This window comes from Eleutherodactylus coqui, chromosome 13 (genome assembly GCF_035609145.1).
Source record: "Eleutherodactylus coqui strain aEleCoq1 chromosome 13, aEleCoq1.hap1, whole genome shotgun sequence".
Lineage (NCBI taxonomy): Eukaryota > Metazoa > Chordata > Amphibia > Anura > Eleutherodactylidae > Eleutherodactylus > Eleutherodactylus coqui.
In genome coordinates, this window is record NC_089849.1 from 69,935,384 (window position 1) to 69,997,875 (window position 62,492).

Here is a 62,492-nt window from a genome sequence, read left to right on the forward strand (position 1 = left end):
TGTCAAAAAAGCGGTCGTGCGAAAGCGCCCTGAGGGCTCCTGCACGCTTGTGCTTTTCTCGTGTGTTTTTGTAACGCGAAAGTCAATAGGACTTTCTAATGTTAAAAATGTGTCGCATGAAAATCACAATGTGTTTCTAACATTAAACAGTGTTATTGACTTTCCCAATATAAAAAGTAGCAAAATCGGGGGGAAAAACGTGCGAGAAAAACGCAAGTCTGCGGAAGCCATTAGGCATCAAAAAACCAGGTGCCAGAACAGCAGAAAAAATGGAAAACAACTGGAATTCTTTTTAAATAAAAAAAAAGCCATTAAAAAAACTTTGTGAAGCAAACCGAAAAGTCCGTTCAGGCTGTTGTATATTCGGGCTGGGTAGTGCCCATGTATTCCACGGACGCACGCAGCCCCATAATAGCCTATAAGGCTAATCACAACACCACTTTTTCACACTCATGTAAGGCCTATGTGGAGAAAAAAATCGTTATGTGTATTATTCGTGTCCGCTTTCAAGGATAAGTATAGCGCTATATGCAAGGTGTGTGAATATCGGACAGCTGCAGGGTTGCCAACCTGAATTTTTCGTGAAAAATTACGCGGTTTTATATTTTCCGTGCCGTTGCTTGACACGTATACCCGCAGCCGGCAGACAATGTAATTGGGTATAGGCTGCTGGTATATACGCGACAATATGTCACAGATATACACAGAAAAATAGAAGATGCTGTGTTCTATTTTGCGCTCGCTAATTATGCAATTCCCAAGGCTAATGTGAGCGGAAATGCGTAAGCCAATGTGATTAATTGCCTGCGAGCTGCCGCATATCACACAGCCTCACAGAGCCCGCGTGATATGCAGTTCCTACATGGTTGAGTGAGCCCGGCCTAAGGCTTGTATGCACATGGGTTAATTTCCGATGCGAGTTCTGTCTGGTTCCGACATACACAGCACTCGCACGGAAAAACAACCCATTCGCCTGACCGCGGTAATTCATAGGAGCCTTTTTTATTTCTTTTAATTGGACTCATAATAATCTGAGTTAGAAAAATATTTGCCGCATGTTCTATTTTTGGGCAAGAATCGCCCATTATTGTCTACGGAAGTGTTAAACAAAACGCATTGCAAAAGTATACGTTTTTTTTACTGTAAACTCTTTTATAGTTTTGCAGATGAACCCTCTTTTTCCTTTAAAGCTACTTACACCGGCGAGCGCAATACTGGGACGAAAAACTCGCGCTCGCCAACATGCTGTGAAGTAGCGATCCCCGGCCCGCGGCTTTCAGGCGCATTAGAAGATCAACAAATGTTTTCCATTGTTTTCAATTGGAAGCCTCGCAGCGCACGCCGTGCCATGTGTTTTACCGTCCCATTGAAAACAATGGGCGATGCGTTCCAATGAACGCAAAACGATACGACATGTCACGGTTTTTGGGGCTCACATCCGCACAAACTGGCGCATGACATTTGGCCATGTGAAAGCGGAATAAGGCATTTGATTACCAAAAAAAATTATACACTAAGCACATGGATGCGTACAACCTCATGTTCCCGTACGGTTTCCATTGATTGTGATGGTTTGTTTTTTTGGTTTTTTTTAAAGTATATTTTCATACTTTTTTTTTTGTGGTGCAACTTTTCCATTTTTTTGCTTATCACGGTGTGGGGGAAAAAATCGCGGGATGATCTATCTTTGGGCGTACCCTCGGAACCCATGGGCCATTCTTTTCAATGGGGCCGGAAAAAAACACATCACACCACATGCGATGGACGCGCAAAAACGAAACACTTTGCCGATCCTCTGGTGTCGCTGAAAATGCTGGGAGGCGTTTTTTGACATCGCGGGCGCACAATATCGGGTCGAGTTTCACAGCCCCATTTCATGCTCGGCCGTGTGAAACCAGCCTAAGGGCTCATTCACGCGGCTGCGACTTTGGCACGAATTACGACGGCGTGACACGCGGTGAATGGAGTCAATGGAAGTAAATGGACTTTTATTGATCCGCTCACATTAGCGTGTAAACACAGCGTGTCAATACGTGCGAAAAAAAGATGGCAGCGTGCTCTATTCTTCGACGTACCACGCAGCGTGAGCCCTATACTTTTGTATGGGTGGCGTATGCAAACACTAAACATACGTAATACATTGCGTATGGATCGCACTGCGCATGACCGCGTGTGTGAGATACGCAGTGCGCTCGCTGCCGTACGCAGTCTCTCCCGGCTCACACACACCGGTAGCGTATTACAGATATGGTCGTATGACTGAGCAATTCGTGAGGATTGAAGTCCATGAGGAGAAAAGTGACAGTAAGCTGCACTCCTGCAGAGGGCGCTCACACACTATACTGAGCATCTGCCTGGTCGCCTGTAACAGTGTGGTATTACCGCGCCATCTAGTGGTCACCAGAAGAACCACACACACACAGTCATCTTATAGCGCGCGTGCAAAAACGCAGCCGCTGAAGTCCTACACGAGACCGGCGGCCTGCTTTACTATGTTGTAATGTGAGGTATAAGCCTCTGGTTAATAAACCGTGACTAATTAGACAAGTACCTCACGCCACCCACTTCCTCTCTCCTGTAGCGTCACTTCCGCACAGCTCGGTGACAGTAACCCTGTGAGCGGGGCGCGGGACGGTCGTCGGTGAGAGGATGAGCGGCGGGCAGTGCGCAGGCGCAGATCGCTTCCGGCACCTGCAGTCTCTGGTGACTGAGTTTCAGGACACTGACAGTACAGGTGACTGCTAGGCGCAGTGTGTACAGAGGGGGCGCTGTGCCCAGGTCATGTACCTGCACAGAAGGGTCAGGGAATAACGCAGTGAGCAGTATAGGGTCTGTTCACACACAGTAAGCCCACTGTATCAGTACAACCACATATGTGCTCCATAGGCTAACATGTAAACAAGGAGACTTTTGCAATGACCAACTGTATTGGAAAGTGCAGCAGCTTGTGCTGTGCTATATGGGCGCAGTCACGCGGGCGAGTTTCCTTGCGCCAGTTCCGTCTGATTGCGATACGCAGGTGTTAATAGCGCATTGATTTAAATGTGTTTATTTACATCAGTGGATTTCCGCTTGCTAGATCGCACGTCCTCGAAAGGAGTCGCCAGACTTTTCTAAGGGCTCTTCAAAAAAAATTCTGCCGTGTTTTGCCTGAGTTCAGTGCGCTTTTTACCTTTTCAAGCACTTTCCATAACTTGTAAGCTTTAAACGCTTGTTAAAACCGCAGGCACACCAACCTCTTGAGGACGCGGACCTCTTTTTTTTTTTTTTCCACTTTTGTTTTATCCTCCTCCCTTTTTAAAAAATCTGAACTTTTATTTATCCACAGACGTCGCTGTATGAGGGCTTGTTTTTTTTGCGGGACGAGTTGTATTTTTCAATGGTGCTATTTAACCCTTTCCAACCCACTGTCTGACGTCTAAAGACATTCTGATTGAAGGTTACACAGCTCCAATGTCAGAAAATGTCCAGCAGGGTATTCTTACTGCAGATTACTGGCTGCTCTATGGTTGGTGGGCCTCTCCAGCATGTCCCATACCGCAGTACTGGCTCTAGCAAGCAGATGGCGCCATTGTATAATGGCAGAAAGAGAAAGCCCCCTAGGAAACCCTGAATCCAAAATTGGATTGCAAAGGGTTAATGTACTGAATTGTAATATAATGTACTGAAAAACGTAAAAAAAATTCTTAGTGGAGTGAAATGGGAAAAAAATGAAATTCCGCCATCTTTGAGTGGCTCTTGTTGCTACTGTGAACACACTGCTACAAAAATGACACAATACAAAATGTGTATTGTTTTTTTATTTTTCCATCTATATACTTGTGCGAGGGCTCCGTTTTCCGCAGGACGTCCTGTAGTTTCAATTTTTGATCGCTTATTAGAGATGAGCGAGCATACTTGGTAAGGCGATATACTCGAGAGAGCATCGCCTTTTTCGAGTACCTGCTGGCTCGTCCCTGAAAATTCGCGGGGGTCGGGGGCAGCACAGCGCTGCGGGGAGGAGAGTGAGACAGATCCCTCACTCTTTCCCTCCCGATCCCCTCTGCAACCCCCCCCCGGCCCCTCGTTCATCTCTATTACTTATTATTACATTTTTTTTCTTGCGTACCTTTTTTTAATGGTGACCAAAAAACAATTCTGGGGTTCTTTTGTTTATTTTTTTTGATGTTCCCCGTACGGGGTAAATAATGCATAACTTTTCTAGATCGGACTTCTACAGACACAGCGATGCCTAATATGTTGTTTTGTTTTATTATTTTGATACTTTTATTATAAATATGGCAAAAGGATTTAAAAAAAACTTTTATTACCTTTTTTTTTTTAAATAAATAGCAAAACTTTTTGAAACTTTTACTTCTTGTTTTAGCGCAATATCTCAGACTGATATTCTGCTCCGCCATCTGAATGTACTCTTTTTGCATCCGTTGGATCTGTAAGGCTGTGTTCATACAGAGGAGTGTTTTGTGAGGTCACATGACCGCGTTTCTTGCATTGCACAAAACTCGCACTGAAATAGACCCAGTCTTCAATAGGTTTATGCGCAATTTTTTTTTCTCTCGCAGCAATGCGATATAGAAAAATCGGAACATGCTCTATTTTTCTGCGTGTCCACAGAAATCTCAGCCGTTCTTTCCAATGGGTGAGAGAAAAAAACGTATCGTACTTGCATTTACATGTGAGTGCAATGGTATTTTTTAATTTTTTTTAATATTATTGAAAATACAGGGGATTTTCATGCGTGTGAAAATCGCTTGTTCAACGATGCGATTTTTCTCGCAAATCGCAACGTACTTGCGGTGACATCACAATTTTACAAGCATATCGGGCCGGGTTTCTTGAAACTAGATCGCACTGGACCGTGTGATTGCACGCTAAGGGCTTATTCACACGGGCGAGAATCTCACGCAGGTTTTGTGTATTGCGAGACGCGCAAAACATGCATGAATACAAACCCCATTCTTTTGAATGGGCGAATTCACGCAAGATTTTCTTTTCTTTCCGTGCAGCGCTGCTGTGAGGATTAAAAGCGCAGCATGTTCTATCCTTCATTCTTCCCTCGGAACGCCGCGCCTATTGTTTTCAATGGGACCATAAAAGACATTGCGCCGTGTGATGTGCATGCGAGCGCCGTGTGATGTTTACCATTGAAAGCAATAGGAAACATTTGCGATCCTCTGACGAGCGCAAAACTTGAGCCTGAGGATTGCAATTTCACGGAAGCGATGCGAGATGTTTTTTTTTTTTTTTTAGAAAATTGCCTCATATCGGTGTGAAAACCGTACGTTGGCAAGCGCGATATCGGGCCACGTTTCTTGGCATCATGCTTGTCTGTGTGAATGTAACCTAACTCGCCCGATATCGCGCTCACCAACGTGCGCTGTCCCCACGGATGCGAGACGTCTTTGTGTTAAAACCGCCTTGTATCACTTTAGGAAAGCAGCGATCGCAGAGTGTTTCCCATCGCAGTCGCTTACACCTCGCACGCCGTTCCGTGTTCTGCCGGCCCCATTGAAAACAATGGGCGATGCAAGGCATTCTAAGGAAGTGCCCCAAAATAGGACGTAACGTGATCTTTCCCCGAGCCACAATGCAGGAAAAACCTCACTCATGCTTATGAGCCCATTTAAAAGAATGGGGTTCATATTCGTGCGAGATTTGCGCGTCCCACAATGCACAAATCGCGCGTGATTTTCTCGGCCGCGTGTAAACTCCCTAAGTTGGTGAAAAACTGACCCCGTTAACCTACCTTTTCATGCGTATACCATGCAATTTTTTCCGTAAAAATACGTGATACATCTGTATTGCATGCGTGGTTTTCACACACGAGAAAAAAAATTGTACGTGGTTCCAATAGTAAAATACTTTAAAACCAGATCACGCCGGCACGCAACATCCATGACACGTGGGTGCAATCCGTTTTTTTTATGCCCCCATAAAAAATAATGACTAATTTCCTGAATAAGAATAGCCCAAAATTAGGACCTGCAGCCATTTGTCAATTTTGAATTATTGATCTGAGTGGAAAATCACTTTTGTGAATGAACATGTTCAAATGAATGAGTTTTTTCTTCTTCTCGGAATTGGACGGCACTCGCAGGGTGTATTCGCGCAGGCAATGTTCCAGTGTGAGTACCATCCGATTCCGAGATGGACAGAACTTGCACAGAATGCATTAACTCACACCACTGATTTTTCACTCTGACTTATTGTCCGACTTTGAAAAATCACTGCATGCCCTGTTTTGGCGCAATTCTTGTTCAAGAATGGCCCAATATTTTCTATGGGCACGTTTCCAAAATGGATCGCACTCACGTTTTTTTTTTTTAATTCCCAGAAAGCCCCTTCATTCTGGGGTGTCGCTGCCGTCCAGGACTCAACTAGGTTGGCCGGTAACCTGCGATGAGTGGATCGCATGTATTGGGGCGAGGGTAGTGTCTTTGCCATCTGCTCTGATTGGTACATACCAGGTCTACTCTTACTGATACTGAACTTTTTTTTTTTTTTAGATGCCAAGGAACAGGTATTGGCAAACTTGGCCAACTTCTCCTACGACCCCAAGAACTTGACATACCTCCGACAACTGCAGGTTCCGGATCTGTTCTTGGATATGTTGAGTGAAGACAATGAAACTCTGGTGGAGTTCGGAATAGGTGTGTATGCAAGTAGAGCATCATTATTCATAAAGTGGAAGCTCAAGAAAAATAAACTGAGGTCAATAAAATGTATATGGATAGAACGAATCGGAAATAAACCAGGACTGATTGAAATTCAGTTCTAGGACTTCTGTAGAGCTTACCCTCCTCACTTCACTCATAGTAATCTGAAAGTGCATGAGGCTGAGCTGCAATGCCAGACACAGCCCATGAGTGATGCTGTTTCTGGAGTTGGGTGTGGGGGAGGGGGGCGGAGTCTCGCCTCTTTCTCTAAACCCCATTAATTTAAAGGTATTTTCCAGAATATTTAAAAATCTAGCAGAAAACATGGGATGTTAAAAATAAAGTATTATCTGGAGAAATCCCTGTCACGTTGTGCTGCCACTGGTTCCTGTCCTCCGGGGATGATGAGATGACAGTGATTGGCTAGCGTGGTCACATGCAGGTACTTTAATTATATTATTTCATCCCCTGCTTTCTACTAGATTTTTAAATATCCCAAGCAATATCTTTAAATAATGTGGCTAAGGTCTCATCAGACGGCCATAGTGCAGCCACATTTTAGTGTTTGCATTATGGCTGCAAGTCGGTGCCGATCCACAACAAATAGTTTCCATTTCTCAATAATTGCTCTAAAAGAACTGTATAAAGGGTCTGACATTGATTTGCAGGAACGCTGCCATCCAATAGGTGGCGCTGCAGAGGTATTGTTCAATCTCCCTTATTTGCATATTACCCAGAGGAGCATGGATGGCCTTTATAAGTCTCCTCAAGGAGTGATGATACCCCTCCTGACCCACAACAAATAGCGCATGCAGTTAATTTCTAAATCCACAGCATGACCTTTTCTTTGTCGATTTTTTTTCTGCTGTAAGGCTACGTTCACACGACGGAATTTTCCACATGAATTCCGCCTTTAAAAAAACTGCAGCAAAATCTGCAGCTTTGTGCCACGTTTTTTCAATGTGAAATCACATGTGGAAATTGCCCTATCCATAGAGAAAATCCGTATGCGGAATTCAAAAAGAAGTGACATGTCACTTCTCTTTAGTCTCTGCGTCAGAATTCCATGTGCGGATCCGCAGCACAAACCGCTGCCGAAAGCCTCAGATTTTGATGTGCTTTATTAAGGCAGAATTACCCCTTTCCAATCCAATTTGCATCCTGGTTTTCCTAGGGGGCTTACTCTTTTTCTGCCGTTATACAACAGCGCTATCTGCTGGCTAAAGCCAGTACTGCATGAGGTGACACATTGCATAGGCTCCAACAGCAGAGAGGCTGGCAATATACAGTAAGAGAACCCCAACGGATGTCTTCCGACATCGGAGCTGTACAGCCTTAAATCATAATGTCTTAAGACGTCAGACAGTGGATTGGAAAGGGTTAATGCAAAAAAAAAAAAAAATTGCATGGTGGGCAAAATTCTGTAGCAATTCTGCGAAGTGTGAACTCTGCCTTCATATAAAACCCATAGTAAATATGCAGTGGCCTAATTCGCGCCTAAACCGTGCGTATTTGTCTGCAAATTTACTTGCAGAAATGCTGAATATTCATACTCATTTGCGATGTTTTCACTGGAGGCCTCGCAATGCTAAGAAAAAGCTGCGCTATAGCGCATTGTTTTCAATAGGGCCGATGGCAGCACCGCCAGCCCCATTGAAAACAAAGGGAGTACATCACGCTCCCCTGACACAGCTGTGACAGGGGATCCTTTCACCCCCACAACTGTGGCAGAGGTCCATGATGTTATCCCATTGCTTTCAATGGGGCTGGCGCTGCGGCCCATTGAAAGCAATAGGTTGCAGGCAACCACTGCAGCAATGATTTCTGGGAAGGGCTTGAAATATAAGCCCTTCCTTGAAAATCAGCCCTAGCTGTAGAAAAAAAAAAAATTACTTGCCTAGAAGAGCTGAATGCACTGACGGTTGGGCACTGGCTCTGCTTGGTCACAGCACTCAGCCAATCAGAGGCAGCGCTTTCTGGAGGCAGGGATTTTTCAGTCCCCGGCCTCCAGAAGACCCAGAAGGCTCTAAGTGAGTAATTTTTTTTATAGCTGGGGCTGCATGTGAAAAGCTTGTTGCCTAGCAAAATGCTAATTAATCACTGCATATGCTTATTAGCCCTTACACAGGGAAAGTTTGCTGCCTGATCGCAGCATTTTCATATAGGCCAAGGAATGGACATTTGAATGAGTATTTGTTAGGTTGATGATTAGCCCGTGTAAAGGGAACAATGGAGAAAATATATATTATATATAATTTTTTTTTTTAGTATTTGAGCGCTATGGCTGCCGTATTTGTATGGGTACTGTTACCGCAATAACATGTTGAACCCTAAAAATCCAAGATTGGGGTGATTCTACATTGACTGTTAAGAAATGCGGCAGGATGTTCTGATCACAAGGAACTCATGGTATAATTCACTTTTTCTTTTCTAAGGAGGTCTTTGTAATTTATGCCTGGATAAGGCCACCAAGAGTCACATATTGGCTTCAGGGGGTTTGAGTCCTGTGATCGCCTGTCTAGGAAGTCGGCGGGAAGAGACTGTCCTCTCGGCTATAACAACGCTCATGTACCTGAGTACATCCACGTCTCGGGAGCAGATCAGCGCTCCGCCCGTTATACAGTGCATGCTCAGATTCTCACTATCTGTGAACCGCAGACTTAGCAATCTGGCCAATGTGTTTCTAGAGGATTACTGCACTGAGAAACAAGTACAAGAAGCCCGGACTGTAACCCAGCACAGCGCCCTCGGAATACCTCTCCCCAAAGACCCAGCCTAGCAATGCTTTCCCCTGTGGACACTTACAATGTTCTGCGTACCTGCTGTACAGCAGTCACTGAATAATTACTTCTGCTATAGAGAAAAGCTATGTACGGACAGCAGTTGTGACACTTCAGTATGAATGGTTTATTTATCCCCACTCACTGGAAATAAAAGCTAACTTTGGTACAAAAGTTATTTGTGATGTCAAGTTATTGGACAAAATAGCCAGTTGCCCTGCCATTTATGACCGGGTTCACACGGGGCGGCAAAGGCGATGCAGAATTAACAGCCGCAGCATGTCAGTTTTTATTTTTTTTTTTTACCCATGGCGGCCTGATTCCTCTGAGGAGAGAAAGCTGTAACGGAATGCCAGGTCGAACCACCCCAAAACCCGCAGCGAAATGCCACAGGTTTTGAAGCTGCGGGATTTCCATGCTGTGGGAACCCAGCCTAAAGTTTACCCCCAGCCATGAGACCGGTGATAAAACCAGACAGCAGAATATGCTGCAGGGTGGAAAGTTTGCCAAGGTAACAAGCCGTTGTCGTGACAGGCTACCCTCATACGTTTTAGACATGTAAAGGCCTGTGTACTTCAAATGGAACATCAGATCAAGCAACTATATAGTCATGCTACATTACAGAAGTTACTTAGACCCAATTTACATATTCTGTAGGCTGGCGCTAATACATTCCTGGTATCGAGTCTGGCTTAGATACTGTGAGAAATACATTTGGCAAAACTATTTTTCTGTATGTGAAAAAACCACATTTGAATAAACTCAGTTACATCAGAACATGAGTGCCATGTGATTTTTTTTTTTATACGCAACTCCCATAGAAAGTTTTTTTTTAGCAAAGTCACCCTGAAATAGGGAATGTATGCAGTGATTTCTTGGGCTATCAGTCTGAGAGCACATGATTTAAATCCATATGTCAGATATCCCATGTGATAGCTGTGTGGATGCACCCATAGCAGCTGACCTTGCCATAAAAAAAAAATATATAGATTCTCATTTAATAGCAGTGTACTGTATCTTTCAACACTATGAAGCCAGACCGGACATGTGCTAAATTTGGTAGCACAAGCCTGCGACAGAAGAGTTCTTGATGTCAAAGTAAGCAGCATTCTTCATACTTTTAAAGAGGGGATGATGCAGTCATCACAGGCCTGGAGTCTTGCATATCACGGTGACCAAAGTCCACAGGTGTTTGAGTAGTAGTTTGCGGAAGGTGTGTTATGTATTATAACTGATATATACTGTAGTAGGCTCTCCTTGATTTGGAGAGGATATGGTATTTTCCTTGACTTCCCTGTACTATATGTATCACTGTTAGGGTAAACATTCCTGATACATGTGACATAATGGGGGAATATGATTTTTAGCACTAGCAAGTCAAGAACTTTTATTCTTAAAAGGGCATGGCCACATGAGTAGTTTACACAAGAAACAAAGTATTGATCTAGTTTATAGCTAGTACAACTTTGTGTCAGTGAGCAGATAGCCAAAAATGTGCCTCTTCTGCTTAGGGACATTGTGTGCCAATGGGATATTAAAACCAGGCTGTCTGACTCTGTACCAGCCACTTTTGCTGTACTGGAGATGACCATGGCAAGTCAGACATGCAGTACAGAAAAATATTTTCCTGTGCTTGCGCTAGGATACGGGTACCTGCAACCCATCCGCAAGGTTAACTGCAAATGGGCTGTGGATTGGATGCCCCCATTAACAGGGCATGCTGTGAGTTGTCACTTCTGCTTGCAGAAATCAGTTAGTTTCCGCAAGCAGCACTACTTTTCCATAGCATGCTATGAATATTTTCTGCAGATTGACAGTGTGGATGTCAACGCTATTCCACAATACAAACCTGTCTGTGCAGGTGGCACCACTGTTTGAACCGCCAGTATTAACTATCCCATTGACTAATACGCAAAAAAAAAAGGCTTCCAGAAGGCCACACAGCAAGTACAGTACAATTTGTGCAAATGGCATTCACACACTGCAGCTGCTCTATAGAACAGGCTTTTTGTTGCAGGTTCACCCTTCGTAAACACACGATGTGAGGAGTCTTTCTGGGAAGCCACCTCCCATCACTTCTGTGAATGTGTGTCCCTCCAGCATAGCTTTCAGGTGTGTTAGATTAGCAAGCATTTCCCATTGTTTTCAGCAGGAAACCTTGCATAGCATGTGAATGTTTTCAGTGGGACAGTAAAGCACATCAGTGCTGCATTTGAGGAATGTGAAAAAAAGCCATGATTTTTCTCCCCACTTGATGCAGTAACACACCACTCATGTACATACATGGCTTTATTCAAAAGACTGGCGTCCATATTCCCATGTCTCACCATGCAAAGCCCTTCAAGATTCTCACCTGTGTGAAACTGGCCTTAGGAGGCACTTAATTTTGTCTAATTGTAGTGTAATCCAGGTGGGGCTCCTTCACACAGGTGTGATTTTCATCTGTATTTTGTGATCCAAAACAAAAAAAAAAAAAAGTTTTTATGGATGGTTTTGGCTCACAAAATACTGAAGACATGTGAAGGTGTCTTAATAGTGATATGAAGCCAAGAATAAGTCACTGCTGGAAAGTAAATAACCTTTACCTAGTGTACATACAAACCAGAAGTGCCCTAGAGCAGTGTTTCCCCAACTCCAGTCCTCAGGGACCGCCAACAGGTCATGTTTTCAGGATTTCCTCAGTGTTGCACAGGTGATGGAATTATTGTCAGGGCCTCACATTGCCACAGGGGTTCTTACTATAGGATATCCTAAAAACCATGACCTGTTGGTCGTCCCTAAGGACTGGCGTTGGGGACCCCTGCCCTAGAGCACTTAATGCACAAGCAGTCCCAAACTCTTAAAAGTGTTGACCCAAGCAGGTAATCAGGAGTATAAAGGCCCATTTACACCAGCTGATAAATCACAGCAAAAAAAAAGCTAACTGGCGATAGTTTTAGCAATAATCTGTGCGTATAAATGTGTGCCCATCTTGTGCTTTTTGGGCACTGTTAGGTTGGCTTGAATTTAACGATCAGCTAAGAATAATTCACTCTTATCAGAAGTTCTCCACAAGGAATGCCGATAGCATTGTTTCCCTGTGGAGAAAAGGATCTGAGCACAGATAGCCCTCCAGCTATTAACTACATTCAACAAAGGCTTCATTTGCACACCTAATGGTACTTAAGTAGCTACTTAATACTTTTTGCAAAATAATTGTTCAAAGCTGTCACTCAAACTGTTTGTGCAATTGGCTGGTGTAAATGGGCCTTAAGGATAGCCACATGGGGCTGTGGATTTCCCACCTTGGAGTAGTGGGTAGAAAAGCTGCTCTTTTACACTTGCAGCCAAGCTGATGCGTTATACCAACTCATCTACACACAAGCCATACAAGTTAATTCTTGAGCAGATTAAGTCTAGATTTCACCTTTTGCAATGCACAGGGTAAATTCTGCAGCAAAACCCACATTATGTAGATTTCACCATGTAATAGCAAGTAAGAGCCACCTGTGGCCATACCCCAATGCTGAATTTAGTATTTGAGTACCATAAATAAAGCCATTGACATTTTATTTGAATGCTACAGCTGAAGTCTATAGTAAATCATTGGGGTCTAGCAGTGTTGTCAAAAATCAGCCTATTCTGGCTTTACACCATAGCCGCATGTTAGACATTTAACACTTGTGGTCGAAATGCTGTGAATGTCAATCTTCATATCATCTGAGATTTCGTTAAAATTAAACTAAAGAGTGGAGTCCTGAAACTTTTTTACCCATTTCTCAACTCTGGGAAGCTTATAATTATGACTAACCACAGGCTCCAGAGTAGATTATACTCTACTGCTTGATCCCATTAGGCTTAACAGAAGGATTAGACAACATTTTAGCTTATGCTGCATTGTCTCCGGCTAAGGGAGGGTAGGAGCCTCATGTAGCTGAGGCACTGCCCTCTGGAACCTGCTGAAACATGAAGGCTAAGGTAAAAAGTTCCAAATGCCAGAAAATCCAACAAGAGCCGACGCTGGCTGCTTAAAGATGAGAAAACATTTAAATATTTTTTATTATGTGAACATTAACAAAAAACAAACATCGCTACTAGAAAAAACACATTCATGCCTCTTCCAGTAGTTCCAGGGAAATGGAAAATGCACAGAACCATTTGTACAAAAGTCAGGACAAAAGTGCTTTAAACTGAAGGAAAGATGTACAGTCATAGATGGAAAAAAGGCAGAGTGGTTTAGCAGTCTAACCCAGGATCAGACTGGACTTCCCTCCAGGAGGGTTTCTTCTGCTGGGTACAGCTACGGGTGGAGCGGGCTGTGCAGGTTCTCCAGAAGCCTCTGTTGCAGGCTCCGTCTCTACAAAGAAGCCAGACAGTGCTTTAACACAATGGTCTGCTAATCTAATGACCAGAACAAGAATCATAGTGATGTGTATTCTACTCACCAGGTACTTCTGCTTCATCCTAGAAGAGAACACAGCAAGATTAGAAGCATGAAAGAAAGTTGCCACTAAAGAGCCCATCCCAGGTTCTGCAAGTATTAGGCCCATTACCCCAAAAACATTACCTTCCTACAGTAAACTAAAGCTTTTATAGAAAGTAATCTGCCATTGCAAGACATTCCCTATCCATACCACATCTTCTCCCGGCTGAGTTTTCTAGTTACCCCAGTCACTTCACCACAAGCCAGCTCCTCTTGTTGTGGAGAGTCTGTTCTTTGCATTCTTCATCCAGCAGGACAGTATAGGTTATGTCAGTAATGATGCAACATTCACTGCCTAGGAAGGAATGCTGATCTATTGCCAAGATTGCAGCAAGACAGTTCATGCACAAGAGTTCAAATACTATTGCAGACAGCATGCATGTGCAGTCTCAGCAGTAGCTTGGCATTCCCTGCTAGGCTATGAATTGCAGGAAGGAGAATGCCAGCAATGGATGCTTTGCCATCAGAAAATGATCAGCTGGCTAGAGGTGAGGCGACCCAGGGGTCTACAGGAGACAGCAGATTGGCAAGGAGAAGATGTAGTAAAGTTGCCTAGGGAGGAATAGGCAAGTATAGAATGTTTTCTAATGACAGCCACTTTACGCTATGGCAGTGGCAGCTATCAAAGCATATAGTACACCAAGCATCAGGTCATTACTAACCAATTGAGATTGTGGCATACCAACACTTAACTACCAAGAGGGGTCTCAAAGCTGCCAGTGCTTACACTGTTCCTTTGACCGATTGTCGTGTCAGTGCAATAGTGTGCACTGGCACCATTTCTGTGGGTCATCTAACATATGCCCTATTGTAAATGGGACTGAATTGTGAAAAAAAGCTGTAGGCAGACGCTATGTTGGTGGATACAAAGCCAATTAAATCTAGAGACCAGTTTAGAAAGGTTTATAGTACTGCCTAACTGGAAAGACTTATGTACCATTTGCAATACATTTGTGCAATATAGCCTGTTGATTGAGGTCAGGTAGAAAAACTAGGACCCTGGCACGACCCATTTCTAATTATATATTAACTTTAGTCAAAGAACAAAATGATCTAAGACCAGCAAGTGCAATCCAGTCATGCTCCTGGCCATCAGATTTTCTGCCTAGGACAAAGATGCTGACTATAATGCCTCATGTTCACCCAGCTGTCTGATGAAGTCTACAAACCTTGTTGCATCGGCTGATCTTCCAAGACCTATTATATACCATGGACTTTAGTCATCCACATTCACACGACCTGTTGTGGACTTTTCTAGCTCCTTTCATCCCTTATGCCAACTTGACTGTTGGTTGACTAGCATACCAGGCTGGCAGCAGCCTACATGCCAGTGCATAGTCCACATCAGATTTCCTCTTTTTGGGATGCTCTGCCTGCATTCTCTCAGACCCAGTTGATGAGGAGTGTGTGGCAGCCCCAATGCTACATATACAGGCAGTGAAATATGGCATCTCATGTCAGACTACAACCTTTGTCTACAGCCCTCATCCTCTACTGCAGCACAAATGTAGAAACCCATATGACTGAACAGAGCCAAATGTGGCATCAGTTAGGCCACGAAACAGCTGTGTAGTACATCCATGGGCTATGTAGTCAAATGGTCCAGTCCATGTGAATGGAGTTTTAAATACAAGTTATAGGTTACCCCCTTTTACTTATTTAGGGCATACACATTCCACAGCACTTGATAATGCATCCTGTCCCCATTAAGGTTCAATACAAGTTCACCTATTAGTATATTTTTGGAGTGTAATCAAGTCTGATTACAAGTCATAGATTTTAATATAGTCCTGGAATGAAGCCAGTATCATACAGATCAGTGACAAATGAGGGAAGAATGCACCTTCCACCTCAGCAGGATGATGAGATCAGCGATAGTCATTAAATACTTCCTCTTACAGGCTCATTAGGTCGGTTTCACTATGTGGCAGTATCAGATCTTGACCCATTTTACAGGGCAGCTTTTTTTAGCAGTATGAACTACTCCCAGTGTTACACATCTGGATAGTGTCAGTCTTAAGACATGCCAACCTTGCAACTTATTTTTTGTTTAAATCAAGGCTCTCAGGCAGATTTCACACCAAAGTTTGCCACTTTAGAAAGTACCCATTTACCAAAAATAACCAGAATCTATGTACATTTTACTACAAGAAATAATTACTGACTAAGCAAAAAACTGTTGTGTTCAGACATGCTGCCCCATATTGCATCAGGTATAAGACTAGGGCATGAAGAGACCAGGGCTGTGGGGTTAGAATGGGTAGAAGTGGACCGACTCCTGCTTCTAAAAATGTGGTCTAATTCAATGCAGGTTTCCTTCATGGGAAGTTAGAGAATTTTTGATGTCCTATTCATCTAAGCACCCAACAAAGACACTGATCTAGGATGCAACTTAGAATTATCAATTTTATCGCAATAGCAATTACCATTTTAATATAGTAACTTTAGCACTTAACATGAGTCTAAGGACGGTTTTAGTTCTTTTGAATGGGGTGATACACATGAGCGGTGTTCTCCTGTATGGCGCAGCAATGCAGGAAGCAAGTCGCAGCATGTTCCATCATGCTGCATGCTCTCGCATCGCAGCCGTATTGTTTCCAGTGGGGCCGAGGGCAGCAGTGCTGGCTCCTTTGAAAGCAATACGAGGACTCTGCAATCCTCTGGTGCGGCTGTGACAGTCAGCGCTCTTGCAGTCCTTTAGACAACTGTTGTCCCATGTAAAAGGGGCATTAGACTGTCTAGTTAGGCAGTGTTAGTACATAAACCCCAGTGTTAAGCATTAGTGGAAACTGATGATGAAATTCAGTCAATGCCATGTCATACTTTCCTATAACCCACTGAAACTTGCCTAGAGGGAGAGAAGACTTAAGGGATTGTGTCCAGAGTTGTGGAGTCAGTACACAAAACCTCCGACCCATCAGGTTTTTCCTCCAGACTCTGATTCCTTAAGGCCGCCTGCAGACGGCTGGGTCGGATCCCGCTGCGAGAATTCTTGGTGGGATGCGGACCTGTGCCCCTGCACAGCCCTGCAGCTCACCTGCTCCCGATGTCTCTGCACTATGTGCCGTCTGCTGCCCAGCTGGTGCATATGCAGAGCGGAGCCTGCCTGTCACTAGTGACGTTTGTGCGGGCCTCTGTGATCCTATGGCAGTGGGTGGAAGTCACGCCTGTGTGCAAGGGGCCCAATACATGAATTTGTAAGTCATAAACTTACTGCATTAGAAGGGTAACAGGCTTATCACCATTAAGATTAATTAAGCAAGCTAAATCTTACATATTAAGGTCTGATAGATAGGGACTTAGGCCCAATGCCCACGGACGGATTATCGTTCCAGAATTTGTGGCCAGATGCCCACTGCGAATTCCACAGCAATGTCTGTCCATAGACACGCCATGTTAAAGACTCTTCCCTGCCCACAAGTGGAAAACGGATTTTTTGCTTGTGGGGAAGAAATCACAGCATGTTCTATTTTGTGAAAAACAAAATAAGGCTTCTATTGCACTCAGTCTGTCCTGCGGCAAATCGCCACAGATCCGTGTCATCACTGGCAGCATCATGCCCTGCATGCCGACTGAGACACTCACCATGGATCTGGATAGGCGATTGGGATTTTAGCTGGCACCAGGTCTGATTCTGCTGTGAGATTTTGCATTTGGAATCTAACCTGGCCATGGGCATGAGGCCCTAGGTGATTCTTTTTTTTTATATGACATTTTAAAGCTTTTCTAAAAATTTCCACGAGGAAGTATGCAAACTATACACTTTTTTGATTTAAGAAAAAAGTTGGTACATTCCTACCAATGTCACAGCCCTGTTTCATGATAGCCCACACCTGGAACACAGCCCTGGCACATCCCAAAGTGTTGTGCAGCAGAGAATGCACATGTACTCCTCTGATCCATTCACTTCAATAGGATCACTGGAGATATGACTAACTCCAGCAGTCCCATTGAAGTGAATGGAGGTGCATCTTCTGTTGCCCCACACTTCAGCATGTGCCAGGATTACATTCCAGGTATGGGCTGTTGATTACCCCTTTAAAGGGGTACATCCATCTCATTCAATCATAGCTGATAACACCCATCCATACGCTATGGCTGCAGGAACTGCTGCACTGGCTCACAAGATTTCCATAAAGCCAATTCACTTCTATGGGAGTTGTGAAAACTGCATACAAGTCCGCCACCATTGCATACAGATGGGCATTCTCATCTCAATCAATGACAGATAGTTAGGACTAGTATATTATATAACTCATGGATTGCAGACTAAAGGCTCTACTAACCGTGTGTTCCACTATGTCGCTGTATTCAGCCTCTGTACATGTTCTGTGGGGATCATCTCCACAAGCTGCGCTCTCTGAAGGTCCTAGAAGGCAGAAGTCATGCTAAGCCATAGAGGTGGCAAACATTGCAAGGAATGCATAGCAGAATCTTAAATCAAACAAAACTGACAACTAGGCAAGCTGCCATAGAGTAATAGTCCAGCCTCACCCCCCCTTTAACCCCTTGAGTGGCACGCCCGGAAATTTTTCGGGACGAGCTCCACTGCTCATAGTGACATAGCCCGGAAATCTTCTGGGCTATGTATCACTATGGGAGCTGCAGAGCACAATGCCACAAGCTGTGACAGTGTGCTCTGCCTGCACAAACCCACAGAGAACAAAGCAAGGGCTTTGAAAAACCAGCAGAAGATATTGCAGATATGTCGGCAATCTCCTGCACTGGTTTGTTTACAGGTTGCCATAGAGACCATCGGCTTGTCAGAAGCAAGCTGATGGTCTCTGTGGCAGGGAGAGCTGGTTGTTAGCTGTCAGAGGACAGCTAGGTACCAGCTCTTACAGCAGAGATCAGAGAAAACCTCTGATCTCTGCTGTGTTAACCCTTTACATGCTGCAGTCTATGTGACTGCAGCATGTAAAGGGCTGTCACTGCAGCATGTAAAGGGCTGTCACTATCGGACCCCCGGAATGTGATCAGGGGTCCTGATGGGTCCCTGTGGAAGTCCCCTAAAGGGAGAAAAGAAAAAAAAAAAGAAAAAATTATAAAAAAAATAAACACAACACTTGTCACCCTTTACTTTGTAAAAAATCAAAAATATAATCACACATGTGGTATCCAAGCGTCGTAATGACCCAGAGAAGGAAGTTAATACATTATTTAACCCCTTAATGACATGGCCCCTTTTTTTCTTTTTTCCCCCCCATTTCTTATTTTCCTCCCCCGTTTAAAAAAATCACAACTTGTCCTGCAAAAAACAAGCCCTTATATGGCCATGTCAATGGAAAAATGAAAAAGTTATGGCTCTTGAGACGCAACTGCAAAATTAGTTGAAATTCAATGATTAGACCATTTTAAAAAACCTGCCCTGGTGGGCACGACAGGGTGGTAGGAAACCCACCACTCAAGGGGTTAAAGGGAGCTTCTGGGGAACTATTGATTAACTATTCTCATGATAGGGTGAGGTTTTGAGTGACAGACCCCAGCCAGTCAGCTGATTGCACCGCTGCCAGTGGGTGAACTGTTACACATCGGTTGAAGCTGCGAGTATGTGATCAAACCAGTTTTAACCCAAGATGCAGATATGCTCATCTTGGAAACCCCTTTAACTCCAATAGTGACCCATGAGCACCCTACATCACAGGGCACAGATGGGATGCCAGAGGGAGTCATCTTTTGTCTAAGCACTTAGATACGGCAGTAAATTGTGGCTGCAGCATCTATAGGCTCAATGGCCAGGATCCTCTCCAATCCAGCTGTTTCTGTGGGATGTCAGCTGTATATCATAGGCTGCTGCTATGCCCATTATCAGGAGTGCAGTGCTAAAATGGATGTAGTCATGTCCATTTGAAGCCTTATGCAAGAACATTATAGTTACAACTTTGTACTCTTACTGTGTTTCCCCAAAAATAAGACCTGCCATATTAATTTTTTGCCCCAAAGGAGGCACTAGGTCTTATAAAAGCAGCAGAGTACCACGATTTCAATTACAGCACCCTGCTGCAACCTCACTTTGGCTTTCAGAGGCAGCGTTCCTGCCTCCCACAGCAGCATTAGTGATGTGTGCTAAATGCAAAATAGAACAGACAGCACTCAAAAATAGTGTTCAAACATGTCTGTGGGGCTCCCATTGAAGTCAATGGGGAGCGTTCTACTATGATTAAGGCGGTCAGAATGCCATGGTAAAAAGAAAAAAGCGGCCAGGTCCCTCCCGCAGCTTGTAGATTTCAACAGAAGATAGCTTTCTGGTAATGGGATTTGTAAAGCTTGCCTCCAGGAAGCGATGGCTCTGCTTGGTTCTTGAGTGTCACGGCTCAGCCAATCAATGCAGCGCTTAATAAACCAATCACCGCTATCGCCTCCTGGAGGTGGGGTTTACGAACTGTTACCAGGAAGCAGTTTTCTGTCGGCTGCTGAGGAAACACTAGCAGCACAAATTGTGTAATTTAACCAATAAGAGTGCTGAAAGAATACTCCATAATGCATCCAGGGTCTTTGAGTTCCCACACCTCAGGCTCATGATACAGATTACCAAGTCACCACATTTCCTAAATTCTGGTCAACTTTAACACAGCCACACATCTCTCCAGTAGTCACTGCAGGGGAAGTTACATGTAATACAAGAACAGTTTGAGGCAGCCAGACTTGAGCCACTTGTAGGGAGTAGCTATATGGACATCCACATCCCAATTGAGTATATAGACAGGGGTGGTCTCTCTGCCCCCATGTCCTATAATAAGGCCTTCCCATTACACATCAACAAGTTTCTTTCCATCTAAAATCCTGTGACTGGCATGACACATTATGAGCAGAACCAGGGTGGCATGTCAAATATATAATATCCATATAACTACACCCATTATACTGATAAGCTCTGCCCAAGTTCCAGGAGCCATGCATCCAAGTCACCCAGAAATTTGCTACGGCTGCCAACACTCAGATATGCGTCTTTATACAGGGCAGGTTACACCAGAACACATTACCTGGCTCCGGAGCACAAGATGTAGGTGCCGGCTCGTTGTCTGGTAGGCCAAATATGTTGGAAGCCATCTTGTGTCGTCTAGCAGGTTGCTGCTTTGAAGCCTCAACTCCGAAAGTAAAACTGGAGCCGCCGCCAGGAGGTCTCAGAATCCTACGGACATGTAATAAGCTTTCATTACAGAGTTCATGTGCAAATGGAGGGTATATGCAATATCTGCGAGTTCATATCCCTACTGCCTAAATCTGCTAGTTTAAAAAAAATCATGTCCCCATTAACATAACTTAGTTTATGGTGCTGAGGACACAACAAGGAGATGGGTGATGTATGTTTTATACTCTGCTCCCATAATAAAACTCAGGCCAATAGTCTAACTTTTCAGAGTCCATGCACATACACTCCTATACAAGCCTATGGGAGTGCACATGCACAGGACTCTGAAGAGTCAGATTTGTGCCAACTTCAGTGGGTGCAAAAAAAAAAAAAGTTTAGACATCACCCAACTCCCAGTTACCTTAACAGCACCACAAGTTAAAGGGGTTGTCTTGCGAAAGCAAGTGGGGTTAAGCACTTCTGTATGGCCATATTAATGCACTTTGTAATATACATCGTGCATTAAATATGAGACATACAGAAGTTATTCACTTACCTTCCCTGCGCTGGCGTCCCTGTCTCCGTCTAACTTCAGCGTCTAATGGCCCGATTAGACGGGCTTGCGCAGAAGGCTTTGGCTCAGTCTGGCACGAGCGGCGTTCTGGCTCCGCCACCTTCTACGTGTCATCACGTAGCTCCGCCCAGTCACATGTGCCGATTCCAGCCAATCAGGAGGCTGGAATCGGCATGTGACTGGGTGGAGCTACGTGATGTCGTGTAGAAGGGGCGGAGCCAGAACGCTGCTGCTGCCGGACAGATGGTGCTGTGGGGATGTGACAGGTTCCCTTAAATCTATATTAACCCTTTCCAATCCAATTTGTATCCTCGTTTTCCTAGGGGTCTTACTCTTTCTGCCGTTATACAACGGCGCTATATGCTGGCTAAAGCCAATACTGCATGAGTTGACACATTAGATAGGCTCCAACAGCAGAGAGGCTGGCAATATACAGTAAGAGAACCCTGACAGATGTGTTTCAATATTGGAACTGTACAGCCTTAAATCATAATGTCTTCAGACATCAGACAGTGGATTGGAAAGGATTAAAGGTGTTTCTAGGGAAATATTGCTGATCTATTCTCAGGATAGGTCATCAATTGATCAGCTGAGGTCTGCCACTCAGGACCCCAGTTAATCAGGCACCTGCTGTCATTGCTGCTACCCTGACCCCTGTGTACTGGCTGCAGCAGCTTCTGCTCTGTACCCCAGTGTAGCAGCAATGAAAGCAAGTGTTTGATCAGCAACCCCCCCAGCTATCCTCAGGACAGGTCATCAATAGTATTTCCCTAGAAAACCCCCCTTAAACACTTAATTCTGTGCAGATCACGTGAGAGGAGGAGACCAAGATGCTCAAGCAACCATTCCATATTAGTTTCTATCTTCCACTCTGCAAACTATAGAGGCAGAACCATGGGTTTACTTATGAGACATGAGCACTCAAAGAATGAGCAGTGTGAAGAGGAGAATAGTCTATGCTTATCACTGCAGTCAGCCCTACGATAGCATAAATATCTTTAGATCACCCGATGAACCTGAACTTTAGGGAGGAGGGGGTGTTAGGATGACACCATGGGCCACTCGAGTGTCAGAGGTACTGGTAGGGAGTTCTAAGGTGGTAACAGGAATCAGTCTTCAGGGATACCCTTTTCAGGGCGACTACCCCACTGTTTAGGGCACTGTAGGGTGATCATAGGGTAAGCTATACCTTTATGCCACTTTAAAAATACACCGATAGAAGTTTCCCAGTTAACCAGGGAGTCTACCTGGAGAAGTTCATCCTCGGAATCATGGTAGTTTGAGTAGTGTTTAAATTCAGCATTGAATTCCAGTGTTCTGATATTAAGTTGTCCTCTAGTTCTTATATTTAAGGCAAGATTCACAGTGGCCCCATGGTGCTCATCATTTGTGTATGATATTTACAGTTGAAAGGAAGGTGAATTGAAAGTAATCCTAGTCACTAAGTGGTTTTGCAGGTACCATTCTTTTGATCAAGTTTTTACACAAGTGACTTTTCACACAGACTGATTTGCGCACATCTCACGATACTAGAGCATATAGTTTGGTGTTCTGGACATTGCATGGACCAAGTGTCTATGTCCAATGCAAGCTGCACCAAAAATCTCAGGTGCAACTCAGCCCTGTGAATATGGAGAAATCATGGTAGTCTGGGCCAGACAGAAGAAAAAGGGTACTTCATACAGCAGAAGTGGTGCAAGCTTTCTGCAGCTGAAAATCTGCACCATTGGTGTAGTTTGACACTGAAGTGCGAAATCTGCACCATTTGAGGTTTTTGATAAAGATTTTGGTGCAGATTTCTCTGTGGAAAATACACCATTCCTATTGTCCAGTTCTGTCACAGTAGCACAGCCATGAGTGACATTGCTGGATCTATTATGGCTGACACCTGATGGACCCCCATTCACTATTGATCTGGCTTTCATTGTGTCAGCTTTTTCTGGTACATTCAGCAGTAATCTGTGACAGAGGCTCCTAAGGGAACCTGCAAGGTAGATGTCAGTAAGGCTTTAGTTTAGGCCATGTGTTACATGTTAATTAAACTACTAAATAGGTCTGTAGTGCTCAGAGGCAGTGATATAAGCACCCCAGAAAGGGCTGAACGGAAAGTCTTACAGAAAACCCAACACTCCAGATGGAGGCACAATTCATTTATCAGGGCTCCACAAAAACTGTAAGATAAAAATGTAACTGCTTCCAAACTAGCACAACTCATGGGGTGTAGAGAAGAGCGCTCCTGAGAAGCTAGAAGACAGAACTGCTGGGACAGGCACTGCTGCTCCATAGAGCTACTCCTATATCTTTTTGGATGATTAGTGCATTCCAATGCAGCAAGTCAGTTCCTGGCTGTAGCGAGCATGCGTGTCACACAACACAAGTGGGCAGGGGACAGCGTGCCCGTTACATCTGCCAGGGAGCTATACATGTGTGCAATAAAAAAACCTGAGGAGGGAGGTGCGGCTATTAGAAGAAAAAAAAAAAACGAGTGAACTACTAAGGAGCAACAGGGATATTTTTAATTGGTGGCATAAAGAGCATAAGTGAATAAGGATGGGGGGGATTCAAATAGTCTCTACCCTAAAATAAGCCCTAGCTGCAGAAAAACCCACATACATCATTTAGTGCTATCTGGCTCCGCTGCATCTTCTCCATGGTCCCCAGGCATGTCTTCTGGCTAGGAATTGGAAAATTCTGACCTCCAGGAAGCGCTGTCTGTCTATGAATGGCTGTGATTGGTTCACCGAGCGCTGGCTCCTGTTGGCCAAGTGCTGTGGCACTCAGCCAATCACAGACAGCGCTTCCTGGATGCAGGGGGAGGGGGGTTCCAATCCCAAGCCAGAAGACATACCTGAAGACAACTACCAGGGAGAAGATGCAGTGGAGCAGACAGCTCTTAGGTAATGTATGTTTTTTTCATTTTATATGCAGCTTTTACAGTAGGATTTCCTACTGTCATAGCTGCATTGCACTAATGCATTTTCATGCGATGCAACAGAGGAAGGCTCCATAGAGAAACATGGGCTACAAAACATCACAAATAGTGTGCATATTGCAAAACCTGTGAGGTTTGACTCAATGTTAAAGGCAACAAAACATAGGAAAGCACGGGCTTCACATACATGCAATTTGTAGCATTGACCTCTTGTCACAACACAAGAAAAAAAAAAAAAAAAAACACATGATTTTGTTGCTCTTGTGAACGAGGCCTAAGGCCTCATGTCCACGGGGAAAATCAGGCCCGCTACGGATTCTCCATGGAGAATCCGTAGCGGGTCCCTCCTGCCCCGCGGACATGAGCGCTGAAAAGAAGAATAACTTACCCGCAGTGAACCGGGCAGATCTCTTCTTCACGGCCGGATTTTCTTCGGCCGGCGGATGTACTTGGTACACCAGGCCGAAGAAGGAAGATCCGGCCGTGAAGAGGAGAAGACCTGCCTGGCCCGCTGCAGGTAAGTTATTCTTATTTTAGGTCTCCCGCGGAGCCATCCCTGGGGGAGACCCGCATGAAAAAGGAGCATGTCACGTTTTTTTTCATGCTTTTTTTTTTTAATTCACTTTTATTGACCATCGTGGGTATTTATCTACCTGCGGGTGGTCAATGCATCCCTATGGGATGTGGATCCGCATGCAGGTGATCCGCTGCGGATTTAAAGTCATTTTTGCCCGTGAACATGAGGCCTAAAGGTTTTCTACATGATATGCAGCACAGGAGGGGAGGGGGCAATACAGGCTTTTTTGCAGGACAGCTTTGATTTTTTTAGTTGTACTAAATCTGCCATACAATGTATTGAAAAATGTCATTCATTTTTTAATGGTGATAAGATTGTAAAGACTAAACCTCATTAAAAAAAAAGCAATTGTGCCACTTTAAGTGTTCATAGTACAGTAAATGACAAATGCTGTTCTGTGGATCAATAGGATTATGGTGATACCAAACGATGCACCCAGAGTTTAGACAACAGGTAAAAAGATATTTCATGCCAATTAAAAGTTTCCTTAGTGCTTTAAATAAGTGGAAGGATCAACATCAAAAAGCTTTGATCTCATGGTCCAAAATCCTGAGTCCCATGACATGTCAGGCAGTGGGTTTTGATGGGGGTTCCTAAAGAGGTTTTGTCATTAACACAAAGCCCTGTCCCCCAGCTGGGCCATGCCTGAAACTATAGTATACTCTCCTCTCTTGGAGCCACTGCTGACAGCTGGCAGCAGTGACTTCAGGTAGATGGGTTGGCCAGAAGCATGCAACTGCAGTGTCACTGTTGCCATTCATAACCTGGGGACATGATGCTGCAGCTTCCAATAGGCCAGTTGAGTCCCAGGAGAGGAGAGTACACTGGTTTTAGGCAGGGCCCAGCTGGAGGATGGAGTTTAGTGAATAGGACACTTCAAAATGGACAAGTTAGAATAGTGAGATATTTGACTTGACACAAAGCAAAAACCTTGGAGGAATCTTATGGGGAGGTCTGCAAAAAAACTCATATTACCCATGTGGAATACAGTTCAGTCCAGGCAGACAAGTGTGGGGGGAGCCTGGGGGTCTGTGCCAATAGAGCAAGTTATGGAGGCGGTACTATAAGCGATCTGCCCAGAACATAAGGAAGTGGTTGTGGAGTCTGGCACTGCCACCTCCCCCTGATTCTGGAGTATAAGATGCAAGAACTATTTAGCAAGAATTTGATGCCAAGTGAGTTTAGGGCCCAATGTCTATGGGTGGATTTGATTTGTGGAGTCTGCACAGGGTACCCACACAGGAGATCTGCAAGTCAAGCCGTCCATAGGCATCCACAGATGAACTAAAGCATGGGTTCAGAAAAAAGTTAAACGCCGCATGCTCCAACTTCAGTGGAGATCTTGCACGGACAGCTTCCATTGAAGTCAATGGAAGCAATCCGATCCACGGCCTGTTCGCAATTCAATTGTAGACAGGCCACAGATTCCATGGGAAAGCAGGGGATTTAAAAAAAAAAAACCTGGACTGCACATGTCCAACAGCGAACTGTGCAGAGCATCTGCAGTATGGAAGACGCAGGAGTACAGATGTTTTTGCAGACGCCACCGGGCCACACAGGGATGCATGGTCCTCAGCTGCAGTCAGATTCTGCAGCGGGCTCACACATGGAACCCAACCCGCCCATAGACACGAGGCCTTAGGCTACCTGTCCACAGGCATTGCGATATACTGCGGCAGATCTCTGCTGCAGGAGCCGTCGCCGGGGAGCAGGAGCCAGCTGACGGATCTCCGCGGTGAGCCTATCTGACAGATGGGCTCACCGCAGAGAATCGCAGCATGCTGTGATTTGCCGGCAGCAAGCGGAGAATAGCTATGATTCTCCACTCGTGAAGTGGTAGATTTGATTAGTACCATTTAGGGGCATATACATATTTCTGAGCCAAAGTAACAAAAAAGCCACAATTTTGGCATGCTGTACTTTACTTGATGTGGTCACTGCAGAACTATTGCGATTTTTATAGTTCAGACTTATGAACACGATTAGAAATGTACGGGGGTTCTCATTTTTTAATGGGACAATTGAGAAGTTTTTTGAACTCTGCTAGTTCTAATCCCCTGTGAGGATTAAATAAAAAACAATTTGATCTCTCATACTATATACTGCAGCACTGAAGTATTGCTGTATGTAGTTTTTAAAGTTGCCCATCAAGCCCTGCCACAGATATATTGTATCCATGCACTGCGATATTCTAATTATGGAAACCCATGTGATGTTGTAGACTCAGCATGAATAATCTGTAATAAAGCACAGTGCAATGCGTGTGAAAGGGGGATTATGAACTCCCATCCACACAGGACAGTCATGGTCTGTTCTTTATTACAAGTGCTCATGGTTTAGGAGATATTGTATGTGTCAGCATAAGAGCCGCCAGATTCCTTAAATGCCCCGTTACCCCTTTAGAAAAACAGCTTTGTAGTTGGATGGTAAAAGAAAAATTCCAAGTTTTATTTTTTGGACAGATCACCCAGCTTTAACTCCAGATATGCTGAATAAAAGTGAGGACAAACACCCACAGCTGCTCTACTGCATGTACCCCTGTCCAAACATGTATGACCGGCTGTAACAGACCTGCAGTATAGAGCAGCATTAATGCAGACTGATGACGGAGCAATCTGTCTCAGAAGACCTTCATAGAGCGCATAACAAACCATCAGGCCTCCAGCCAGCCATGATATATACTTCTATAATAGGGAGGCAGCAGCAGAAGAGGCAGCGCAGGTCCTGCCATGCTTGTAAGTCGCACGCGTGACACTCCTACATTTCCTTTGTTAAATCTTCTCTGGGAATACAGCAGCTGATGTGCCTCACCCTACATAACACCAATATGGACTACTCATCACTGAGTAATGCAACAGGGGAGGAGGAATCACGGCCCCAGATGACAGCGGTGCAACATTCCCAACGGGAACCCCACCCAAAAAAGGAAAATGCAATCCATGACTGAGTGAGACAGACGGGAAAGCAACAATAGGAGCCGGATACTACGCAGTCATGAGTCGGGAGATACTTTATTCACAGGCAGACAATTATAAGGGGGCATGCTCTACATAATGCATGCAGCCAGACATAGGGTCTTATTAGAAATGACAGCACACAAAGGGTGGATTATAGAAAATGCAGATGTTAGAGCGATGCAGTAAAGCCAAGTACATTCCATCCACTATTGCCATGCTGGCATTTAAAAAAAAATATATATAGATATACATCCAGAGGTATATAGTAGAGCTGATCTAATGCATGGTCCATAGTGCAGGATGTGGGGCATCAGCTGCCACCTACTGGATGGGGGTGATTAAGCTGTCATATCCATACAGATGGCCCTGCAAGCCTATTCCCATGGGGTGGATTTGCTGCAGATTCTCCACATGCTGCATTGGAAAAAAGTCACAAAACCCATGCAGAAAGTGTCAGTTAGAGCGATGCAGATGATTGCAGCCAGTGGACTTCAATGGAGAAGCCGAGAGCTGCACTGATTTTTCACATCAGCGATCTACAGTGTGACCATGGCCCAAGGAGACAGGCAGCTAGCAGCCCATAGACCCCAGTAGTAGACACTTGGCAGCAGCCCCCACATCAACCCCAAGTACTAAAGACCAACCGTTACACCCAGTTATAACCACATCAGGTACTACTGTCACCATCACCGGCCAGATCACATCAGGCAGCTGCGCACTGATACATGGAACACACAGCACCAGGGGACAACAGTTTAAATACCAGCCCACCAGTCGGGGATAGTCTCACCTGGAGCTGCTGCGACCCTCGGGGTCCAGTCCCTGGAATGTGGATGTAGTAGTCATATCTCTAACCGGCAGCTACCAGTACTGACACCCAAAGCGAAACGTTACTGCATTTATAGGAAAGAGTTACGCCCCTGCTGGTGTCTGATTGGTCGCTTTGTACCGTTACTTTGCTTCTGATTGGTTGAATGTGATATTCGGCATCAATTATTGGTGGTTATTTCTGTCACTCCAGTATCAATGCCAGATTTCTGCGCATGAGACGTAGTGGAGAGTCCCTCCCGCTGACAGAAAGGCACCAATCAGAGACGAAGCCGGTTTCTTCTCTGTTCGCTTATTGGCTGTTGAGCTTGCCTGTTGTTTTTTTCCCCCTAGTCTTTCTTTGTGAGTGAATAGTGATGCGCTCCGGCAGAGTGAGGTCACGGGGAGGGGAGGAAGAATGAGCCGGCGGATATCTGGGTGGGGTGTCTGGAGATGGATGGCGGCTCATGTGGAGTTCATTAGTAACGCGGTACATCCAGCACAGTGTAACACCTCCGTATAAGCATGATATATATATATATATATATGGGGATAGGTGCAAGGAACAGCAGTCTAGATGTATCATGAGGAAGCAGCTTCTTTTTTAACCCCTCAGTGACCACACTTTTTTGCTTTTTTCCATTTGCGTTCCCCCCGCCTTTAAAAAAAAAATCGTAACTCCTTTATCCATCGACGTCGCTGTATGAGGGCTTGTTTTTTTGCGGGACGAGTTGTATTTTTCAACGGTACTATTCAGGGTGGATTCAGACGACCGTATATCGGCTCGGTTTTCACGCGGAGCCGATATACATCGTCCTCATCTGCAGGGGGGGGAGGATGGAAGAGCCAGGAGCAGGAACTGAGCTCCCGCCCCCTCTCTGCCTCCTCCCCACCCCCTCTCCGCCCTTCTGCACTATTTGCAATGAAAGGAGGCGGGATGGGGTGGGGCTAAATGGCACGAATTAGCCCCACCCCTGTCCCGCCTCTCCCTGTTGCAAATAGTGCAGAGGGGGCGGGAGCTCAGTTCCTGCTCCTGGCTCTTCCAGGCTCCCCTCCTGCAGAGAGAGATGACGTATATCGGCTCGGCGTGAAAACCCAGCCGATATACGTTCGTCTGAATCCAACCTTATTGTACCATATAATGTACTGAAAAACTTTTTAAAAATTCCAAGTGGAGAGAAATGGGAAAAAAACGACATTCCGCCATCTTTCAGTGCGTCTTGTTTTTACGGCGCACATAGTGCAACAAAAATGGCCTGATAGCTTTATTCTATGGGTCAGTACGATTGCTGCGATACTAAACGTATATAGGTTTTTTTGCTGTACTACTTATATATCTTTTTAAAGATATTTAATTTTTTTAAATTTATTTTTTTCTCCATCTTCTGCGCACAATAACTTTTTTATTTTCCCGTTGACATAGTTGTGCGAGGGCTCATTTTGTGCGGTACATCCTGACGTTTCCGTCGGTACCATTTTTGAATGCATATAACTTTTTGATCTCTTTTTGTTAGATTTTTTCTTGGCAACGTGGTGACCAAAAAAGCGCATTTCTGGCGTTCTTTTTTTTTCGGACGATGTTCACCATGCACAGTAAATAATGCATTACTTTGATTGGACTTTTACGGATGCAGCGATACCAAATATGTATTTGTGTTTTATTGTTAAGATTTTTTATTGTAAATATGGTAAAAAGGTATTTTTTTAACTATCAACTTTTTTTTTTTTAATACTTAATAAAACAATTTATCAAGGGGGACTACAACATGCGATGCTCTGATCGCTCCTGCAGTATGATGTAATGCTATAGCATTACATCATACTACATTCTGACAGGCAGGCTATGGTTTGATAGGCATTCTGCCATGACAGCCCTGGAGCCTTTCAGAAGGCCCCCGGTTGCCATGACACCCGCACGGCTCTCCCGATCTCACCGCGGGGGGGGGACTGTACGGGACCCCCGAACATCGTCCAGGGGATTTAAATGTGAGATTTGACAACAGCATTTAAAGGGTTAACAGCCCCATTCGGCCATGCGGCTTGTTAGGGCTGTTGCCCGCGGGTGTCAGCTGTAAGAAACAGCTGACACTCGAAATGTTTGGAGGGAGATCGCAGCCTGATCTCCCTCCATACACGTCCTGCAACGGGTGGTCACTAAGGGTTTAAAGGGGGATGGGTAGGTTGCACTATGCCCCCCACTCCCTTTAGGCTGGTCTTAAATAACCAGATTTGTATTGCGCGATCAGCGTCCATGCGGAATTTTCGCTGCCAAACGCAGGCATTGAAAGACATGTAGTTTCAAATTTTCCTTCACACACATGGATACAAATTATGTATTCCACAAGCGGAAGAAAAATCGCAGCATGCTCTGTCTTGCTGGCGGAATTGATGTAAATGGAGGCATCCATACGCAGTTAACACTGCATATGGGTTGCAGGTACCCGCATCATCGCTAAGCAGTGGCGCAGGAAATGCAGACAAAATTTTAAAAAATGGTACTGTGCATGACCGGCTGCGAGCCTCTGCGGTCATCTGCAATACAGGTAAATGAGGTACGTGGGCCTCCCGCATGTGGAATCTGACTCACTCGTGTGAGCCCAGCCTTATACTTACTACCGTGTTTCCCCAAAAATAAGACCATGTCTTATATTAATTTTTGCCCCAAAAGAGGCGCTAGGTCTTGTTTTTGGGGAATGTCTTGTTATACTTACCTAGCAGGCTCAGTCCAGGTGCCTCCCGCTGCTCTCCGGCAAGTCATAAATCCCATCTCCACAACGCGATGGCTGTGATTGGTTCTTCGACCACTGCTCAGCCAATCAATGCAGCGCTCAATGAACCAATCACAGCCATCGCATTGGTTTATTGAGTGCTGCATTGCTTGGTTGAGCAGCGCTCAAAAACCAATCACAGCCATCGCTTCCTGGAGGTGGGATTTATGATTCCTGTAACCAAGAAGTGGTCTTCTGTGGGCGAATAAGGACTGCAGGACACACGGCGGAGCTCCAGACAGTAGCAGGAGGACCTGGACCGAGTCTGCTAGGTAAGTATTATTTTTTTTAATGTAATGCAGCTAGGGCTTATTTTCAGGGTAGGGCTTATATTTCAAGCCTCCCCGAAAATCCCCAAAAATCAGAGTAGGGCTTATTTTTAAGGAAACAGTGTATTTCTCTGTTGTATCACATACATCAGTACAAATCAATGGACCCATTTACACTATCATGCTAAAACTCTTTGGACACCCATCAGTAGAATGGATCATGTCTTATTAGCATGTCGTGTGTCCTCAACCATGCTACATACGATGCGGACCCTTGGAGGTATCAGCCATAGTTTGTGATGGGAACGGCACACTATTGGATATATGTGTTACGTGGCATGGTGTTTGTCCATTGGTTGTAGTGAGGTGAACCATGACATTCTAGACCAGTGATGGCAAACCTTTTAGAGACTGAGTGCCCAAACTGCATCCCAAAGCACACTTATCGCAAAATGCCAACACGTGAGGGCTTATCACTACGTAGGACTTTACCTCTGTCGTTATAAAAAGGAAAGGTCTGTTTCAAAATAGACGGGGTGCAGATTTTGACTGTTTTTTGGATGCGGAAATGCTGCAGAATTTGCCACAGAAATTTCCGCTGAGGACATTCGACAGCATTTCTGCCACGTGTAAACATACCCTAGTAGTAATAGTGACCACCCTCCCAGTAGCCTTAGTTGTAATAGTGACCCCCACCACAGTGGCCTCAGCACTAATAGTGTCCCCCAAAGTAGCCTCAGTAGTAATAGTGACCCCTTCAGCAGTAATAGTGACCTCCACAGTGGCCTCAGCAGTCATAGTGACCCCCCACAGTAGCCCAAGTAATAATAGTAGCCCCAACAGTGGTTTGAGTAGTAATAGTGTCCCCCACAGTTGCCCCAGTAGTTATAGTGCCCCCCACAGCAGGCTCAGCAGTAATAGTGACCCCCCTCAGTAGTCGAGTAGTAATAGTGACTCCCACAGCAGCCCCAGTAGTAATAGTGTTCCCCACAGTGGTCTCAGCAGTAATAGTGACCCCCACAGTGGTTTCAGTAAGAATAGTGACCCCCACAGTGGCCCCAGTAGTAATAGTGACCCCCACAGTGGTTTCAGTAGTATTAGTGTCCCCCACAGTGGCCCCAGCAGTAATAGTGACCCCCACTGTAGCTCCAGCAGTAATAGTAACCCCCACAATGGCCCCAGTAGTAATAGTGACCCCCACAGTGGTTTCAGTAGTATTAGTGTCCCCCACAGTGGCCCCAGCAGTAATAGTGACCCCCACTGTAGCTCCAGCAGTAATAGTAACCCCCACAGTAGCCCCAGTAGTAATAGTTTCAGTGTGAACTTGGACTGGAGGCACAGGTGGGATTTACCTACCCAGGGTTACCCCACCATACACTAGGTGAGTAGACATTCACCTTCTATTACAGTAAATTGTTATGCACGTGGCGCGATTCTGATATACAGATAGTCCCCGACTTGCGAACATTCGACTTACGAATTTCGCTAGATACGAACTATCTGTACAGCACAGTATGATGTAATGCTATGGCATTACATCATACTGTACAGGGACCGGACAGGCTTCTATCAAGCCTGATAGAAGCCTGTCCGGTCAGATCGCGGTTGCTAGGCAGCCGGGGGCCTTCTGAAAGGCCCTAGGGCTGTCTATGCAGAGCGCCTAGCAAGCCGTGCGCTTGATAGGCACTCTGCATAGGCAGCCCTGGGGCCTTTCAGGAGCTCCCCGGCTGCCTAGCAACCACACAGCGTCCCGCGATCTCATCGTGGGACGCTGTACGGGCCCCCTGAACGTCGGGTGCAGGCTGTTTCTTACAGCGGGCTCCCGGCGGCAGCAGTTCCGACGAGCCGCGCCGCTCGTCAGAACTGTTAACACTTTAAATACCGCTGTCAGAGCGGTATTTAAAGTGTTAACAGTTCCGACAAGCGCCACGGCTCGTCGGAACTGCTGCCGCCGGGTGCCCGATGTAAGAACAGCCGGCACCCGACGATGTATGGAGTGGGGTCCACCCGCGATCCCCTCCATACAAGCATTTGTTCGACTTGCGAACAAAATGGACTTGCGAACGGGCTCCCGGGAAACGGAACCCGTTCGCAAGTCGAGGACTATCTGTACTGTTTATTAGGGCCAAAGGAGCTCTAGTACGTATTAACATATGGAAATAAATACTACTTTTGATTCTTCTGTAGTGACTAAGTAAGGCCGCCTGCACACGGGCAGATTTGCATGGCGGAATCCGGAGCGGGATTCCGCTCAAATACCACCCATAGCATGCTTTGGCAAAACACCTTTTCCTCTACACGAGCGGAAATCAATTGTGATTTTCCCCTCACGGAAGAAAAATTACAGCACGCTCTATTTCTGTGGGATTCCGCACGGCTTGCTTCTATTGAAGTCAATGGAAGCCGTTCGAGCCGTGGCCCTTCCTCACTGACATTATTGCGGAAAGGTTGCAGATTTCGTTTCTTCGCCTAGCGACGACGCAGGAAAAGCCAGGATTTGAAAAAAAAAGCTAGAAGAAAAGCAAGAAAGCGCGGATGCCGGCTGAGCACAGGGTCACATTCCACTGTTGGCTCCCGCATGCAAAATCCCACCCAGTTGTGTGCAGCCGTCCTAAGTGGTGCCCATTAATCACCAGCGTCTATCCCAGTGTTGTAGTGTCCATTATAGATGTCATGCAGCTGTACACAGAGCCTAACTGAATTGCTGCAAAATATGTTTAGACAGTTTAGGACAGTGATGGGCAATCTTTTGAGCTCAGTGTGTCAAAATTCGCCAAAAACGAGCATAACTCGGGTGGTGTGTCACTTCGAGAAAAAAGCCATAAATAATTATAGTTTAAGTAACAAAAATGTATAATTGTAATATATAACTGTATTTAATAAACCCAAAATACCCATAGCACAGGCCCTCGCCTCTTGCTGCCTCCCCCTCACTTATCTCAGTAATGATGAGCCCCCAGCAGCGACAGCGCCCCCCACAGCACACCCCCCCCCCCCCCCGGCAGCAACAGCGGCCCCCAGCAGCGACAGCGCCTCCCACAGCGGCGACAGCGGCCCCCAGCTGTCATAGTGCCCCTCATATCAACCCTTAGCAGTGACAGCGCCCCCCCACAGTGGCCCCCAGCAGTGAAAGCGGCCACTAGTAGTGACAGCACACCCCAGAAGTGACAGTGCCCCCCACAATAGTCCCCAGAAGTGACCCCCAGCGGTGATAGTGCCCCTCACAGCGGCCCTTAGCAGTGACAGTGCTCCCCAGCAGTGACAGCGGCCCCCAGCGGTAATAGTGCCCCTCATAGCGGCCTTTAGCAGTGACAGTGCCCCCCACAGAGGCCCCCAGCGGTGATAGTGCCCCTCACAGTGGCCCTTAGCAGTCACAGTGACCCCACAGCGGCCCCCAGCAATGATAGTGCCCCCCAGCAGTGACAGTGCCCCTCACACTGCCCCCCGAGACCCCCTCCACGTACTGGAAGCTCCGCTCCTCCTCTGATCTCCGCGCCCTCCAGCAGCGATGATCTCCGGCGCACACTGTGACATCAGTGTGCTGCTGGACGCCTCCTCCCCTGGACGCTCTCGCGGAACCAACAGGTAGGAGACATCAGGGCAGGGGGGTAAAGGATCCCAGCTGCACACTAACATCACAGTGTGCGCCGGGATCAGCGCTGCTAGTAGCGCTGGTTAGTGAATACTAGCAAGGGAGCCGCAGCCCCTGCCAGTATTCACTACTAACGGGGTTAGTGGCCGCGTGTCAGCGACTATGGCTACGTGTGTCAGTGCTGACACGCGTGTCATAGGTTCGACATCACGGGTTTAGGACATTAAGGTCACATTTACACAATAGTATTGTGGGAGCATTTTGCTTCCCCCATTATAAATGGGTGTTCCGGCGCAACTGTGTCTACTGATTTGAACTCCCAGCATCATAGGGATCCATGATGTTGTGAATGCGGATCAGTAGACCCACAGTCTGGTCGGGACACTCATCCGTAATGTGGGAGTTTCACAAGACATCCAACAGAACCCACTATAATCAATGGGGTCTGCCGCCACTGTCTGCATTCAACGTACGATGGATAGGGGGCTTCATTCCTACGACAGAACAGAAAACCAAAAGTGTTTAGTAGAGATATAAACCCAATCCTAGATGCACTACAAGACACCTATAGTGGGACTTGCACATGTCTCCGGAGCGAAGGTTCTCTGACTTCCTCAAGCCTAGTGAGACGTCCGCTGCATCCGTGAAGCAATCGAATGGAGGAGCAACCAGGATTACAGAAACAACCAAACTCACGGTGTTCTGCTGTTTCTATAACTCCCAGATTATAATAAAAAGATTATGTTTAACTATATGATTTTAATTAGTCAAAAAGTACAGGTGATACTTTCCCTTAACCCTTTGCAATCCAATTTTGGATTCAGAGTTTCCTAGGGGGTTTTCTCTTTCTGCCATTATACAATAGCGCCATCTGCTGGCTAGAGCCAGTACTGCGGTATGTGACATGCTGGAGAGGCCCCCGACAACACAGCATGATTTTTAAATCCCAGCACTTCTGTTAAAAATTAATTAAAGAAAATTTGGATGCAATTATATATTTCCAAAGGTCCATTGGAGCATCCACTTGCACTCTCTGGCATTGGAAACCCGTTGCAATCATGAACTGCAGGATTGGGTGAGCTAACTTTTTCTTAGCTTTTTAGAGATAAGTTGCCGCCTGAGCTGTGTGGCAGTGGCTTGCTAGCCTATGGCCATTGAAAATACATGTACTCTCCAGGCAAGAGTTCATATATATGGAGAGTCAGGAAAAATAGTTTGTTCAACCGACCGATATTGAAGATGGATTCCTCTTGTAGCGCTTTGAATATGTTGAGTTGGCAGTCTCTACTGCTCACTGTCACAGGATGATGTCAGATTTGATTGACACTTAGTGGTTAGGACCGCCCATTTGACAGATTTAGAGCACCAGAAGCTAAATCTAACAAGACTCCCTGCAAGACTATTGATGACTTATCCTTAGGATAGTTCATCAATAGTAGATTGGCTGTCCATCACTCAGGACCCCAGCCTATCAGTTAATTGCACGCCTGCTGTCAGCACCACAAGGGGTACAGAGCGGAAAGAGCACTGACCCCTGTATAGTAGCTGGCTATGTTATTTGCAGGCGCAGATTTCATTAAAATTAATGACAGCTGCGTCTGCAATTACCATGCCCATAGTACTGTAAAAAAGTTAAAAATTACATATAAGTACAAAGTGAAGCAGCGCCAAAACAAGTTAATTGTGTTCTTGGAATTATGTAATTCCTCCAAACTGAAGAACAAACTCAAGTCAACCAAGATATTTACTGATGGGATTACACAATAACATTTTATATATTCATAGTAAAAAAAAGAATCCATCCCCTAGAAGGAGTTGTTGGTGTGAAGCTTTCTCTGTGTGATTGTAATGTTGATATACAGTGGGGGGAAAGTATTTAGTCAGACACCAATTGTACAAGTTCTCCCACTTAAAAAGATGAGAGGCCTGTGATTGACATCATAGGTAGACCTCAACTATGAGAGACAACATGAGAAAACACATCCAGAAAATCACATTGTCTGATTTTTAATGAATTTATTTGCAAATTATGGTGGAAAATAAGTATTTGGTCACCTACAAACAAGCAGGTTTTCTGGGTCTCACAGACCTGTAACTTCTTCTTTAAGAGGCTCCTCTGTCCTCCACTCATTACCTGTAGCAATGGCTCCTGTTTGAACTTGTTATCAGTATAAAAGACACCTGTCCACAACCTCAAGCAGTCACACTCCAAACTCCACTATGGTGAAGACCAAAGAGCTGTGGAAGGACACCAGAAACACAATTGTAGCCCTGCACCAAACTAGGAAGACTGAATCTGCAATAGGCAAGCAGCTTGGTGTTAAGAAATCAACTGTGGGAGCATTAATTAGAAAATGGAAGAGATACAAGACCACTGATAATCTCCCTCGATCTGGGGCTCCACGCAAGATCTCACCACGTGGGGTCAAAAAGATCACCAGAACGGTGAGCAAAAATCCCAGAACCACACAGGGGAACCTAGTGAATGACCTGCAGAGAGCTGGGACCAACGTAACAAAGGCTACCATCAGTAACACACTACGCCGCCAGGGACTCAGATCCTGCAGTGCCAGACGTGTCCCCCTGCTTAAGCCAGTACATGTCCGGGGCCGACTGAAGTTTGCTAGAGAGCATTTGGATGATCCAGAAGAGTATTGGGAGAATTCCATATGGTCAGATGAAACCAAAGTAGAACTGTTTGGCAGAAACACAACTCGTCGTGTTTGGAGGAGAAAGAATGCTGAGTTGCATCCAACGAACCCCATACCTACTGTGAAGCATGGGGGTGGCAACATCATGCTTTGGGGCTGTTTCTCTGCAAAGGGACCAGGATGACTGATCTGTATACATGAAAGAATGAATGGGGCCATGCATAGTGGGATTTTGAGTGCAAACCTCCTTCCAACAGCAAGGGCACTGAAGATGAAACGTGGCTGGGTCTTTCAGCATGACAATGATCCCAAGCACACTGCCAGGGCAACGAAGGAGTGGCTTCGTAAGAAGCATTTTAAGGTCCTGGAGTGGCCTAGCCAGTCTCCAGATCTCAACCCTATAGAAAACCTTTGGAGGGAGTTGAAAGTACGTGTTTCCCAGCGACAGCCCCAAACCATCACTGCTCTTGAGGAGATTTGCATGGAGGAATGGGCCACATACCAGCAACAGTGTGTGCCAACCTTGTGAGGACTTACAGAAAACGTCTGACCTCTGTCATTGCCAATAAAGGATATATAACAAAGTATTGAGATGAACTTTTGTTTTTGACCAAATACTTATTTTCCACCATAATTTGCAAATAAATTTGTTAAAAATCAGACAATGTGATTTTCTGGATGTGTTTTCTCATGTTGTCTCTCATAGTTGAGGTCTACCTATGATGCCAATTACAGGCCTCTCTCATCTTTTTAGGTGGGAGAACTTGTACAATTGGTATCTGACTAAATACTTTTTTCCCCACTGTAAGTAAGTGATTACAATATCAGAGCAAAAGGAGAATTTTATTGCAGAAAGCTGAACACTTGGAAGGAGGCTCTAGTACCCTGTTGTACCGCCTCTAGCTTGGATGCAAGATGTGATATGAGCAGGCATGGAGGCTCTAGTACCGTGTTGTACCGCTTCTAGCTTGGATGCAAGATGGAATATGGGCGGGCATGGAGGCTCTAGTACCCTGTTGGGCAGCCTCTAGCTTTAATGCAAGAGGTGATATGGGCAGGTATGGAGGCGCTAGTATCCTGTTGTACCGCCACTAGCTTGGATACAAGATGTAATGCAGGAGGGCATGGAGGCTCTAGTACCCTGTTGTACTGCCTCTAGCTTGAATGCAAGATGCGATATGGGGGGGCATGGAGGCTCTAGTACCGTATTGTACCTCCTCCTGCTTGGATACAAGATGTGATACGGGCGGGCATGGAGGCTCTAGTACCCTGTTGTACCGCCTCTAGCTTGGATGCAAGATGGGATATGAGCGGGCATGGAGGCTGTAGTGCCATGGTGGGTCGCCTCTAGCTTGGAAAGAAGATCTGATCCGGGCAGGCATGGAGGCTCTAGTACCCTGTTGTACCGCCTCTAGCTTGGATACAAGATGTAATGCAGGAGAGCATGGAGGCTCTAGTACCCTGTTGTACTGCCTCTAGCTTGAATGCAAGATGCGATATGGGCGGGCATGGAGGCTCTAGTACCGTATTGTACCTCCTCCTGCTTGGATACAAGATGTGATATGGGCGGGCATGGAGGCTCTAGTACCCTGTTGTACCACCTCTAGCTTAGATGCAAGATGGGATATGGGCGGGCATGGAGGCTGTAGTGCCATGGTGGATCGCCTCTAGCTTGGAAAGAAGATCTGATCCGGGCAGGCATGGAGGCTCTAGTACCCTGTTGTACCGCCTCTAGCTTGGATACAAGATGTGATATGGGTGGGCATGGAGGCTCTAGTGCCCTGTTGGCCACCTCTAGCTTGGATACAAGATGTAGTATAGGCGGGCATGTAAGAATACTGGTTCCATATGGTATCCTGCAGCATATCGGTCCACATTTGCTGTAACTGAGGCTCTAGAAAATTAAAAACTCGTAGGCTGTTGAAGTTGGCGTCCCATACATGTTCTATTGGTGATAAATCTGGCGACAGGGAAGGCCACGGAAGTGTGACAATGTTGTGGGGACATTCCTGTGACCCCTTTGTGTGTGCGGTCCAGCATTATCCTGCTACCTTTTGGAAGCCGGCATGAGAGGAACACATGTGGCTGCAGGATGTCCTGAACATAATCATACTGCGGGGCTTGCCAGAAAGCAGTGCTTTCAATGGGATTGGCAGCAGTGCTGATCCCATTGAAAACAATGGGATAGCATGCCGCGGACTTCTGCCACAGCTGCCACAGCTGTGGCAGAAGTCCGCGGCATTCTCCATCTCTTTTCAATGGGGCTAGCGCTGCTGCCGCTGGCCCCATTGAAAAAACTGGCGAAATCCTGGCGTGATGCCAGTTTTTTTCTCGCACTGCGCTGCGAGACTTTTCCTTTAGGCCGCCTGCACACGAGCGGAAATCCCGGTGCGGGATTTCCCGCGGGATTTCCGCCGCTGAAAGCCTGCATAGGAGTGCATTAAAATACGCACTCCTATGCAGACGGCCGCGGTTTGGCCGCGCGAAATCTCGCGCGGCAAACAAACCGCGGCATGTCCTAATTTTCTGCGGGGCACGCACTCACCCGGCCGCCGGCTCCGGTCTGCGCATGCGCCGGCTGCGCGGCAGCCGGCACATGAAAGAGCCGGGGCCGCCAGGCGCGGGTGAGTACGCGCTCGTCCCTGCAGGCGCTCGGGTCGGATCGCGCGGCGAGAATTCTCGCTGCCGGATCCGACCCGCTCGTCTGCAGGCGGCCTTACTCTCGCAGCAAAGTGGAGAAAAAAACACCAGTGGGTGTGAGCCCTTAAGGTGTCCTTCACACATAGCGTAAAAGCAGCAGATTTTCACAGTGGATTTTGCTTCGGAAATTCTGCAGAATTTACATTACAATCCATGTGAAAGAGATTTCTAAAGTCTCTTGAGTCTTGCACATGGAGTAGAGAATTTCCTCAAGGAATCTGTGTTTTTGAAAAATACAGCAGATTCTAAATTTACGGCATGCCTATTTATGCTGCACAATTCAACCTTGGAATTAAAGAGTTGACAGGAGACGGGCAGTCCACACCTTTAGACATATGCCACCATGCATGACCCTGCACACTGGAGACGGCATTCCACATTTTCAGAGGTATGCAAGGAGCAAGACCCTGCTCACAGGAGACGGGCAGTGTGCACCTTCAGATGTATGCTACTGAGTACGGCCCTGTTCACAGGAGGCGGGCAGTGCACACCTTCAGACGTATAGCGTCAAGCATGACCCTGCTCACTGGAGATGGGCAGTCCACATCTTCAGAGGTATGCAAGGAGCAAGACCCTGCTCACAGGAGGCGAGCAGTGTGCACCTTCAGATGTACGCTACTGAGTATGACCCTGCTCACAGGAGGCGGGCAGTGCACACCTTCGCACATAGGTGACCGAGCAGGATCCTGCTCACAAGGGTCTGGCAGTTCACACCTTCAAATGTCTGCCACTGAGCAAGACCCTGCTCACAGGAGAAGAGCAGTGTGCACCTTAAGACATATGTTGCTGAGCACGAACCAGCCCCCAGTGGACAGTCAGTCCACACCTTCAGACATACACCGCCGAGTATGACCTTGCTCACAGGATATGCAGCAAGCAGAAATTGGCAAAGGTAGCTTGAGTTGATGTTCTTACTTTAGTTTGGTCATGGTGGTGGCTACTCTGTCTAAGATGGCGACTCGTGCAGCAGAGGGATTGCAATAAGGTTTTTCAGCGTTAGCAAGTAGTGGTTTGTGTGATGTCTAACGTGACGCCAGTGCCTTTGAGTGATGGTGTTCTTGCAATAGCAAAATAAAGAGACAAGTCTCGATAAATTGCAGTAAAACCAAAAGCACACAGTTTACTGAATAACACAGATGGAATACAATATTCGCACTTCGCAGATTAACGAGCAGTAGAAACTTCCACAAAATTCTCATGAACTTAGAACAACAAGCAATGATTCCTGGACTCTCTCTTGCAGGACAAAGCTGTTGGACTAAGTTAAGTGCTTGCTGGGTAGGAGGTTATTTGTGGAGGAATGAAGGGACTAGTACAGGCTTCACTGTGGCCCCACTGACTTCTGACTACTTGGGGAAGAATTGCACTCACGATTGTGTTGATTACTCTCCATACAGCCTCAGTGGGGTCTGCCCTGGCTCTGGTTCCTTGCAGCAGGGATGAAAAAAGACGCCGCTTCCACTCCAGGCACTGTCGGCTCAACGCGCTCCACATCTGCTCTTCTCAATTGCTCTCTCGCTCCTCTCTCCTTATTTTCGCCACCGCCCTTCCGGCTGCTTCCCACTCTTTTCTCCTCCCGCTAACTCACTTCCTCTTTGTCCTTTAGCTCATTTTTTCTGGCTTACAACACTCCTTCCAATCCACCAATCAGAAAACCGATTACATGCAGCCAATCAGAAAATTAGCAGATTTAGCTTTAACTCGTTATGCAAGGAAAGACAGTGTCTTTCTTCTGCAGGGTGCTACCTCTGACCTCAGAGGGCTCATAGCGGACTTATTAACCCTTTTGACTAGCCTGTAGGACCCTCCGGGTCAGTACAGAGACGGGCAGTCTACACCTTCAGACGTACACTGCCAAGCATAACCTTTCTCACAGGAGATGAGCGGTGCACATCTTACGCCGCCGAGGACAACTTTGCTCTCAGGAGATGGGTAGTGCACACCTTAAGACGTACGCTGTCGTGAACGACCCTGCTCACTGGAGATTGCTAATCCACATCTTCAGACATATGCTACTAAACACTATATTGCTTACAGGAAACAGGCATGTCACACTTTCACACGTACACCGCCGATCTTCACCCTGCTCAGAGGAAACATGATGTGCACACCTTAAAGGAGATGTCTCGAGGAAGCAGTTAATTTTTTTTTTTGCCCAGTCCCCCCCATTAAACACACATTACTAAGCCCCCCTGTAAATGACATTTCTAGCTGGTTCGTACTTACCGTTCCAGCGTTTCAGCAAGTTATAAAAGTTTCCTCAAGATGGCCGCCGGCTCTTTCCCAGTCGCTCGCTGCAGCCCGACGTGCGCGCTCCCGAGACGCCGCCAGCTGTGTCTCCATGGCAACCGGACGCATCGCAGCCGCCGACCAGACGCCCCGCAGCCGCCGACCAGACAGCAGGTAACCGGCGCTAGCCCCCGGCTCCCCAGCGCTAGTTCCCCCGGCGCAGCGACAGCCCCCCCCATCGCAGCGACAGCCCCCCCGGCCTAGCGCTAGTTCCCCCGGCGCAGCGACAGCCCCCCCGGCCTAGCGACAGCCCCCCCCATCGCAGCGACAGCCCCCCCGGCCTAGCGACAGCCCCCCCCATCGCAGCGACAGCCCCCCCGGCCTAGCGCTAGTTCCCCCGGCGCAGCGACAGCCCCCCCCGGCCTAGCGACAGCCCCCCCGGCCTAGCGACAGCCCCCCCCCATCGCAGCGACAGCCCCCCCGGCCTAGCGCTAGTTCCCCCGGCGCAGCGACAGCCCCCCCCGGCCTAGCGACAGCCCCCCCCATCGCAGCGACAGCCCCCCCGGCCTAGCGCTAGTTCCCCCGGCGCAGCGACAGCCCCCCCGGCCTAGCGACAGCCCCCCCCATCGCAGCGACAGCCCCCCCGGCCTAGCGCTAGTTCCCCCGGCGCAGCGACAGCCCCCCCCGGCCTAGCGACAGCCCCCCCCATCGCAGCGGCAGCCCCCCCCCGGCGCAGCCCGGCGCAGCGGCAGCCCCCCCCGACCCATCACTTACCTGGGAGGCTTCTCGGGGCTGCTGGGCTGGGCTTCTCCGCTGGGCAGCTCCAGTTTCTGCACCTTCCTCTAACAGAGGATGGTGCAGAATGGCCGCTCCAGCGCGCTCCCGAGAAGTGACAGCTCTTCTGCGCATGCGCAGAAGAGCTGTAGCGGTGAGCACACTGAAGCGGCTCGTGCTGAATGGAGAAGACCGGACTGCGCAAGCGCGTCTAAAAAAGCAAGCTGCCAGCGAATTTAGACGGAACCATGGAGACGGGGACGCTAGCAACGGAGCAGGTAAGTGGAATAACTTCTGTATGGCTCATATTTAATGCACAATGTATATTACAAAGTGCATTAATATGGCCATACGGAAGTGTATAACCCCACTTGGTTTCGCGAGACCACCCCTTTAAGACGTATGCCATCAAGCACGATCCTGCTTACTGGAGATGGGCTGTCCACACCTTCAAACATATGCCACGGAGCCTGACTCTGCTCACAGGAGGCGGGCAGTGCACGCCTTCAGATGTATGCCGCTGAGCCTTATCCTGCTCGCAGGAATCGGGCACTCAACATCTTCAGACGTATGCCGCCCAGCACAACAATGCTCACAGCATCAAGCAATCCACACCTTCAGACATACGCCGCCGAGCATGACCCTGCTTACAGGAGACGGGCAGTCTACACCTTCACACGTATGCTGCCGAGCACGATACTGCTCAAAGAGATCTGGCAGTCCACACCTTCAGACGTATGCCACCGAGTATGACCTCGCTCACAGGGGTGTGGCAGTCCACACCTTCGAACGTAAGCCATGGGCTTGACCCTGCTCACAGCATAGGGGCAGTCACACTTTAAGTCCATTGTAAGAACTGTTGTGTGTTATCCATGATGGATGTTACAGTAAAGAAGGACTTCACCGACCGTTCCCAGTTTAGTCTATTTAAAGTACAGCCCTGTGTGTGTGGACTATTTATTGCACCATCGTCGTACTTCACCGCAGAGGATGGAACAGTGGTGTCACCCATGACATGTACTGGAGTTTCCCCGCAGAGATTTATTCGGGTAACTGCATCACCAGCGTTGCCTGGAGAGGCCTGCCAGGGCCTTGGCAAAGGGTTGCAAGCATCCCTCAGGGGTAGTGCCACCGTGACATCCCTTTCAGCTACTCCGCCATCTCCTCAGCTGTGGGCCCTGCGCCTCGGTCACTGCAAGTGTAGTGACACACAGTTTTATTGCAAAATGAAGATTTTAACCCCTTAAGGCCCTTTCAACACAAAAATAATCTTTCAAACTTTTGAAAGTTTTAGAGATCATTTTGCATAAAGTGTTAATAGATACTAATGTCACTGACACACTATCATTTTCATTTGCATGTAAAAGGGCTCTGCACACAGCTGCTTTGTTGGGGCTGCCAGCAGAATACAATGTAATCTCCCGACTCCCGCTGAGAACACAGCATGCGGTCTGTTGAGAAATACCAAGCCTTTTTCGCCTTAAGCCCCATTTACACGGGACGAATGTCAGGCAAACGATGCTCAACAATCAACCCCGCACATACTCGCTCCCGTGTTGTTACACAGAAGCGAGTATCGCTGGCTCTCTGACAGAGCAGCCAGCAGGGGGGCGGGGTGGCTGGAGGAGATTTCACTCCTCGCTCTCCCCCACGCATATATCTATATTCCACAACACTTCTGCTCGATTCACAACCTGATTGGTTGTTTGGGTTGGCTGATTCACAGTCATTGGTTGTTTGGGTTGGCTGATTGACAGTGATTGGTTGTTTGGGTTGAATCGAGCAGAAGTGTTTTGGAATATAAATATACGCCTCCCCCCCCTCTTCTCCATTCACTTAACATAGCGGCTGTTCAGTACTGAACAGCTACTGTTTACACTAAACGATCATTGCTCAGTTCATCTTTCATTGTTTAGGCTGCATGAATGATGAACGATGAGCTGAACGCTGATCGTTCAGTGTAAACAGCAGCCGTTCAGTACTGAACAGCCGCTATATTAAGTGAATGAAGAGGGGCGGGAGAGAGCGAGGAGTGAAATCACCTCCAGCCATTCTGTCCCCCCTGCTGGCCGCTCTGTCAGAGAGCCAGCAATACTCGCTTCTGTGTAACAGCACAGGAACGAGTACATGCTGGGACGAATGTCAGGCATCGTTTGCCAGACATTCGTGCCGTGTAAATGGGGCTTTAATGACCGGACTGAATTTGCAAAGAATAACTCTGTAAAGGTTTTGCACATCCAAGAATTCTGACATTGTTTTTTCACCACATATTGTACTTAATTTAGGTGGTAAAAATAGACTTTTTAACTGCAATATCTCAAATATGTAGAAACATACTGTACACATTTTTGATGAGGTATATATTTCCATCTGTTTACTTTATTCTGGAAGCACATTGGGGAAACTTTAGTTTTTTTTTTTACCATTTAGGAGACATACAATTTTTTTTTAAAGGAACATTTATTTTGCCAAAATGGACAAATATACAAAACCAACAGGCACCAAAAGAATGTACACTTTGCTGGTACATCACAGTTCATGAGAACAGAACAGAAAAAAACATTAATTTCTTGCATACTTGTGTGCATTTCTCATAAAACATAATATTTGGCTGTTCATTTTTACATTTATTGCATCAATTACCCGCAAACCAAAAAAAATACCTAGTCTCGGAATCCAAAAGCAACAGGAAGAAAGAAAGAGAAAAGGAAAAAAGACAGAGAATAGAAAGAACCCCACCACCACCAGAACCCACACCCCAAACAGCAACCCAGCATGACTCTTAGGCCTCCCTCATACAGGCGTTTTGTATAGCGTTTAGCGCTGCATTTTCAAGGCTCCCATTCATTTCAATGGGGCTGCTCACACAGGGCTGAAACCGCAGCGCCTTCCAACGCTGCGCTTTGACAGTGATGCATGTTCTATTTTTGGGGATTTTCAGCCCTGCGTCGCCCATTGAAATGAATGGACAGCGGTTTTAGCACTGCTGAAAAAGCGGCAACACTTGGTGCCATGTTTTTGGCAGCGTTAACCGCTCACCAATTTTCGGGGGGAGGGCTTGCAATAGAAGCCCTAGTAGCAAGGAGATTTTAAATAGCCCTCTACAGCTTCTGCACTTGTGTCCGCCACCTTGCCAAAGGGCACATGCGCCGAAGCTGGGGAAAGGTTCGCGGATAAAAATCCCATCGGGAGACAATGCCGGAGGCCTTTGGTAAGTAATTTCACCTCCAGTCACGGATCGGATCTATGACGGGAGGTAAAATCTTATCTTTTTTTTACTTTTACATGATTGCAGTTATCCATTGGATAACGATGATCATGTGACCAGAGACCGCATACCATGTGACCAGAGACCCTCGTGAAATCTACAGGCTTTTGGCTATGTTTGCTTGCCAGGAGCAGGGAGGTTTTAAATTACGCCAGCAGTCCGCGGCTTTTGCACATGCGTCTGCTTATTTGGCAACAGGTGCATGCACAGAAACCGGGATAAGGTCTGCGGATAAATCCGGGGCCCTCAGGTACATAATTTCATCTCCCCTCACGGAAATGATCTGTGAGGGGAGATGAAACTTAAACTTTTTGAACTTCTTTTTTTTTTAACACTTTTTTTTTTGCCGTTATCTATTGGATATCGGCGATCATGTGATCGGGGACCGCATACAGCGGTTCCCGGTGACATCTCCCTGCTCTCGGCTACTCATGCTGTGTGAATAAGACCTTAGCGTGGTTTCCATGTGACTATACCCTTTACAAGGCTCCTCGCAGAATGCAATCTGTGGAAAAAACTACAACACCCTGCAACTCCCCTGGCATGTTGGGAGTTATAGTTCACCACGATAATGGGCTGTTGTGAAGGCGAGACTCAGGGAGGGAAGATACACTCCAAAGTGCTAGATTGCCTAGATGTCATCTCAGCCAACTTATGCATCTACATAAACAGATAAACTACTAAGTTTATTATACTCTATGGACATACTAGTATAGGCTATCCGAGATTGTGTGTGCGTCCTATCTGTATATAGTGCAGCTAATGTACTATGTCATATGCCAATCATGGGGAGCGGGGGGCCACTCTTGGCCAGGGCCCACCCGGGGGATTCAACTGTTCCCCTGTGGGCCTGTCTGAGCCTGTATGTGGTTACCGGATTATGTTTGTGAAATGAATATACATAACTGAATATAAAATAGGCCGTATATTTTGTAATGTAATCAGGCTCCTTGGCGTCAATAAGAGGATGCAGTGTACTTTGCAGATGCTGTTAGCCAGGAGGGTACTGTGCCAGATCCTAGTGTTCTTTTCTATACTCCTCCTGACCAGCCTAAATAGTGCGTCTGTGTCTGTCTGCAGTGATCTGAGCAACGCTGTTCTTGTCTGTGCTCATTAAAGTATACTTGCACTTTAAGATGACTTTTCGGAATAAGCTGCCATGTGCGCATCAGCTGATCACCACAGTTCCAGCTCCTGGCATGCCCGGCAAACAGTTCCATTATGGCTCTTAAACTAGTTTCACACGTCCGAGCGCGATATTGGGTCGTGAAACCCGCCCCAATATCGCACTCGTTCACATGTTATGCGCCCACGGATGCTGGGCGTTTTTGTGTGAAAAACGCCTCCCATCACTTTGTTGAGGCTGCGATCCTCCGGAACGGCTTTCAGCTGGTTTCAATGAGAAACCTCGCATCTCACTTGCTTGCACCTTGGGGTAGATGTTCCCTAGAAGGAGGGAAATACTCACTTTTTTTTTGCTGACATATACAATGGCAGATTACCATAGGTTCTGGGCTGTTCACAGTACTTGCACTTCCTCATCCTGCCCATAGTCAGCAGCATTAAGGCCTGGTTTACATTGGTCAAGTAACTGAGTCAAGTTCAGTAGGCTCAGTTAATGGGGCAAGCAGAACGATTGTTCAAAAAATCGTTCTAATGAGCGAAAGTGAACGATAATCGTTCGGTCTAAACGCGAGCCAACGACGAATGAGGATCGTTTGCTTCTCACTCTGGATGCAGGCATAAAAATCACCATTGGCTCGTTCAGTTTAAACATTGATCTTTCGTGATTCACATAGCAAATGCGAAACACGGAACGATTCTCGTTGAACTAGTGAGTCAACTATGAATCTGCCTGTCTAAACGGACTGCACGAGAGCAAACGAGCTAGCGATGACGACTCATGCAAACAAGAATCGCCCAGTCTAAAAACACCCTAAGGGCTCATTCACACGAGCGTAGCGATTTTTGGTTGGCTGTGACATGGCCACAGAGCAACCGAAGAGCGCAAAAATCTGCCATTTGTGTGTGCGTTCAGATGGCCCAGGTTGGGCGCATGTACGCCAAGCTTGAGATACCTAAACAACCTCCCCCCTCTCTGCCCCCTCGCCGACTCTCGGCAAGGGAAGGGGGCAGGGTGGGGCGGGAGCTGGTGTGCTAAGCTCCTGCCCCCTCTTTGCCCCTTGTCAGCTGCCAGCAATGGGAAGGGGGTGGGACGGGAGCGTAGCAACTAGCAACTAGCTCACGCCCTGCCCCCTCCCATTGGAAACACCCGGTAAGAGGTGGAGAGAAGCAGGGAAGGGGGTGGGAGTTTAGCAGACACGCTGCTAAACTCCCACCTCACTTCTCCGGCAGCTCCCATAGGAGTCTATGGGAGCCGACGCCGTATTCCAACCAGGAAGATAGTTCCTGAACTATCTTTCCTAAGTGACATAGAAGCGCCCAGCCGAAATGCGCTCCTATGCGCTATCTTGGCCGGCCGAACACTTTAACGCCGCAGGAATACGCCCTGAACTGATGCATTGTAAATCAATGCATCAGATGGATAGCGTATATCAGCCAGACGTGAAAGCATGGCTGATATACGCTCGTGTGAATACAGCCCAATGTTCCGTGTGCAGACTTGAATTGTGGAATCCGCATGGGAAGCCCCCACGCGGACGGACTGCAGTTCAAGCCACCCATAGAGAAACATGGGTGTCCGCAGCTGAACTAAGGAATGCAGATTTGTTTTGCGGACCTTGCTGTCTGGAAAACAAATCGCAGCATGCTCCATTTCAGTGCGGTTTCCGCATGGATGGCTTCCATTGAAGTCAACGGAAGCCGTTCGATTCGTGGCCGGGCCGCAGATTCCACGGGAAACAAGGACTTTTTAAAAAAAGACTCCACTGTGCATGTGTGGCCGGGCTCCGGCTGGTGCTTACAGTGTCCTCGGCCACGGGCAGGGTCGGATTCCGCTAATTAGAGATGACGTCACATGTCAGAATGTCGTTATTTATTCTGCCACTGCTCGCATCTAATCAGTCTTGTAGTCACTGTCTTGTCTGTACAGTGATGATGGATAGTAGCGTTCTTGTTTGTGGACTGACAACTTCCATCTTACTTTACCATTGTTGAGATCATAATAAGAAGTACCAACTTAAAGGGGTTTTCTGTGGAAAATACTATCAATGACCTATCCTCAGGATAGATCATCAATAGTTGATCGTCTGGTGTCTGTCGCTTGAGATCCCGACCGATCAGCTAAGCGGACGCATGCTGTCAGCGCCGCAAATACACAGAGGTCAGAGCTGATGCAGCGGAAGTCTCTGCGCCGACCTCTGTGTAGTGTCTGGCGCTTGTAACTGCAGGCACGGCACTGATTGAAATCAACTCGAGCTGGCACTTCTAAGTGCCAACCACTACATGGAGGTCGGCACGGAGGCTTCTGCTGCTTCAGCTCTGACCTCTGTGTAATTGCGGCAGTCACAGCATGCACCCGCTCAGCTGATTGGTCGGGGTCCCGAGTTACAGACCCCAGCCGATCAACTATTGATGGTCTATCCTGAAGATAGGTATATAAAACAGGTTTGTACCAGCAGCACCAACAGTATCCCACACTGAGGCAGGCCATTAGATGCAATAGCCAGTCAAAGAGTTTCAAACCACAAATAAGAAGTCCATATAAAATAGATATAGGACTGGCAGCATACACAGGTGCAGTAGAAAAAAGGAAGTTTATTCTCCCATCACAGCAGACAGCGACGTCAGGCTGAAACGTCGCTGTCTGCTGTGATGGGAGAATAAACTTCTTTTTTCTACTGCGCCTGTGTATGCTTCCAGTCCTATATCTATTTTATATGGACTATTCTGAAGATCGGTCATCAGTAGTATCCCTTTATTGATCTTTGTTCTGCTGCTGTATTTATATAATAAACTTGATTCTGGTACTTTATTTATAAGCTTGGTTCTGGGGCTGTATTTATGTACTGAGCTTGGTTCTGGCACCATATTTATATAATGAACCATTCCACTATTAATGATTACAATAATGTATATTTGGAGTATTGTAATTTTTGACTATAAATTTAGGAATAATTTTCTATGGCAAGCTTCGTCGCAGGCATTTCACATAACTTAGGGCTAATGCCCACTACCTAATAGCTCAACGTTCACGCTGCGGAATTCCGCAGCATGAAATGAATTGCATCATGTTCTATTTGCTGTAGAAATACGCGCGTCTAGCTTCCGTTGATATCAATGGAAGCCGGCCGTCACGCTATACTTCCGCTGTCAGTACAGCAGAAGTATCGCGTGAATACGCGGCCTTGCCCACCGCAGGCCACGTCATGCGCTGTACTGCGTGCATCAAGCGGATGCGCACAGCGGATCCGGGAGGTGAGTATGCAGTTTTTTGGAGGGGTTCGCCGTGATGGACTCCGCTGCGATATTCCGCTGGCGGAGTCCATCATGGCCGTGGACACAAGCCCTTAATCATCCAGGTATGGAACGTGGTTACAATTTTGAGTCCCAACCCTAAAAGCACCTCCTCCTTATAGTTGGAACAGAGACAGGATGCCCTAACACAGTTGTGAATGGGCTCTTACAAAGATAGTCTTTCAATTACAGTGCATGCTGGGACTTGTAGCATCTCGACTGTCCACCAGACTTGGTACTACATCATGATTTAAGGGGATTGTGCCATGGGATACGTGTCTGATTGGTGAGGTCCAACCGCTGGGACCTCCACTGATCACAAGATGTCTTCTGTGTCATGTGTGCCCCTCCACATAAAAATGCGGTGGTCGAGCATACATGCTGCTGCTCTGTTCCACTCATTTTTTAACGCCTGTATAGTATAACTCCCCAAATTCTATGTTACATGTATATTACAGAATAGACATACGATATTGCCTCCACCCTCATCTCACCCACTCCTTGGGGCACACTCCATTTCTTTCAAAATATGTTTATTGATTTTCAAGCATATAAACAACATTGCATTAGAGAATGTATCTTGGAGAATGGATTAACTTAACAAACTTGGTGTCGGCGGGGGACGCGGGGGGGCGGATACACTGAGGCGAACCCCAGCTAGAGGTATTATTCAGGGATATGGGCCGTACACTCTCAGTGGGATTTCCAGCTTCCTGGATCGGTAGTTCACCCTGGTTCCTCCCTCCTGTTCTCGGGCAGTTCCCCTTTTCTGTTGATGCTGTTAATTATTGCCAGGGGTCCCCGGCATCCCCCCCCAATGCAACTGTTTACGTGCTTCAAGTTATGCAAAGATAGCAATGTAAATTTTACAATTAAACTGACAAATATGAATTTTAACTAAAATTATTATCCTAGCAAGGGTGCCAGGGCAAACAGAAAAGGGCAGGGATGGTCAATGACACAGTAGGGAGAGTGGCTGGGCGAGGGGATGGGAGGAAAGGAGGGAGAAGAGGAAGAGAGAGGAGGGGTTGGGAGAGAAGGGGGGGGGGGGGGAAGTGTGGTCCTCTACCATCTCTTAACCACATTATGCATGTAAATGTACAATTAAGGCATATTCCAGGGCGGGCAATGTCCGGGCTAAGTTCTTCCTGCTATCTCAAATCCTCCAATATATCAATGCTCATAGTGCGCCGTTGGTCAGCCACATGTGGAAGGAGGGTGATTCCCTAAAGTTTATCCAGGTAGACCAGATACCGACAGTGGTCTCTCGTGTGGTGTCAGGCACAGAATCTGCATTCCTAAGTTCTTCCATAAGTTTGGTGTATTCCATCGCCTCTATCCAAGCCGATCTGCGAAGCTCGCTGCTATGTCTCCAGTGCTGTGAGATAATGAGGCGCATTGCCACAATAAAATATCTCAATAGGCCTTTTTTGATTCTTGATATATTACCAGGTATCATGGAAAGAAGGGCAATTTCAAGAGTTAAGGTTAAGTTAGACCTACATATTTTGTTGTATAACCCGGCGATGTCCCCCCATAGTGGGGCGATCATTGGGCAGAGCCACCATATGTGTAACATGGAGGCACACTCCATTTCTGAGATATCAGTTCCTGAGCCCTCCACTCTTGATATTAAAGCTGTCGTACATAGTAGCCATGTGGATGTAGCTGTGGCCGGTGGGACCTTTCTGGTGCGGCATTTCCAGCCTGTTTGTTTCATTCAGTTTTATACATTTATTAAGCTAAAATTTGCAAAAACAGGGCAATAGTATTTACAGTCTGCACATCAATGTAATGTAAAAAGTCTGAATATGTATAGTAAAATGTCGGAAAACTTAAAGGGGTTGTCCCGCGAAAGCAAGTGGGGTTATACACTTCTGTATGGCCATATTAATGCACTTTGTAATGTACATCGTGCATTAATTATGAGCCATACAGAAGTTATTCACTTACCTGTTCCGTTGCTAGCGTCCTCGTCTCCATGGTGCCGTCTAATTTCAGCGTCTAATCTCCCGATTAGACACGCTTGCGCAGTCCGGTCTTCTCCCTTCTGAATGGGGCCGCTCGTGCTGGAGAGCTGCTCCTCGTAGCTCCACCCCGTCACGTGTGCCGATTCCAGCCAATCAGGAGGCTGGAATCGGCAATGGAACGCACAGAGCCCACGGTGCACCATGGGAGAAGACCTGCGGTCCACCGTGGGTGAAGATCCCGGCGGCCATCTTCGCAAGGTAAGTAAGAAGTCACTGGAGTGCGGGGATTCGGGTAAGTACTATGCGGTTTTTTTTTTAAACCCCTGCATCGGGTTTGTCTCGCGCCGAACGGGGGGGCTATTGAAAAAAAAAAAAAACGTTTCGGCGCGGGACAACCCCTTTAAACAATTTCTGAACTGTCCAAGAAGTATAAACTTCAGTGATCAAACTTCAGCAGGAAGTGTCATTTGTCATCAGATGCCTTCCAGCAACAGATGAAGATAGCCAACAGTTGTCACTTTGCTATCTCAGGCATCATATTATGGCATGGGAATCAGCAGCTGTGCCCCAAGCAGTAACCTCATCTACAGAGAGAGTTACAAAGTAAAAAAGAAGAATGTAATGAGACATGACTAGACAGACGTTCAATGGGCAGATGAGCATTACATTCCAATGACAAAGTATCACTTTAATACAGTGCAAGAGGTTCTGAAAAGCTCTTAAAGGTAATGTATCATCAGAAAATGACTTACAAATAAACGAGTATTCCCATCTCAGACTTCTATGCCAATATTTTGTGCCCCCCACCACACTGGGCCTAGCTGTACAAGATGACATGAGGAAGATCAGGGTTCCAGAAATACCCAAGTGGGCTTCACTATGCTGTTTCCGTAACTCCCATAGAAGTCAACGGGAGTTGCACAAACAGCATGGGAACAATGAGATACGCTATTTTTGTAACTATGGATCAATGTCTATACAGTATCCATTTGCTATGACAATCAAGGGATTGTCTTGTAGCACTGTTTCAAAAACTGTGATAATTCAATACACTCATACGTTGACTTCAGTATACAATATGAGGCCATGAGCTGAGACTTGCTCCTGCCACACTCCATCAGTAATAGGGGTTTCCCCATTAAATGAAGTTTCCCCTATCCACAGGATATTGGATAACTATCTGATGTGTGGTGGTTCAACCACTGGGACCACTGCTCCATTCATCTAGAACTGCTGTTCTTATCATTGGTGGGAGTAGTGTAATGATTGACATGTATTTACCCTGCCCATGTGCAAAACCTTACATTTATCAGTGTTAAACCTTAGTTGCCACTTTTCTGCCCAAGCCAACGTATCTAAATCCATTTGCAATCGTATACTGTCCTTTTGTGTGTTGATTACTAGGGATGAGCGAGCGTACTCGGAAAAGCACTACTCGCTCGAGTAATTTGCTTTATCCGAGTATCGCTGTGCTCGGGGCTAAAGATTCGGGTGCCGGCACGGAGCGGGGAGCTGCAGGGGAGAGCGGGGAGGAACGGAGGGGAGATCTTTCTCTCCCTCTCTCCCGCCCGCTCTCCCCTGCTCCCCGCTGCGACTCACCTGTCAGCCGCAGCGGCACCCGAATCTTCAGGGAGCACAGCGATACTCGGATAAAGCAAATTACTCGAGCGAGTAGTGCTTTTCCGAGTACGCTCGCTCATCTCTATTGATTACTTCACATAGTTTTGTATCATCTGCAAATATTGGTATTTTACTGTAAAATTCCTCTACCAGGTCATTAATAAATATATTAAAAATTGAGCCCAGTACCGACCCTTGTATTAACCCATTAGTAAGGGTGACTTAATCAGAGTACGTACCTTTAATAACCCCCCTCTGCTTTCTATCACTGAGCCAGTTACTTCCCCACTTACACACCACCTCGCCCAGACCAAGCGTTCTCATATTATATAGCAACCTTTTATGCGGCACAGTATGAAAAGCTTTGGAACAGTCCAGATACCCAAGATCCAATGACTCTGCCTGGTCCAGTCTAGAACTTGCCCTGTCCTGTACGCTGATCAGATTGGTTTGAGAGAAGCAATTCCTCATAACTCCATGCTGATATGGAGTTATACAGCTATTTTCATTGAGGCGTTACATGATAGCATCTCTTAGAAACCCTTTAAACATTTTTCCCACAACTGAAGCTAGACTTACTGGCCTGTAGTTTCTAGGTTCATTTTTTGGCCCCCTTTTTGAATATTGACACCATGTTTGCAATGCGCCACATCCTAAAAGTTCCTCAGGAACCCCCCTTGAGAGCTAGACCGAGTTCACCGATCCGTCGGACCCAGGTTGAACGGCCCTAAACGCCCCAGGGACATTAAATGTAAAGTCCACCGCTACCAAGTAAAAGAGGCTATTCTGAAAAAGCCTGCAAACGCCAGCCCATACATCATCAGGGCATGCGAATTCAGGTACTCATGGACCTGTCTCGAGTGACCCTGCTAAAGAGGAAAGCCCTCCGGCCTCTCTAGGTGTATGAGAATATAATTTCTCATACACCTGGGAATTCCCATCCCATCTTCAAGTATGCCATGAAGGCCACTTGCATGTTCTTTGGAACCCAGAATAACTTCCCACCTTTACTTATGCTCTAAGTGTCCCTACAATGTTAATCCAAGATTGGCCTTCCCTTCCTGCAAGTCTACCAGAAGTGCTTCCCCACTTATCCAGAGAACAGGCTGCTGAAGAAGAGGAGATCGGTTTGAACTAAGGCAATCTCAAGGCCCTCCAAGATCCCCACTGATGTAAGGAATTTCCCTGGAGCATCTGGGGAACCATTAAAACCAATTTTCCCTCACATTGGACACTTAAGGTAACTAATACCCATCCAGCTTCTTCAACTACAGGAGCACATCACCCCACAGGAATACCTCTATAGGGTTATATATCTGTTTAACCCATTTTTCCCCCCAAGCAGACCCTCAGGGACATGCAACAACTCAGTTCCTTCATCTCGTGGGACAACTTTGACATCTCTCAAGTCATGAAAGTGATGAGGATCTCAGTGAGTCAACAACTGACAAGGGGATGGAGTGCAAATCTACTCCTAATTTAGAGGCTTACTTCAGTTATGTGAGTTTAACTCATGCACTTATTTCAGACCTCATTAGACATTAGTGGGGGTTATTCTGAAGGGGTATAGAATTACATGCAGTGGGTAATGTAATGGAGGGGAGGGGGGGGGGGGCATATATCTGATAAACAAGACCGCTACTACACGCATTGGTTCCACAGCGCCAACCCTGAATCTCGCCCTGGTGGGGTATCTATTGCTCTACATAAATCCCTAGCTCATTGCTTAATTGACAAATGCCTGAACACGCAGGGCCGTTTTACATTTATCAAATTAATTATTGGATCAACCAGGTTTACCATCACTAATTGGCATACCCCTAATCAGAACCAGCTTGTCACTTCTTTTTGGATAGACTGGCAGAGTTTGCTGAAGGGGTGGTTTGAATCCAAGTATCGACTCATTGGCGCGGTGTGGCAAATGTACACCTATGATCATTTAAACGCCTACTATGCACTCTCCCATTAGTGGATATTTGGCGAGTGTTGCATCCTCAAGACAAAGATTATACATTATACTCACACCCACATTACTCATATAGCTGGATTCACTACTTCTTGCTTGGCCATCATGCACTGTCGTGACAACCCGTGGCCTTTATTGGGATATAGTGTGGTCGGACCATGCTCTATTATTTTTGAGCCTCTCGCTTCCTGACCAAATAGATCATCAATGGACATGGTGGTTAAATAACCTCTTTAAAAGACGCTGTGTGTGTAACTGACATCAAAGGACATATTGATCTCTTTATGACCACACAAACGTCAGATAGCACGATATTACCCACCCAATGGGAAGAGCTGAAGTGTGTCTTAAGGGGCATCTTAAACAAACATGGTACGAGACTCAAGAAGGAACGGGCACTCCAAATATCTAAGCTTCTCCAAAAAATCCACACACAAGAAACCTTACACAAACAAACATTGTCTCCAACTATATTAGCAGAGCTAAGCCAGGAGAGAATTATGATCTAAGGTGGATCAAAGGTATCTCCACTTCAGGGAGCAATGCAAGCGATTCTATCATGCATACTCCAACAAAATGGGCATCTCATTTAATACACCCCTGCACGGCACACTTACAGTCCCAGGATCAAAAACACAGTGGGACTCGACACTCATAACCCCTCAGAAATCCTCGAGATATTACAAAATTACTACCCTCAATTATATATCATCAGAGAACAGTTCACCGACATGAACCCATCCACTTTATTGGAATGTTTCTCTGGGTACATCGAGGATACGGCTCTCCCAACACTGGACAACAATTCTAGGGAGATACTGGAGACGGACATCACGGAAGGGGAGATTGAGGAGACAATTAAATCCACACAAGCTGGGAATAGTCCATGGCCGATGGCTTTACACCAGTTTTTGTTTATAAGTGATTCCAGCAGCAACTTACTCCTTTCTTAGCTAGAGTCTTCTCTATGGTCTCCCGAGAGACCCCATTTATGCGACAATCACTAGAGGCTCACATTAGGGTCTTACCCAAACCAGGCAAGGACCTCACAATTTCTACCAACCACAGACCCATATGCCTGATAAATGTTGATATTAAAATTTTCTCCCAAACTTTGCCTAATAGATTATCCCCTTACCTTCCTTCCATCATACATACAGATCAAGTAGGATCCATTAGAGACAGGGAGGCCAGAGACAACATCTTAAAAACTTTATTGATCGTCTCCAAGGCACAGAAAGGGTCAGATCTAGAGATGAGCGAGTATACTCGCTAAGGCTAAGTACTCGAGCGAGTAGTGCCTTAGCCGAGTATCCTCCCGTTCGTCTCTAAAGATTCGGGGGCTGGCGGCGGGCGGGGAGCGGCGGGGGAGAGCAGGGAGGAACGGAGGGGAGATCTCTCTCTCCCTCTCCCCCCCCCCCCCCCCCCGCTCACCGCCGCAACTCACCTGTCACCCGCGTCGGCAGCCGAATCTTTACAGACGAGCGGGAGGATACTCGGCTAAGGCACTACTCGCTCGAGTACTTAGCCTTAGCGAGTATACTCGCTCATCTCTAGTCAGATCCCATGAGCCTGCTACCTGTGGATGCAGAAAAAGTGTTTGGCAGGCTCATTAAGGATTCCTGTCGAAAATACTCAAATTGGTCTGGGTCTAGAGAGTCCTTGCTCTCTACAAGTGCTTTACAGCAAGGATACGGGTGAATGGCATGTTGTCCCACCCCATATCCATAAAAAATTACACCAGACAGGGCTTCCTTCTCTCACCACTACTTTATGTTGCAGTATTGGAACACCTTACGGTGGCAATTAGAAATAATCCCTCTCTTTACGAGGTGTTTAAATAGGGGGGGAACTAATATAAAACGGCTCTCTATGCAGATGACCTCTTATTGTACATTTCTTAGCCTCGCATCTCACTCCCTTCCCTATTATAGGAATTTGAGAGATATCCCGCCAATAACAGAGAAACAACATACATCATGGCAATTCTCTAGAAGTGGCAACAGGAGGCCATAAAATATCTAGGGGTGTGCGTGCTCACAAAAAAAAAATCAAAATTGTTTACCCTAAACTACCAGACACTACTGGAACACACATTGAAGAACCTCTCTTCATACGCGACCTATTGTGGTTCTGGACAATACTCTTGGATATATTGGCCAAGAATTTATATATCTTTCAAGCTGTCCCTATTATACCTCCAAGATCCTTTTTTAATTCGCTGTGGTCGGCTATGATTAAATTTGTATGGGGCCGTCAGGTTTGGCATTCACAGCTTTTCCGCCCCAAAACAAATGGGGGGGGGGGGGGGGGGGGGGAGTAGGCCTGCTGAATCTTATACTCTATCACACAGCTGCAGTCTTACCACACCTAATAGACTGGCACGATCACGCTGCCCAAAAACAATGGGTGACTATAGAACAGGTGAACTGCTTGATCCCATTAAAACTTCTCCACTGAATTAGACCGTGCGACAGGGCCCAGGTCCTCACTACTTGTTGAAAGGGACGCTTAGGCTATAGGACTTAATGGTCTCCTTACACTGTTATTTTCTAACCCAGCAATACTCGAGAACATTTTCTGGGATGGATAGCAAGTGAAGACACTCGATACACCATGTGCTGAATGGCTCTTCGTTCCCATCTTTCAAGATTTAAGGACTAGATTCAGGGAGTGTAGGCTCTCTTTGTTGGAGTTTTATCAATTGCGCTCCTTTCTCACTACTCAAGGGGATGGAAGTCTGTTTACGGCAGTACTCACTCCCTTTGAGCGTCTGTTTTCACGCCAGTCCCCTCCGTCACATACAGTCTCCCTGGTTTATGGTTTGATTGGGGAGCCCTACGCCACAGAAGCTTTAAATGGACCTGGAACTTACAAGATGGACTGGCAGAAGGCATTCACCTTTACCCATAAACTATCTGTAGCCTATGCCACTCACAAAAAAAAAAAATGTAGAAGATCATGACGAGATGGTAAGTTATCCAGTCCACTTCCATAACCTGTTCCCTGCAGTGACTGAGCTGTGTTGGCGCTGTGGAACTGATAGGGATACTATGGTAGAGGTGTGATGGTGTAGCTTGCAGAGTTCCTTTTGGGATAAAGGTACTCTCCATATACAACCTAATTAGTCGGCAACAAAATTGCCAATAGTCCCCAAACTGCCCTCAATACTGCCAGGCTTCCAAAAGAGAAGCTTACTTAGTTTCTGCCGGGCCACTGCTAGGGCGCTTGTCCCACACCATTTGCGCTCCACACAAGTTCCCTCTTTGTCATCAGGAACTGTCTCACCTATGCCACACGGAGGAATTATGCGCAGAATATTCAGGGTGCAATGAGACATTCCTACCAGCGTGGCAATCATGGATTGAGGCCTCATGTCCACGGGGAAAATCAGTCCCGTGCAGATTTCTGCTACAGATGCACTACAATTGTCTTTTTTTCATGCGGGAGATCAATTGAGATAGAGCTCCTGCACGCGTGATCCATGTTAAACTGTAGCATGCCGCGTTTTTTTTTCACACGCGTGAATTACACAAATCACTTAAAATACCATCCACGGCTATTTAATTATCCGCGGATGGTCAATGCATTCTTATAGGATGCAGATTTGCGGTTTTTTCTCGCGCACGTATTTGCTAAATATAATTTCCCTGTGGAAATGAGCCCTACGTTTGAGTGCACTTCCAATGTTTCAAAACACTCTAATAAACACCACTGGGTTGGATTCTGAAGGAAACTTGTAGACCCAGCCAGGTAGTAAGGAGCCATAGTAATACTACTACTGAATGATTACGATTCTAAGGCAAAATATCCCGTTTTACCTCATTAGCATTTTTTTTAATTTTATTTGATTGTTCCGCCACCTTCCCCTTGTCGTTTACTTATCTATATTCAATGACTATATTCGTGACTTAGATCACAACTTAATTTAATAAGTCGGGAACAATGAGTCCCTAGTATACTCCGGTTCATTGCTTGTTTAAAATGTTATATTTCGGATTCTTATTGCCGAGTCATGTAGGACCTTTGATATTTTGCATTGTATTCTTGCAAAAGAAATTAACTTACTAAAAAGTGATTAAACAAACTTGCAGTCTTGGATTACAGTGCAGCTATGACTGTGTATGAGATGGTTATAAGCCAAGGCTCCCAGCATGATTCCAGTAGCTAGCATGTCATTTCCAGTGAAGTCCTTTCAGCAGGAATAGATTGCCCAGTACAATATACAGCCAATTTCCCGATGGCTTGATCGCCCCTGTAGTATACTCTGCTCCGGCCGCACCGCTTCTGATCTTCCAGGCCGATGCATTAGAGTGCGCAGAACACTTTCTCCTCTTAACCTTCAAAATGTGTCACACAGAAGGAAAAGGACCTGCAGCGGGCGAGCTGCCAGCATGGACCAGACCAGGGTTGGGATGGATATCATTTCTCCATGAGGAAGACAACTAGGAGAGTGAGGATATTTATAAAGGCCATTCATGTTCCTCTGCGAAATATACAAATAGGGAAGATGGAACAATAGCTCTGCAGCGCCCCCTTTTAGAAGGCAGCATTCCTGCAAGTTAATGTCAGACTTTAGACAAGCTTTAGACAAAGTCTGACATTGGCTTGATGGTATGCTGCCTTCCAATAGGTGGCACTGCAGAAGTATTGTTCCATCTACTAGGACACTCAGCAGTACGGTCTCTTAAAAGGGATCTGTGAGGCTTCAGGAGGGGAAAGGGTAGTATCTATCAGGCACTACTGCAGAAAACTGTGCAATTTTCTTGTTAAAAACAAACAAAAAAAAAAAACAGAATCCTGACCGCATGGAAGCCGTTCCTTTTTTTGAAACCCCATAGAAATCAATGAGGGTGGGGAAACCCGATTTATTTTCAGTTTTGTTTCTTGCCTCCAAAACCAGAGCAGAGAGACTGATGTTTGGGCGATACAGGTAGCCTTTTATCCATTAAAAAGTGCAGGTTTGGGCTTTTACATTTTTCCAACTTTAATTTGAGTTACATATTTGACAATATTCATCAGCCCTATACGGCTGCTATACCTTGAGGTATGGGCAATACAGAGCATTACTTTTCTGTGTTCCTCCTAGTCTGCCCGTAGCTACAACAAAACACTTTACCGAGTCACAAGGTATATTTTCCTCTTCTCCCTCTGTCCCGTTTCTCTTCTGCTTACTAATGATGCCTACTACGCCAACTCAGTCTCTTCCATTAGGTTACTCTGCTGCTCCCCATTAGGCATTTATATATCTAATCACACCTTTCTTACGTGCCTCTATGCACAGGACTTGACAGTCTGCCCTATATTCAGAAATTACTGATATCAAGACTGAATTGCTGTCAGTAACCTTAAAGGCCTTTTTACACAAGCATTTGTAAAAACACTATTTTTCTTCTTTTCAATGCAGCATTTTTACTGCACATTATGTGCAGCAACAACGCAAGCTGATGAC

General features: G+C 46.3%; 2 protein-coding genes across 3 annotated transcripts; one reads left to right on the top strand and one right to left on the bottom strand.

Annotated features, from left to right (window-relative positions):
• Window positions 1-2,589: 2,589 nt before the first annotated feature.
• ARMC7 (armadillo repeat containing 7) lies at window positions 2,590-10,167 on the top strand. 2 transcript variants are annotated; one of them, XM_066588177.1, is made up of 3 exons: window positions 2,590-2,734; window positions 6,507-6,650; window positions 9,092-10,163. In XM_066588177.1, the coding sequence occupies exons 1-3, from the start codon at window positions 2,650-2,652 to the stop codon at window positions 9,433-9,435; spliced, it is 573 nt and encodes a 190-aa protein (XP_066444274.1). In that variant the 5' UTR covers window positions 2,590-2,649; the 3' UTR covers window positions 9,436-10,163. The 2 variants fall into 2 exon arrangements, with proteins under 2 accessions (XP_066444274.1, XP_066444275.1); XM_066588178.1 differs by lacking the exon at window positions 2,590-2,734 and adding an exon at window positions 6,332-6,422 and having other exon boundaries at window positions 9,092-10,167.
• Window positions 10,168-13,448: 3,281 nt separating this feature from the next.
• Window positions 13,449-28,920, bottom strand: JPT1 (Jupiter microtubule associated homolog 1). Its single transcript, XM_066586392.1, has 5 exons — window positions 28,801-28,920; window positions 20,882-21,030; window positions 18,185-18,267; window positions 13,861-13,879; window positions 13,449-13,772 (listed from the first exon to the last, which is right to left on the bottom strand). Exons 1-5 carry the CDS (start codon window positions 28,854-28,856, stop codon window positions 13,660-13,662), a joined length of 420 nt encoding a protein of 139 aa, XP_066442489.1. The 5' UTR covers window positions 28,857-28,920; the 3' UTR covers window positions 13,449-13,659.
• Between the last annotated feature and the right edge of the window lie 33,572 nt (window positions 28,921-62,492).

Coding starts and splice junctions, on each gene's coding strand:
- ARMC7 (XM_066588177.1), top strand. CDS start 2,650: ATGAGCGGCGGGCAGTGCGCAGGCGCAGATCGCTTCCGGCACCTGCAG. Junction 2,735..6,506: donor TCAGGACACTGACAGTACAG/GTGACTGCTAGG, acceptor TTTTTTTTTTAG/ATGCCAAGGAACAGGTATTG. Junction 6,651..9,091: donor TCTGGTGGAGTTCGGAATAG/GTGTGTATGCAA, acceptor TTCTTTTCTAAG/GAGGTCTTTGTAATTTATGC.
- JPT1 (XM_066586392.1), bottom strand. CDS start 28,856: ATGACTACTACATCCACATTCCAGGGACTGGACCCCGAGGGTCGCAGC. Junction 21,031..28,800: donor GAGGGTCGCAGCAGCTCCAG/GTGAGACTATCC, acceptor ACATGTCCGTAG/GATTCTGAGACCTCCTGGCG. Junction 18,268..20,881: donor ATCTTGTGCTCCGGAGCCAG/GTAATGTGTTCT, acceptor TCTGCCTTCTAG/GACCTTCAGAGAGCGCAGCT.